This window comes from Magnolia sinica, chromosome 1 (genome assembly GCF_029962835.1).
Source record: "Magnolia sinica isolate HGM2019 chromosome 1, MsV1, whole genome shotgun sequence".
In the NCBI taxonomy this organism is placed as follows: Eukaryota; Viridiplantae; Streptophyta; class Magnoliopsida; order Magnoliales; family Magnoliaceae; genus Magnolia; species Magnolia sinica.
The window spans coordinates 44,973,028-45,045,116 of record NC_080573.1 but is presented as its reverse complement, the minus strand read 5'-3'; the positions used below and the strand labels follow the sequence as shown (position 1 = coordinate 45,045,116).

At 39.0% G+C, this 72,089-nt stretch overlaps 1 long non-coding RNA gene and 1 pseudogene across 1 annotated transcript; both read right to left on the bottom strand.

Moving 5' to 3' along the window:
- Nucleotides 1-17,332: 17,332 nt before the first annotated feature.
- LOC131247610 (uncharacterized) lies at nt 17,333-20,093 on the bottom strand. The gene is made up of 3 exons (XR_009171892.1): nt 18,993-20,093; nt 17,799-17,910; nt 17,333-17,709 (listed from the first exon to the last, which is right to left on the bottom strand). It is a non-coding gene; the product is annotated as an uncharacterized LOC131247610 (long non-coding RNA).
- A 16,708-nt stretch (nt 20,094-36,801) lies between these two features.
- LOC131246009 (probable ubiquitin-like-specific protease 2B) lies at nt 36,802-66,123 on the bottom strand (annotated as a pseudogene).
- Between the last annotated feature and the right edge of the window lie 5,966 nt (nt 66,124-72,089).

Below are 72,089 nucleotides of genomic sequence, written 5' to 3'. Positions count from 1 at the left end.
TCTTATCCATCTCTACAATGAAAAGATTAGAGTCAGTTTACGGAAATAAGTTTAAGATTAGGTTAGGGTTATAGGTTTAGGATTATGTGTAGGTTTAAGTTTAGGTTCAAGGATTCAGGTTCGGTTTCGAGGTCAAGATCGGGTTTAGGATTAGATTTTTAATTTAGGTTTAGGTTTAGGTTAGGGTTATAGGTTTAGGATTAGGTGTAGGTTTAGGTTTAGAGATTTAAGTTTAGGTTTAGGTTTAGGAATTCGGGTTCGGGTTCAGGTTCGGGATCGGGTTTAAGTTTAGGTGTAGGTTTAGGTTTAGGGATTTGAGAATAGGTTTAGGTTTAGGTTTAGGTTTAGGCTTAGGGTTTAGGGATTCGGATTTGGGTTCTGGTTCGGGAACGGGTTTAGGTTTGGGTTTTCAAGTTTAGCTTTAGGTTTAGGTTAGGGAGTTGAGATTAGGATTAGGTGTAGGTTTAGGGATTTGAGTTTCGATTTAGGTATAGGTTTAGGAATTCGGGTTTGGGTTCGTGTTTAAGTTTAGGGATTTGGGAATAAGTTTAGGTTTAGGTTACAGTTTTTGAGTTTAGGTTACGGTTTAGGTTATAGGTTTAGGTTTAGGTGTAGGTTTAGGTTTAGGGATTTGAGAATAGGTTTAGGTTTAGGTTTAGGAATTCTGGTTCGGATTCGGGTTCGGGATAGGGTTTAGGTTTAGGTTTTCGAGTTTAGGTTTAGGTTTAGGTTAGGGTTATAGGTTTGGGTTTAGGTGTAGGTTTAGGTTTAGAGATTTGAGAATAAGTTTAAGTTTAGGTTTAGGCTTATGGTTTAGGGATTCGAATTCGGGTTCGGGTTTGGGATTGGGTTTAGGTTTGGGTTTTCAAGTTTAAATTTAGGTTTAGGTTAGGGAGTTGAGATTAGGATTAGGTGTAGGTTTAGGTTTAGGGATTTGAGTTTCAGTTTAGGTTTAGGAATTTGGGTTTGGGTTTGGGTTTAGGTTTAGGGATTTGAGAATAGGTTTAGATTTTGGTTTAGGTTTTCGAGTTTAGGTTACGGTTTAAGTTATAAGTTTAGGTTTAGGTGTAGGTTTAGTGTAAGGCCTGTATCCTAGTCCGTACCATTCTGTAGGCTTCTGCAGTCCTCCCGGTCGAATTTCGGTAACCCTCGACCTGTATCTGACGTTTGCACGTGATCCTAAGCTGAGTCCTGCATACCGAAGTCAGCTTGACCCGAAACTTGTACCCTAGCGACCGTGCCATCGCCGTGGTTCCAACGCCATGACTCATACACCGATCCGATACCTGGGCCAGGAGATGTGGGCCCGCGTTCATTCCAAAGAAACGTTGCGCGTTGCGAATTCTGAGAGAATCTCTACAACATGTCTCATTAATCAATCAATCAATCAAGTCAAGTACACACCATACCTCAAGTACAAGCAACTCATCCCTTTCCCTTTTCCAAAGTCAACTCTCTCTATCCACCCATCTCTCTTTCACCCAAATTTCAACCAAGCCCATACCCTAACCATCTTTTCCTTACAATACCCATCCCATATCATCCCATCACTTCTCTCTCTCTCTCTCTCTCTCTCTCTCTCTCTCTCTCTCTCTCATTTCTCAAACCTCCCAAGCAACACCCAACGTCCAAGCTCACTCTCCCAAATCCAAGTGTGGCCACTTTCCCACTCTCTCATCTCCCATCTCAACCATTCATTCATCATCTACCTCCATCAAAATTGAAGGCAAGGAGCATAGGAGTCCAAGGGACCAAGGAGGGGTGCAATAGGTGGGTGATCTACTGTTGATTTTTAATTTAATGGCCCACTTGTGATGGGATCCAATTTGATGTATGTGTTGTAATCATATGAGGGGCCCATAGTGGTGGGGTCCCTCCACTACACCGTGTCTCTCTCTCTCTCTATTTTTTTCTTATTGTGGCCCACCTTGAAGAATGGATTAGATCCACACCATGGACGGTCGAAATCCCACCATGATGTGTTATCCACACCGTCCTTCCCGTACGGACCTGGATAAAGGAAAAAAACACAAGTATCAGTTTAATCCAAGCGGTGGGCCACGCTGATGAAGACCCACCATGAATTATTTATTATATCCATACTATCCAACCATCTGTAGAGGCAAGACACATATCAGCTTCATCCAAAGTTGTGGTGGGCCACACGTGTGGACCCACCTTAATTTTGATTATCCACCCACACGTCCAGACGTCCAAGGTTGGACGCTGGAAACCTCCCTCTAAATCAAGATTATTTATTAATATTATATTATATTATATTATGTAATATACATATGCATATGTACATATTTGTATATGGTGGGCCCTACATGGGACCCACCTATGAGGAAAGACGGTTGGCTGGCGTCACACAGCTATGGCTGTGGTGCTGACATCAGCAGTGGTGTGGTTTGATCCACACCATCCATCTGTTTGGACCCACCGTAAATATATGGGTCTTTTCCCCACCTTGATGTTTATGTTGCATATCAACCATCCATCCATTTATAGCTGGGATGGATAGGAGCTTTGAGTAGCCGCTGTGATGTTTGTATTTCATCCAAACCGTCCATTCTTTTGGTGAGTTCATCCTTAGGCTGGAGACTGCAATTAAGCAGATTCAAATCTTTGGTGGGCCACGAGTGTGGGACCCACCTTTATCATGATTCTGCACCGTCCAGATGGCTTCAGACGGTGAGCATGGGCATTTTAATTGGTATATATTATAATATATTATATTATATTATATTTTATAATATATATATATATATACAGAGGAGAGTGGGATGTGGGGTGGCCGCCTATGTGGGACCCACCAATGATGTTTTTTTCTAGCCGTCCATTTCTAAACAGTGCTGAATGGGCCGCACCAGATGTGTGGGTCCCATCCACACTGTCCAGCAACCTGGACAGGTGGAGCCCACCGTGATATATGTTTGTACTATGCCGTCCATTCACCATTTGGACGGGTGGAGTCCACCGTGATGTATATTTGTATCCACGTCATCCATTCATCTGGTGAGCTTGTCGTTGGCTCGAGACACAAAAATGACGCAGATTCAATCCTCTGGTGGGCCACGTATGTGGACCCCACCCCTGATGTAAGTGCAATGTCCAAACCATCCATCCGTCTGACGTACTCGTAGGCCCCACTCTGATGGATGTGATCCATCCAAACCGTCCATCTATTTGGCAATCTCGTCTCAAGGCTTGAGATTGAAAATAAGATAGATCCAATATCAAGTGGACCACACTGCAGAAAATAGTGGAGTTGAACGTCTACTATTGAAACCACTTTGGGTTACAACAGTTTTGAATCAATATAATATTTGTTTTTCCTCTATATCCAAATCTTTGTGACCTTATGCACTGACTGGATGGAAAATAAATACCATGGTGGGCCCATTGGAATTTAATTGTGGAAATCATTATCACCATTGTCATTTGTGGTATGGTCCAAATGATCCTTTGAATATGATTCATTCTTTAGATCCCCAGTAATGGATGCATGGTGCATTTGACTCGGCCCATTTGAATCGGCCCATTTGATTCGGCCCATTTGATCAATCCATTTGATTCGGCCCATTTGAATCCGTCCATTTGAATCAGCCCATTTGATTCGGCCCATTTGATTGGGTCATTTGATTCGGTCCATTTGATCAGCCCATTTGATCGGCCCATTTGATTTATATGAGGCCCAATGAGACGTATGTGATGCCTTTATGTGGGCTGACTGTGACATATATGAGGCCCATTGCGATGTGAGGTTCCACCACGATGTATGTAATGATGTTTTGGCGGTCATGCCTTGGGAGCAATGATGGTTAAATGTCCGCATTGTAACTCTCCCTAGGGCCCATTGATAGGCTCATACTTGTAGTGTATAGGCCATCTAGGCCCATCTTTTTTATGAACAGTATCCATCACCATATAACATGTTTAGTACAGTTCCATGATTCATGCTCATACGCATCATATGTATGCTTGATATGAGGAGTGACTAATCATAGCATATGCCTTCAGGCAGATAGTTTATGGCTCCCTGATAGGTGAAGTTGCCCTTCATGAACGCATAGAATTGTTGCATGATTGGTAGTGTGATTCATGCACTTCGCATTTGTATGACATGATTTTAAATGCCCTAGCGACATCAGGGCTATGACCTCCACAGGCACATCATGGATGGCAGGATTGGACACCAAAAATATTGCTACTAAGCATCGGGGTGCCATAGATGTCCCGGCGTAAAAATTTCTGAACCTAATGGTACCAGGGGATGACTCCAACGTCGAGACCGAGTGAATATATGAGCGCACGAGGGTCGAATACCAGGAGACCGCGTCTCTCACTGTGTCGTGGTCGGTTGGAAAGGGGCGTGGCCTTACTCGCTCGAGAGTAGGGGACATTTTAAGGCTGAGTTTGACCAGCTCATAAATGGGTCCGCTATTGACATGCCGGATAGATATTGGTAGACTATTGGCCAGGCAGATAGTGAGGTTTCTTACGCTCACTTGGACTGCGCGCCTGGGAAAGGGGTAGTGCCATTTAGAGTGTACTAAACCCCGGTGATTATCTAGAGTGAGAACTGTACTGATATTTGATGTTCTAGTGAGGAGTTGCATTGACATGTGGATGAGGATTGGCATGCATGAGTTGTATTTCTCATCGCATGGCCTTGATATGGCCGATAGCATTCGTGTTTTGTACCGCATAACCTTGGTACGGCTAATTACATTCATGTGCTCATCAGCATGATTCCACATTACTCTCACATTGCATTCTGAGCACACTCATATTCCGCACACACTTACGCCACCCTCTAAGCTTTCTATAAGCTTATACACGATTGATACGTACAAGTGACGTCAGGTCGCAGCCGTAGCTTAGTCGTAGCAGGAGCGTGCAGTCGAGCTTCAGGAGCTTTCGTTATCATTATCTTATATTTCCCTTCATATGCATTGTACTTTAAAGTTTTTGATCATAATGGATTTTGTGATGGTGTTCTTATGGTTATTGCTCGTGGGTTATGCTTATGGTTATGCTTATACTAAATTAAAATCATGTTTGAAATTCTCCTTGTAGAATCCTAGGATCGGAACCTGGTGTATGGGTGCCGGGAGCCGAGAATAGGGTACTATGGAGGCTGTTAGCGGCGAATTCGGCAATCGGGAATTTTTGGAGCCCAGTTTCTGAGTTTTGGGGAATGACATTTAGGTTTAGGGATTTGAAAATAGGTTTAGGTTTAGGGATTTGAGTTTCGGGTTAGGTTTAGGTTTAGGAATTCTGGTTTAGGAGCGGGATCGGGTTTAGGTTTAGGTTTTTGAGTTTAGGTTTAGGTTTAGGTTTGGGTTTAGGTGTAGGTTTAGGTTTAGGCTTAAGGTTTAGGGATTCGGATTTGGGTTCGGGTTCGGGATTGGGCTTAGGTTTGGGTTTTCAAGTTTAGCTTTAGGTTTAGGTTAGGAAGTTGAGATTAGGATTAGGTGTAGGTTTAGGTTTAGGGATTTATGTTTCAGTTTAGGTTTAAGTTTAGGAATTTAGGTTCGGGTTCGGGTTTAGGTTTACGGATTTGAGAATAGGTTTAGGTTCAGGTTACGATTTTCAAGTTTAGGTTACGGTTTAGGTTATAGGTTTAGGTTTAGGGATTTGAGAATAGGTTTAGGTTTAGGAATTCTGGTTCGGGTTCGGGATCAGGTTTAGGTTTAGGTTTTCGATTTTAGGTTTAGGTTTAGGTTAAGGTTATAGGTTTGGGTTTAGGTGTAGGTTTAAGTTTAGGGATTTCAAAATAGGTTTAGGTTTGGGTTTAGGCTTAGGGTTTAGGGAACAGATTCGGGTTTGGGTTCGGGTTCGGGTTCGGGATTGGGTTTAAGTTTGGGTTTTCAAGTTTAGGTTTAGGTTTAGGGTAGGGAGTTGAGATTAGGATTAGGTGTAGGTTTAGGTTTAGGGATTTGTGTTTCGGTTTAAGTTTAGGTTTAGGAATTCGGATTCGGGTTCGGGTTTAGGTTTAGGGATTTGAGAATAGGTTTAGGTTTAGGTTTAGGTTTTCGAGTTTAGGTTACGGTTTAGGTTATAGGTTTAGGTTTAGGTGTGGGTTTAGGTTTAGGGATTTGAGAATAGGTTTAGGTTTAGGGATTTGAGTTTCGGTTTAGGTTTAGGTTTAGGAATTCTGGTTCGGGATTGGGTTTAGGTTTAGGTTTTCAATTTTAGGTTTAGGTTTAGGTTAGGGTTATATGTTTGGGTTTAGGTGTAGGTTTAGGTTTAGGGATTTCAAATTAGGTTTAGGTTTAGGCTTAGGGTTTAGGGATTTGGATTCAGGTTTGGGTTCGGGATCAAGTTTAGGTTTGCGCTTTCAAGTTTATGTTTAGGTTTAGGTTAGGGAGTTGAGATTAGGATTAGGTGTAGGTTTAGGTTTAGGGATTTGAGTTTCGGTTTAGGTTTAGGTTTAGGAATTCGGGTTCGAGTTAGGGTTTAGGTTTAGGGATTTGAGAACAGGTTTAGGTTTTCGAGTTTAGGTTATGGTTTAGGTTATAGGTTTAGGTTTAGGTGTAGGTTTAGGTTTAGAGATTTGAAAATAAGTTTAGGTTTAGGTTTAGGAATTTAGGTTCGGGTTCGGGTTCGGGATCTAATAGATGTGTGGATCTCATTATCATAAAAATTCGGATTGAGACCTAAAGATGAGGATGATTTAGTGGTTAAGTAAGCTACATCATGGAAAACAATTAAGATTGTAAATCCTACCATTAAAATCTTCTAAATTGTGAATAGGTAAGTATGTTATGAATATGCTATCCGACCCTTCATTTAAAAATGTATAAATTTTCTGAAATTCGGTATATTCAAAGACTAATGTGTGCCACAGTATGTGAATCTAAAAGTTTTATTTAAAATTCTATTCTGTTCCATACGGTATAGTCCACCTAAGATTTATATTTGAATGAAATTTAGTATCTAGGGTGGAAATATGGAGTTTCATCTGATGGACGGTAATGATCTTATATATGTTTATCCCATGTATTCACTAAATAAGTGCATGTCCGCGTCTGTCCGTGAGAGTATTCTGTTCTTGCTTTGCTGGGTCTAAACTATATAGCTGTAGAAAGAGATTGATGTCCATATATTATAAATACTGCACTTGCGTGACTTGCACTCACTTGGTGCATGCTATGTTACCATACATCATTTCCAAGACTAGGGTGTGACATGCACTTATTTAGTGAATACATGGGATAAACATATATAAGATCATTACTGTCCATCAGATGAAACTCCATATTTCCACCCTGGATACTAAAATCCATTTAAATATAAATCTTAGGTGGACTATACCATATGGAACGGAATAGAATTTTAAATAAAACTTTTAGATTCACATACTGTGGCACACATTAGTCTTTGAATATACTGAATTTTGAAAAATTTATACATTCTTAAATGAAGGGTCGGATGGCATATTCATAACATACTTACCTATTCACAATTTAGAAGATTTTAATGGTAAGATTTACAATCTTAATTGTTTTCCACTTGAAACCTTTCTAGGGCCTATAGTGATGTTTATTTATCATCCAACCTGTTCACAAGATCACACAAACATTGATGAAGGGAAAAAATAAATATCCGCGGTTCCCACCTTCCAGCAACCCTCGCTCAACATCCGGATAGCTCTAACACACATCCGGGTCTGCTCCATCAATTTCGAGCTAATACATAAACAGGGGCCTGTCCAAATGGCCAAGCCACCTATATTGCTGTCCATAGGAAATGGACAGCTTCATCATGGTCATAACAGTGGTTCCCACCTTCCAGAAACCCCCACTCAATATCCGGATAGTTTCGACGCACATCCGGGTTCACTCCATCAATTTCAAGCTAATACAATTAAATCCTAAATTAGTTACCCATCCAAGGTTGGATAGATTGTAATACTTTCATATTCCCATTTAAACGTCCATGCTGAAAATCTGGCAGCATCTCCCCATGCCTCTCCAGATAAGTTAATCTTACGTTACATTCCGATGTCAAATATCTAAAGTAATATAAGGATATTTGGCATTGGATATGGAACGAACGAAACATATCCAAAGAGAAACGAGGAGATGGACCGCAGATCAGGCATGAACATTTAAATAGATTATATGAAAGCATACTATCCATCTAACCTTGAACTGTCTAAAATGGGACAATTTGAGCGATTTCTATGCTACCAAAAACACACCATATCTATATATGGCCACATAGAAATCTTCAAATGAGTAACTAATTATCTAACTTACAAATGACAATCACAACTCACAATTATAAACTAACAAGTCATAATAATAATTTAAGGAAAAAAATGTAATACATATTAAGCATACTGCCCATATTAAGCATATTAAGCCTCATTTCGACCAAGACCTATACATGTGGTGCCCACATGATGAACAACCCCGATCTCATCTACAAGTTCAAATCTCCAACCTTTACATTTCTGTACTGTATTTATGGTTCCAGTAATAAATATAGTAATTAAAAATGACAATATGCTTAGTGCAAGTTGCTTGTTTTGTTCAAATTAAGTGAATCAAACTCCAATCAAATATAAATAAATAAGAGAGAAGAATTTATGTTTGTGCACTAATCATATGTAATGCATGATAATCCCATAACAGTATTTCATGTTATAAACAAAAGCCACTCTCGATATAAATTGCTATTATTTTAATGTATTTCCCATGGGAAGATTCAAACGACATCAAGGGCTTATTTTAAGTTTAAGTCTTGTTTTAAGTCTAAGACCTTGATTGGTAGATGCCTAAAAATGAGTTCGACTTATTTTAGTTAGCAATGATTTTGGAATAGAAATCTTAGTCTTTAATATGTTGTTAGTTTTTGCATGAGCACATTATATACTAGGGATCAAGAGCTCCATATCATAAATTAACTAAATGAGATGAACTCATTTATAAGTGTTTACCAAACAGGCCCTAACACTTGTTTATTATGGTAATTTGGTAAATCTAAGGGGGCGTTTGGATTGTAAGTTATTTAAGATAAGCTATTTATGCCTTAAGTAATTCATCTTAATTTCTATTTATTAAATTGAAGTGATTAAGCAACTTTAAATAAAAAAATTATTTACAATTGATTATAAACCAAACCTACTTATCTCAAATAAGTTACTTCTCTGCTGTTGTAAGTGGAAAAAGTAACTTATTTTAATGGGAAGAAGAGAGATATAGATAAGAAGAAGAGAGATAAGACTTTCTTTATTGCATCTTAATGTTTTTTTCATATCTCATCGGGAAGGTTAGTTGTTACAAATGTTTCTCACTTAGAGGGTGTTTGGATTATAATTTGTATAAGATAAGGTACTTATGCCACAAGTAATTTATCTTAGTTTCTACTTATTAAGAAGATTAATATGTTTGGTAAATAACATACACCCACATATACAAATATTTTTATGATTATTCTTAAACTCTTAACTAGTCACATTTGACACGTAGACTGTCCAATCAATGATCCTAACTGCTCATTCATTTCTAGCAGGCGCTTTTAGGCAATGGTACAAAAAAAATACAATAATTAGAAAATCCAAACCATCCAAATGTTGTACATAAATTAATCCATACCCATGTATCAGATGATGCATCAGATGGTTAACATCATTGACACAAGCAATCCAACTTAAAGATACAAAGGATGGGCCCCACAGGCAGTGGACAGTGACGGTGGGCCCCACAATTAAGTATTTTAGCCCTTTAAATTGAAAATTCCAAATGAGGGATTTCAAAATTAAAATCCCTAATTAAGAATTTTAATTTCAAAATCCCTAATTAGCGATTTATTAAATCAGTGAGCCCCACCAAATAGTGGACAGCTACAGCGGGCCCCACTAGCACTATATATCGACAGTGAGCCCCACAAGCACTGGACATCGACGGTGGGCCCCACAAGCAATGGACAGCGACGGTGGGACACACAGGTAATGGATTTCGGTGGTGGGCCCCATAAGCAATGGACAACGAGAGAGAGAGAGAGAGAGAGAGAGAGAGAGAGAGAGAGAGAGAATAGAGGGAGAAGGAAGAGTGAGAAGGGGGGGGGGTGTTACCGGAGGTGATGACTGCTGGACGTGCAATGTGAGTAGTGACGACCGGACTTGACTTGGGTGGCGGTCGGATGGCGTAAGGCAGTGACAGTCGGATGGTAGTAACGACAGGAGAGAGAGAGAGAGAGAGAGAGAGACAGAGAGAGACAGAGAGAGAGAGAGATGGATGGGCATTGGAGTCGTTTCAACTTAAAATAAAACATTATTACCGACGAAAATTTTCGTCGGGGAAAGTCATGTTTACCACCGAAATCAATTTCATCAGAAATAAGTTCGTTGGATATAAGTTGCAGGGCTCTGTGAGGCCCATCGTGATGTAACCATTTTATCAACTCCGTTCATCACTTTTCTCAGATCATTTTAAGGTATGCTCCTAAAAATGAAGCAGGTTCACAGCTCCTGTGGACCACACCAATGGAAGCTGTAGTGATAATGACACCCACCATTGAAACCTTTCCAAGGGCCACCGTGATGTTGTTTTTACCATCCAACCTATTCATAATGTCATGTAGACGTGGATGAAGTGAAAACACAAATATCAGCTTCATCTGAAACTTCTCCAACTCCCAAGAAGTTTTTAATGGTGGACGTTCAATCCCCACTTTGTGCTCCACTTAAGCCTTGGACCGGTCTCATTCATAATCATATATTGGGCCCAACATGATGTGATTCACATATCCAGCCCATTCATTATGTGTGTCCCACTTGGATGAGGGGTCGGACCAAGTTTCAGCCACATCCAAAACTTATGTGGGCCCCACCAAGTGCTTTTATATATTTTAGTATGTCTTCATATAGTTTTAGATAGTATGGCCCACCTAAGTTTCGTATACTGATGATTTTTGAGATATCTCATAACCTAAAGGGGACACATCAAATGCACGGTGTTGATGTTCGACACACATCATGATGGGTCCCACAAAACTTACATTAATTCTTAGGTTCTCACGGGGTCAATAAGTTGGGTCACAATTTTGACCAAAATATTTGGTCCATTCACTCTATTTTACTGATCAATACCCTCAATTTGACTAGTTACTCGCCCGATCATGCTACATATGAGAAAGATATTGGGCATATAAGATTGATCAACAATTTGAGTGAATTTTGATTTAAACATCTGAAATTATTATATCTTCGATCTAGACTGATTAGATTGTCCAAAAACGGTTAAAGGTTGTTTATAATATCAAAAGGATATGAATGAAGAGAAACACAAACATTACCTTGATCCAAAACTTCTATGGCCTCCAAGAAACTTTCAATGGTAGAGGTTCAATCACACTATTTCCTGTGGTGTGGTCCACTTGAGCTTTGGATATGCTTCCTTTTTTTTCTTTAAACCTCAAATTATCTATTAACATGGATGAATGAAGTGGATAAAATAAATAAACAAATTTGCATTTTCCTTTTTAAAATGTATATTTTTTTACTCTTAATTTTTATTTCAAAACTTTTAACGAAATATCATATTTATTATCAAATATTTCAAAAAAAAATACAAATTCTAAATTTTTATTGTCAAAATCTTAAAATTTTTATCAAATTTTATTTTATTTTTATCAAAAATTTCAAAATGCCGATTTTTGCCAATGATGTATATATTTCGTCGGTACAAATACTTTACTGACGAATGTTTTCGTCGGTAAAAAGTTCCTTCACTGACGATATTGTATAACGTCGATAAAAATAGCCTCTTCGTCATCGGAAAGGATACTAAGGGATCTTTTGCCCACGAAATATTTGGTTCATCGGGAAAAATTACATTTATCGACAAAATAATCGTCGGGAAATTAATTTTCACCGATGATACATAATGTCATCGGGAATAGTTTCCAGGCCGTCGTTGTAAATGGTGGCGGGAATCTTTTGCTGACGAAATCATATTTCGTTAGGGAAAGTCATGTTTACCGACGAATGTTTTCATCGGTCAAAAGTTCCTTTGCCAACGATATTGTATAACGTTGGTAAAAATAGCCTCATCAATCTTTTGCCGATGAACTATTTGGTTCGTCGGGAAAATTACATTTACTAACGAAATAATCGTCGGGGAAATAATTTTCACCGGCGATACATAATGTCGTTAGGAATAGTTTCCATGCCGTCCTTGTAAATGGTGGTGGGAACATATTTGGTCGTGGCTGGAATCTTTTGCCGACGAAATAGTATTTTGTCGGGCAAAGTCATGTTTACTAATGAAATTGATTTCGTCGGAACTAAGTTCGTTGGTAAAAGGCCAATTTCTTATAGTATTTCTATCCACACCGTCCATCAATTTGGAGAGATGTATGAATTCTATCTACACTGTCCATCCATTTTTTTCATATCATTTTAGATTATAGTAGAATTTTTATTTTTATTATTATTATTATTTTTTAAAGAAGGCATATCTATGTATCAAGTGGACCACACCAAAGGAAATGGTGCTAAGGATGACCACCATTGAAACCTTTTTAGGGTCCACCATATTGTTTATTTGCCATCCAACCTATTAATATGGTCATATACACTTGGATGAAGTGAAAGTAAATATCATCTTAATCAAAAACTTTCATGGCCCCTAAGAAATTTTCAATGGTAGGAATTTAATCCCCACTTTGTGGTCCATTTGAGCCTTGAATCTTTGTTATTTTTGTGGTCATACTCTAAAATGATATGTATAAATGGATGGAAGATGTGGATAGAATTCATACATCTTGTTGGCCCCTTAGTGGCCCATCGGACCCTCATTCATCTCATCCCCCATCCAACCATTGCATCCCCCATCCAACCATCCATTCATCTCATACAATCATCCAAACATCCATCAAACCATTTATCCAGCCATTCCATCCATCTATATATCCAGTCATCCAAACATCCATCCATCCATCCAACCATACTATTCATCCATCCAACATCCAACCATCTCATTCGTACATTTGATCATCCCATCAATCATCAAACCATCCATCCATCCATGTCATTTATCTATACAACCATCCCATCCATCCATTCATACATCCATCCAACCATCCATTCATCCATCTATCCCAGCTATCCATTTAACAATCCATCAAACCAACCAATCCATCTGTTCATTCTATCTAATCATCAAAACATCCATCCATCCTTATCATCTATCCATCCAAACAACCACCCATCCATTCCTATCCCAACCATCTATCCATCTCATCCAAACATTCATCCATTCCATCCAACCATCCATCCCATTGATCAATCTATCATCCGCCCATCTAACCATCCAAACATCCCATCCAACCATCCCATCGATCAATCTATCCATCCGTCCATCCAACCATCCCATCCAAACATCCATCCATCCCATTAATCCATCCCAACTATCTCATTCATCGGTCCAACCACCCAATCTATTCACATACTGATCCATCCAACTATCTCATTCAACCATCCATCCAACCAACCATCCAACCTTCCTATCTATCCATCCATATAACTATTCCATCCAACCGTCCAAACATCCATCCATCTAACCATCCATCCACCATTCAATCGATTATTGGAGGTTGATCTAATGGTCAAAAGTACTTTTTGTTGTACGATCATTGATTTGGAGGTCGATCTTGTGATTGTAGGTGATGTGCAACATTCGATTGTTGATTGGAGACTTAATGAAGTGATGTACGATGATTTCTACCATCTGATAAAGGATTGGAGGTTGATCGGATCGTCAACAACACTTTCTATCGTTCGATTGTTGATTGGAGGTTGATCAAGTGATTGTCGATGTACACCATTCCATCGTCAATAGGGGAAATGATAACAAGATTTATGTTGGTTTGTACCGTTCAATCATTAATTGGATGTTCATTAAATTTTCAACAATACTTCGTGTCGTTCGATTATTGATTAGGAAGTCGATCGAGCGATCATCAGTAATGCACATTGTTCGATCGTCGATCAAGAAATTTATGAGGCAATATACATTGGTTTCCACTGTTTAATTGATGAGCACACAGACAAATGAAGGAAAACTATTCATAAGAGTGCACGAGCAGTTGAAGGAAATCTCAAACATCACCTTTATCTAAAACTTTTGTGGCCCCCAAGAATTTTTCAATAGTACAAGTTCAATTCCCACTAATTCTTTAGGATGATCACTAAATTCTAGCCTTATTTCATAAAATGCGCTACTAAGATGTATGGACGGTGCGGATTAGACACATACATCACATGTGAGTTTACTTAGTGTTCTTAGCTTAGTAAATGTTACCCATGCAACTACTTAAAGTGAGAGAGATAGGTGATGGGAGTGGATAAGCTGCTACATACCCTAGTAACACCTTAGTGGGTGTTACCCCTACCGTAGGGCCCACCTTGATGATCTGTTGGATATTTATACCGTCCATCCATTCATACAACTCATTTTATGAAATGAAACTACATTCGTCGTAAAAAGTTTCAGTTGGTGTTTGTTACAACGAGTTAACATAGTCGTCGCTAAAATAAACTATCTGCAGCGACTTTTGTGTCGTTGCAAAAAATAATATTTTACAACGACACTCAATTCGTTGCATAAAGTGAACATTAGCGATGACAATTGAAATGCGTGGCGAAACGTCTTTCCTGCCATGTAATTTTTCTGGAAAAAATTGGTGGGAAAAGTTTTTATGACGATAATTACAGCTCGTAGTAAAAACATTGACTATTTGCGATGATTTACAATGTTATTGCAAATACTCTAATATTTCGCAATGAAACTACATTCATCGCAAAAAGTTTCAATTAGTATTTGTCGCAACGAGTTAACCTTATCGTCGCTAAAACAAACTATTTGCAACGACTTTTATGTTGTTGCAAAAAATAATATTTTGCGACGACACTCAATTCGTCGCATAAAGTGAATATTAGTAATGACAATTGAAACATGTGACAAAACGTCACTCCCGCCATTTAATTTTCAAAAAAAAAATTGGCGAAAAAAGTTTTTGTGACGATAATTACAGCTTGTCGCAAAAACATTAACTATTTGTGATGATTTACAATGTTGTTCCATATATTCTAACATTTCACAATGAAACTATATTCATTTAAAAAAGTTTCAATTGATATTTGTCGTAACGAGTTAACCTAGTCATCGCTAAAACAAACTATTTGCAGCGACTTTTGTGTTGTTGCAAAAATTAATGTTTTGCGATGACACTCAATTCGTCGTATAAAGTGGACATTAGTGATAACAATCGAAACGCTTGATGAAACATCTTTCCCTCCATTTAATTTTTCTAAGAAAAATTGGTGGGAAAAGTTTTTGCGATGATAATTATAGCTCGTTGCAAAAACGTTGACTATTTGCGATGATTTACAATGTTGTTACAAATACTCTAACATTTCGCAATGAAACTGCATTCGTCACAAAAAGTTTCAGTTGGTATTTGTCGTAACGAGTTAACTTAGTTGTCACTAAAATAAACTACTTACAACGACTTTTATGTCGTTGTAAAAAATAATGTTTTGCGACGACACTCAATTCATCGCATAAAGTGGACATTAACGATGACAATTGAAACACGTGGTGAAATGTCTCGGGAAAAATTGGTGGGAAACGTTTTTGCGATAATAATTATAGCTCATCGTAAAAACGTTGACTATTTGTGATGATTTATAATGTTGTTGAAAATACTCTAACATTTCACAATGAAACTACATTCGTCACAAAAAGTTTCAGTTGGTATTTGTCACAAAAAGTTAACCTAGTCGTCGCTAAAATAACCTATTTGCAATTACTTTTGTGTCATTGTAAACAATAATGTTTTGCAATGACACTCGATTCGTTACATAAACTGGACATTAGCGATGATAATTGAAATACATCGTGAAAAATCTTTCCTACCATGTAAATTGCTAAGAAAATTTGGTGGAAAAAGATTTTGGAACGATAATTGTAGCTCATCGCAAAAACGTTGTCTATTTGTGATGATTTACAATGTTGTTACAAATAGTCTACTATTTCACAATGAAACTACATTCGTCGCAAAAACGTTGTCTATTTGTGTTGATTTACAATGTTGTTACAAATAGTCTACCATTTCACAATGAAACTACATTCGTCGCAAAAAGTCTAATTTAGTATTTTTTTTGCAATGAGTTTAACTAGTCGTTGCAAAAAGAACTGTGGAAAAAAGTCTAATGTTATATTTTCGCAACGAGCTTAACCAGTCACGCAAAAGCTGCTGTTTACGACAACTTTTGTGTCGTCGTAAATTTTTTTTTTTTATGACACGTAATTTGTCACAAAAAGTGGCTATTAGCGACGATTGGTTAAGCTCGTTGTGAAAAATTCATGCGACAAGTTTTCGCGATAAATTTCGCGACGACAATTGAAGCTCGTTGCAAAAGAGTTAACTATTAGTGACGATTTAAACTACCATCGTAAATAATCTTTTTTTTTTGACGACTTGAAATGTCATTGTAAAAAATTGACTTTTTGTGATGAAATTAGACTCGTCGCTAAAAAAATCGTTGCAAAAAGTCTAATTTATTGTAGTGTCATTTCCATGAATAACCCATTCCACAAAAATAACAAATAAAAACAACTGGGATGAATCGTTTCAATTGTGAAGAATAAAGATATACCTCTGCCACCTTCTCTATCACTCATTGATAGCAATCCAGAAATTGAAGTCCAGATGGTTAGCCCTTACAGAGCTCCATAGTTGATCTTCTTCCCTTACATGGCTCCATGGTCATCTTCTTCAGTAGAAATTCTTTGACCACAAGCAGCATGTTCAATACAAGAAAAATGTAGGGACTCCAACTTTCTAATCATATCACAATCAAAAGCATGGATAGATCTCAATGTTGAACTACAGTCAAATGATAAGATCTTAGGTTGGTATCGTAGGTCAAATTCCCAACAAAGAGGCTTAAACCTCTCTCTCGGCCTCCCATGCAAAAGGCTGCCCTACCGACTCTCTCTCTCCCCCCTGGTTGGTCTGTACTACACCCCAAAAAAAAAAAGAAAAAAAAAGAAAAAAAACCCATGTAGTTTTGTAACAACTATTTTTGTAATTTAGTTTGAAGAACCCCATCAAGAAGATTACTTTCCAACAACCAGATGGTTGGTGTAGTTCTTAGACTTGAGAGATTTGTACCCAAGGGTCCAATAAAGTAAAATTCAGAAGATGGAAAGTAAAGCTTGATACACAAACTAGTAATGCTGTCGTGCTATCATGTACCAGTTTCTGAAGAAGTAAGAAACCATGCCATGTCTTGGGAGTTATTTAACATAAACATTCTAGATAAGAGAAACACCATGATCAAATATAGTTTGTATACTAATGCAGTCAGCAAAACAGTACAGTTAGTAAAAAGGACACTTTCATGAGGAGCATTGCTCATGGAAATCATAAAAGCATTCCAGCCACAAAAGTAGATCAGTTGGAAAGCAATCATTCTGCAAGCAATGAGGATGGAAGGAAAATCAATCGCGATCAATAATATATGTTAGAATCCACAAGTCATGCATCATTAGTAATTGAGAAACATATGGTGATTTTGAACTAAAAAGGTAGCAGAGCGCCAAAGGACAGACTTACTTCCCACACAATCTCCATCGTCTCTTCAATTTCTTTTCTATGAGCTGAAATGAGAGCCTCTTCCTCCTACACAAGTGAAGCAAGAACACAGTTCCAAACTCAAAAATACCAACCAGACACCGAGATTAAGTTATTATTAGGAATACTATACCAACTTCAAAGATATGCCTGAGTAGGTATTTTCCTCCAAGGGAAAGTAGGCCAAGTCCACCTAGAGCCTTCACTTTCTGTAGCTAGCATTGGCCAAATGCTTTCCTCCACTAGGTTCTGCAAGAAAGGACCAAATAAATTATAACCATATTTGGTTTGAACTAATTGATAGATGCACTTGACAAGCTGAAGCATGCACTGTATATAAAGTTATAGTGCCAAACAATATGATCCATTTGAAGCAATAATACATCTTAAACAAATATTTCTTTTATAAAACCATGAATGAATAGACATTCGAAGAATCTTCCTGCATCCCAGTTCCTGCATATCCAAATTTAATATGAATTAAGCTAACTGCCATAATTGAGGAATTATAGGATATTTGGCCTGCATCTTTGCATGGTATACACAGGCTTTCAACTCAGACAAGTGGGTTGTGTGGATCAAAATCCATACCATTGATCAATTTTACCCATCAGCAATTGGACTATGCCTTAAAAATACCACTGATAGGGCAATCTTAATCTGCCAATTTGTAGCCTATAGAAGCACTCAAGAAGAGAAATTGAACAATGGTCCATATTCAACTGAAAAAGATCCAATGTGAGAGATTTTTTGGGCATTCTCCATCCACGGTGAGACTCAACAGCCCAATAAATAGATTACTGAAATGTGAGACCCACTTGTCTGGCATGGAATTGAAAATAGTTACTTAAAATAAAATGCATGACTAGCCAAATAGGAACAATGAGCCTCGTAAACCGGATCATGGAAGAAAAGACGATATGATTCAGCAACAATTGCAGCACATGCATCGCGAGGATCTTTAAACTCTGAAACCTAAAACTTTAATCATGAAATAAGGTGCAAAAGAAGAAATCATAAAATAACTGTAGTAGAAGAAATAAGAAGATCAATGCACAGAACAAAACCTTTGTTATCAAAAGTAGAGCATCCAAGCTTGAAATGAATATTTTTATGTAAATATGTCTTACAAATGAACCCATGTGAAGTAAATGTGCCATCCATGTTTATGAAAATGGACCCGAATATCCAACGAGATGAGAATCCCTCTAATGTAAAAGATATATGTTGTATTCAAAATTATATTCTGGAAATAATTTGAGAAGGAAAAATGTATTGAATCATTCGGCAAGCATTAATGTACCAGCCTGCAAGTGGTTGAAGATGTTTACCAAATTTCCGTCAACCAAGGCCTTTGCATCTTTCAGCACTTCTGCATCTTTCTAATGAACAACATAGATAAATCAACCACCAGCATCACACCATTAAAGACAACCAAAAGGTAATGACAATCACAATCCAGCAAGCTTTTGGCACAATCAGTTCTACCACATAAATAGAAAATCACACTTAAATGCTCTAATGACATCATTGGGCTAATGCTGCCAAAATCAAAGACACATCTGACACTTGCAGAAACAAGTTGCAGCAGGCAGCAATGGCAGTCCAGGACTGGACAAAAGGATTGGAACAGAGCACATTGCAAAAAAGAGTCTTCACCTTAAATTTGCATTTCAAAAACCCTGCAAATTGGGGATTTGGAATACACTCAAATCCCAAAACACCATTGGTAGGAAGATATTGTGAATTCTATCACATTATTCATGGAAATAAATGAAAAGAACAAGAAATATGGAGCACATCATAAACTTATGGGATCTTCGGTGGTTTGATCCTCACCGTAAAAGTAGGTAGACAGAATAGTGATCCTCTCAGTTGGCTGAAATGAAAGAACCATCAGTTCCAATGTTTTGAATGGACAAAAAAATCTAATCAGTTATTTAACTGTTGAAATTATTAACTTGTTAAACATACATGAAGCAATGAAATAATCAAGTACAGAAACAAAATTCCAAACGCAAGTTAAACTACAGATAATAATTTCGAATATATAAACAGGCGCTGCTGGGATCTGCAACAAAGTCCGACAGATCGGGATTCATCTTCATTGTCGCGGATCCCCCCATACCGAAACTTCGGAATATGTAATCCTCTTCTCATCGAGAACTCAAAAACATGGATTTGCATCCTGGTGCTTCTGGCATCAATCACAATCCCATACCCTTTCTTTCTGGAGCCTCTTGTGACAGTCGAAAGATAGAAGAATACGTCAAGGATGATGACGACAGCCACAACGAAGAACCAGAGGTTTCCATGGCCGGGCTTGGGATTTGAGAAGATGAGCTAATGGGAGGAGATGGCACTTCTAGGGTTTTGGTGAATACATGGAGCAGCAGAAGGTTGAACTACAGTAGAGGGCAGAGGAGATGGAGAGAGAGAAGGGGAGAGCGAGTGGAGAGGGAGAGGCAGAGAGAGAGAGAGGAGAGGGGGAGGCAAGGAGAGATCGAGAGAGAGAGACTCGGGGGAGGCGAGGGCTGGAGTGAAAATTGTAGATAGGTTTTTTTTTTTGGTCCTTATAGGGCCCTTTGCAAGCGGCCGTTAAAATTGGCTGCTAGCAAAGGGTAGCCCCATGCGTCGGCTAAGCTCCAGTTTCTTGTAGTGAGATTCATACCAGCTACTATGGATCCAAATTGAGAATTTACAAACAAGCTCCAACCACAGGGAATGTACAAGGGGCAGTTGTTCACGAATGCATGTATGAGAGGGTACAATGATATGTCGTTGCCAGTAGAAGTGATTATGGTAGTGGGTGGATATAAACTAAATACAACTCTTAGATTTGGTAAGACTAGAACTCTAGTTTTCAGACATCCTTGACAACATCTCGGATCATAATCATGCCTAGAAACTAAATTCATGCAAATCTAATTGTTGCTTACCTAAATAGTTTTCTTTTTTAATGGCATGCTTATCTAAATATATTACAATTGATTTCCATGTAATTGACTTGATTCAACTATATATAAATTTACCATCAATCCACGAAGTCGAATGAATGCAAATCTACTCTTTTGAGTCATCTATGGTGGTTTTATTTGATTGAATATCATTACCTTTTTTACTGTCACTTCACTCTTGTGTGCACCATGACTGACTTCCATATCTTTTGCCAATAGATTCTCTAAACCAATATGTCTATGACAAATAGATACCGAAAAATAAAAACCAACATTAAATTTGAAAGAATCTGAGAATCTGCATGCAGAGCAACAATTATCACAATCCATAACAAAAGGGGGAAAAGAAAATGGAGAAGGAGAACAATTTTCAGGGCAAAGAAAAAAACAATAAATGGCTAAGAGAACTCCACAGCCACTGAAGGGACAACAATAGCATCCACCGGAGCCACTTGCTAGCAAATCCATTGATCTCAGCCTAGCTACACCTACATAGCAGGAAAAAAAAGAAAGAAAAGACAACTAATCTCCACCTGCAGCAAGGCATCAATGTGAGACATTTGACTCAAAATCTGAAAGATCCAGAAGAATTGGCAAAGACAACAGATGTATGAATAGCTAAAGATTAAAAAAATGAAAAGTGATTCCACCACAATTTGTTAAAGAATAGACAAGGCATCGATCCATGACTTTCAATATTCGATACCAATGCATGATTCTACATATATTGATTGGTGAATCTCAAGACCAACTCATAAATGATATCAACTTGTAAATCCGTTGAGAAACAAGTACGAATTTTTCAGTTCAAAAGTTCAGACTATCAACGCAAGAGCACTGATCCATTGATGTAGAAGTGCGCGTTCACTTGGATGAGAGCATAAATCCACAGATAAAGGGGGAACGAACCAGCTACACTCTACCTTCGAGTACATAGTGAAAGTAAGAGGAGAAGAAAGGCATAGGTGGAAGAAACTGACGTATAAATATTCAGCAGAAAGTAACATATGCAAGTTTTATCAAGTTTTAAATATTTAAGCCAAGTAGAGTTTTTGAACTATGGTTGAAACTAGATGACATCATATGGGATCTGCAATCCTCCTCTTGTTGGGTATCCTTAGAAGGCCTCTTGTAAGTGGGCCCGTCTTAGCCTGGTATAGACCTCGATTCCAGTCCCTACCTAATGCATTGCCGTGGACTTGCATTATTCGACTGGAATTATGCTAGTTGGCTTGCCCTGTGTCAAACTCGGCTCCTTAGCTCATGGGCTAGGCTGCACTTAACCTGGGCCTCTTAGCACACTAGTTAGGCCTGGATTTGCTGGCTAACAAATGGACAATCTTAAACCTATTATTGAAGAAGTCGAATTATTGATCTACACCGTCTATACCACTAACATAATCCCAATTTGATTGCCAAAATTCCTGTTAATCACCTTGTTATCCAACTATAACCATCCGATCAATGGCCAACATGTCATTAGATCCATATAAATTATAATAGATAATCAAGAGTTGAACAATCCAACTATGGGCTCTTATCTTTTATTCCTCATGCCCCTCAAGATCAGTCTGATTATACAATCCTAACAATCTGAATCCGTGGCCCACAAAATAGATGGTCCTCGTCAATTATAAGAGAAAATTATCAGCATTGATTTGGACCATCAATAGATCGGTTCCCTAGATGAACAGACCATATTCAAAAAATGTGTGCTAGTTGGCATGTTTGCAGCAGAGTCGCTTCTCCATCTCACTCTCAATTAGCTTTCCATTATAATAGCAACATATGGGCCGGAGAACCATTGTATAATTGAAAGGAAAAGTCTGGGGCTAGTAGACTTAAAATAACACTGACAATCTAAAAATTTGCCAATATTTGAAAAAAAATTACACAGAGAAGGAATATTGACTGTGGACTGCCGATATTTGGCTTAAACCTGTTGGACATATGCCTGTGGGGCCCATTGGTGAGCAATCACTAGTGGGTGGGTCCCATATGTTTAGGCCTCTTCTGTTAGAGATAGTTTTCAAATTCAAATTTGAATGAGGATAGGAGACAGTAATAAGACCGGATTATTTGGTCTCATCCAAACTCTCATCCTTTCCTATAAAAAGGATAAGGTTCTCTCGTGAAGAAAATAATTAAAAATACCGAGAGTACACAAAGGAATAGTGGTTGGTACATAGTAATTTGTCCATATAGCTTGTCCTTTGGACGATCTAAACTATAGATCTTGATCCGGGGCCATCTATACTGTAGAATCAGAGGGGTGAATAGACCCATCTGCTCCAGTAGTGAATAGGCAGGCCGCTGGATTTGGACCGTTCATCTTCAGCTTTGTGGAGGTTTCATATCGTGTAGACCGTCAAATCTTGAGGGCTCACACTTCTGCACATTCTTTTAGTGGTATTAGAGCGACTCAACGGCGGATTTCCGATTTATTATTTTCATATTTTTTAAAAAAAAAGGTAAGTGGCCCTTTTTTTTTTAAGTGAGAATTATCTGCTTTGGATTAAATTCCTGCTCATGGCTTTTGAATGGTATCAAATCAGTGTGCGCACTAAGACTCTCGATGTGTACATATGCACCGACTTTTGGGCCCACGTGGATGCATGTACATGTGTAAAACTAGACTCTTAAATGTGCATGTTGTGGACAGTACCCACCGAATTTATCTTGCACAGGTAAAGCTCCCTCATGCTTCCTGTCCTTCTGTTGCAACTCAGGAAGTAGAGCTTGGGAACCACAACCGAAGGCCCACACATCAGTTGTAAATTTGTTGAGAAGTTCATATGATTGAATCTCTTCCCTCAATCCAACTCGATGGTCGGCAGATAATGGCCAGACAGAATTGCTTGTCCTTTGTGCATTTTTTGTACATAGTTCCCAGATTTTCTTCTGTAAGTTCATGTGAGATATTCTAAAGCTGTTCTTTGAGGTTGAGTGGTGATCTTGCTTCACGTCAGATTTGGGCCATCCATCAGATGGGAGGCACCACTAACATACTATAGATTGGGCTGGGCCCCACTGATCAGGTTAGCTGCATATGCTCATTTAATATAGACCTTTGCCAGAGAGACATGCTCCTGGTATGTGTTCAGCCCACTGGATAAGTGGCCCAGATCTCACACATTTCAACATATTGGGGTGTGTGCTACAAACCATATTTATGACTGAGGAGAGTCCAGAGGGTTGGTTTGCAATGGGAACACATGATTGCTTTCAAGGGAGTCATTTGATATTCTGGCAGTATGTTGAGGTTGATTTGCAAGTACTCAGAAAACAAAAATACACCTGACACATTAACAAAATTGAACTGTCCAAATGGTGGGACCCACTGGAATGTGGATAGGTTGTCATTTGAAGGGAAGATTGATTGAAATTAATCTAATTTGTGATTAATGACCATTTGCTTGTTGGGTGGTGACTAATTGACTCTGTTCATTTTAACCATTCTTCACTAAAACAGGTTTAGTTTTAGGCTACTTAGCAAGATGCTGAGATGTAATTCAAAATAATGTCACTTTTGTCTTTGTTGTTTCTTGATGCCACATCAGACAACTTTCATCTTTTGCTTGCAACCTCTCATGTGCGTGTGTGCCCCACCTCAACTAAGATCTTAAATGGTTCGGGCTAATGGGCTCTTAGATACAGCCCGAGCCCGACCCAATTTATTAACAGGCACTACACCAAAATCATCAATTTGAAACGGTTATGATTTTGGTTTGGAAACGGTTGTACTCCGTTGCCTATTTAAAACGGTTTTAAACCGTGTCCGTGCATTAGCTAAAAGCCTACCATCATAGGAAAATACGCCGTTCCCAAGGACGGGCTCTCTCCTCTCTTCCCTCTCTCTCTCTCTTCATTTTGAAAACCCTTTCCCAACCCTTTTCTCTATCCCTCTCTCACTCCGTCTCTCTCCTCATTTTAAAAACCCAATCCCTCTATTCCAGCCCCTTTTCTATTAGTCTCTCTTTCTTCATTTCAAAAACCCTATCCCTCTTTCTCCGTCTCCTTTCATCTCCATTTCGAAAACCCTACCTCTTTTACAATCTCTCTTCTTTATACTATTTTAATTTCCTATCAAAACACAGCAATATCCCATGGAAGAACCGTTCAATCCTCCGAATAGGGCAGTACCAGCACCTCAATTGGCTCCTCGGTCACCGCTACGGCCATGGTCCTTGCCCTTGTCCTCTCCTTTGGCGCTGCTAACGTACGAGAGCCACATCGTCGTGGCTTGATCTGATGGCCGCATAGATCTGGAGAGAGAAAAGGGAAGAGAGATGGGTTCCGCCATCAATGGCAGACGGCGAGCAATGCTCTAGAAGGGAAGAAGGAAGAGACTGACGGTGTTCTCTCTTGGCGATTGGGTCGTCATTGCAAAAGGAAACCCATCTCCCATGGCTGTAACCTCAACCATTCATCGTCGCTGCCCAAAAGGCAAGACTCATCATAGTTGCCTCTCTCTCTCTGCCCCTTGGCTCTGTTCGATCAGATCACCGGTGCCAATCATGGCATTAAGATCGACAAGCGACGATAGTCCTGATCCGAATTGCTGCTCCTGCTGCCAAACCAAATGAGAATACGGCAACAGGCCCTTCCAATGGACATCTGCTGACAGTGGTGGATCTCCATTGATTCCGGCATAGCAGGAGTTGATGGAGAGCACAATGAAGGAGATCCGAGATGGGCCTTCCGTCTTGGGTATGGATGTGAAATTTTGAATGTAGGTGTAGCAGGTATATATTTTAAATGTTTTAAATTCTTGCTATGAAAATCTACTACTAGCTTCTCCATGTGCCATAAATGAATGGTGAAACCCGAATCTCTCACGTGCCATAAATTGTTTTTAGGATTTTTGCATGTAAGGTGTATGTTGTTATGCTTGTGAGAAGGGCCTATGCATTGGATAATGTTACGTGGGTGGAGGAAAAGGTGGCATCGGCAGAGATCAAATGGGAAATATCTATGGCAGGATCTGTAACACAGTGGCTGAAGTGCAGATGGTTTAGGATGGTCTTAAGTTTTGCATTTATTTGGGCCTAAGAAATATTGGGCTATTTCAAATCCCGGCCTAAGAAATATTGGGCTATTTCAAATCCCATGGTGGAATCAGATGGTGCACTGCACTCAAATGAACAGCGGTGGGTGCATGTCTCCAATGTTGTAGTCGTGAATGGGAAAATGTTAGTATCATACTCAATACTCACGCTGTTGGCCCGTCCAAACTTTATGCTTGAAATGCAAACAAGAAAGATAAGGCAGCTAGATAGAAAGATTTCACAGTTTATTCAGCTCCGTATGCCAAAATGCTAGAATTATGAAAATAGCAAATATTCATTCTGATCTTATTAATCTTCAGAGAAGTTATATTATGCCTGAGTAAATAACTTGTACAGCGTCCTAGAGTCTGGAGGTGGGGCACGTGGCCCTGTAGCTAGATTGATTCACAGTTTTTTTTTAAAGAAAAAAAGAAAAAAAGCAGAGTTATGGATGAAAAAGTTGTGCAGTGCTTGGTTTCTGGCAAAGCCAAGTGATTCAGCTTAGAACTGAGTCAATGAACTGACTTTTCACTCGATGCACTTAATGTTCAGATATACCTGTTGCTAAAGAACTTTTCATTTTATCATAACTTATCCTGTATTATAGCATTCTGGAGTTCATTAGACCATTTTATGTTCCTAGAGTTGTTTAGAAGGTGAATTTAGTGGTATTTGAGCAAGACTAAAATATTTTTCCCATTTTTTAAAAATGGAAACAATAATCTACTAACACATGTTCCTCTATGGGAAGTTCTTATTAAAAGCTTGCTGTTTGATTACTGAGCTAATCATATTCACATTTAGCATATAGAACAATTTCTTTTCAAAAGTAGAATTATGTTGACTTCAAGAAATGGCACGTTTGATGTGCTGTTTTTTCATGCTGACTGCTGAAAGCAGACCAAGCATACATGTAAAGCAGCGGAAATTGCTACCACTGGAAGTGTTAAAGCAGTAGTGTCAATAGCAGGACTCGCCTGGAAATATTCGAAGAGTCCACATGGTATTATACTAACTATACTTTTTATAGCCAATACTATAGTTTTTAGAAGCAAGCAATGATTTTTGAGAGAGATGCATTCAACAAGTAACATTTTTAAAGCAATAGTTAGTGTTCAATTGACTTCAAACATGGGTTTTCTGAAATGACAGATACTCTGGAATTTATGACCTTGATAATTTAATGTGAATCACATTTTTTTTCTGTAAACACTAAATTAGAAGTCTGGTTTTGAGAAAATACAAGCATTTGTTTAGATGTGAGTGATTTTCTATTGTTTATATCTTTTGGGTGTTGTAATATCTGTTGATTCTGCCCTCTTTCACTTTTGGGCATGTTTATTTTTCATTCAGTGGATACAATGTTGTTCTGTTCTCCACACTAAAAGCTCGCTGGAAGTGTTACAACTGGTCCCACCTCTAAAATGAGTAGTAAAGCTTGGATAGAATGGATATAATGTTGTTATCTACCTTTGTTATTACTTGTACATTGGGTTTTTTTTGGAGTCTTGGAATGTATGTTATACAATGCAAGCTTGTAATTTCTAAATTTCTATATCCATGTATTTTTTGTATTTTTCTTGTAATGCGATAGCCAGGCCTATTTTTCTTTTGATGCTTAATTTTAGACCAAATGACAGGTCTTTAGAGATACAGTTGGGAAAAGGTTATAGCTCGGTATCAGGTAACACCATTTTAAGCTTTTTTTTTTTTTTTTTTGCCAAATGCACTATGCGTAGGTTTTTTGCCAAATCCTGAAAAGAGGACTGATCACCTATAGGAAGGCTGCCCACATGGTAAGAGCAATACAAAGTGTTTTCAGTCACTAAAAAACTAGAAAATAATTGTCTCATTACCCCAAAGTGACTTTTTGTAGATAAAAAATGCATGAATTAGCCTTGCAATGCTGGCAATCTGTAAGTGAAAAGCTCTCCCTTGAAAATTGTGGAAAAGCTCTCCCTTGACTTTTTGTAGCTAAAAATGCATGAATTAGCTAAAATCTATGCTGTCTAATTGCCTATGTATACAATGTGTATATGTAAGCGTCTTTGATGTGCATGTGGATGCATGATGGCATTCTTTTTCTTAGTCAATGCACTATAAAATTTAAAAGGATGAAGATGATGTAAACATCCTTTGGTTGTCTGTTATTGTGATGATTCACTTTCATATTTGAGGAAATGAAATCATTATATAATTGTCTCGAGCTATTTTCATGCTTGATGTCTCAACCAAACCAGGATCATTTGTTTTCTTGATGTGTGTGATGTTTTCAGGCAACAATTGAGGAGGGTATTGTTGTTGGGGGTGGTCGTACGCTGTTGACACTCGCATCAAAGGTGGATTCCATCAAGGATACTCTTGAAAATGATGAGCGGAAGGTAGGTAAATGAATGTTTGATGAAAAAAAAAAAAAGAGTTTGGTGTTTGGTTTGCACGTCTATTTTGTTTTTGTAATATCGGTCTTGATTCTGTTTTTGTGACTCATTTGCAGGTTGGAGCAGAGATTGTTAGGAGGGCTCTGAGCTATCCTCTTAACTTGATTGCCAAAAATGCAGGTGTCAATGGAAGTGTGGTCACTAAGAAGGTGCTTACACCATCAAACTGAATTAAGGTTGGCAAAACTTCTTGAAGCTTTTTAAATTCTGTTGCATTGAATGTGCCATTTTGAATGTTGTTCCCTTAATTTAATCCGTTGAATTTTCACCACTGACCATGTTTTTCTTAACCTTCCATTCATGGCTGTTGATTGGACCATCCAATCGGTAAGAAGTTTGGTCTATGCTTCATCAACAATGGGGCCAACACACTACAGGAAATTGCTCTTTTACCGCTGACATAATTCGTCGTTTTTTTTTAATCTTTTTTCGTCGGTAATGATTATTACCGACGAAATATGTTGTCGCTAAGATCGTCACAATAAGACCATGGCTAAAGGCTTTTCCCGATGAAATATGACTTCATCGGCAATGATAAAACAAATACCGACGACTAAAATCGTCGGCCAAACATGTTACTTTTGGTAGGAAAAAACAATATATTTCATCGGTAAACACAGCTTATACCGATGAATATCTTCGTCGGTAAAACTGTGGATAGACGACATTACCGACGAGTATGTTCGTCGGAAAAACAATAATACCGACGAGTATGTTCGTTGGCATAAGCCCGCTATTACCGACAAAATAATTCGTCGGTATATCTCATATATGGATCGTTGGTATAAATTTTTGTATTAATTTGTACCTACGAAATATTTCATTGATATAAGTTTTCAACCTACTATTACCAATGAAATATTTCGTCGGTAATAGTCTGTTTCTTCCTGGTTTCATTTATTTTCAAAATTCAGGAAAAAATTCCTGATATGCACCTGTAAATACACCTGTTACAATACATTTTCATCATATTCACATCCACATCCATTCAAACACAAACTACATCCATCCAAACACAAACCACATCCATCCATTGAAATTGCGGTAATGACCGCTCTAGTAGAAGTATGAATAGGTCAAAGTTAGAAGGGGGTGAATAGGACTTTATAAAATTTTATGATAGTTTAAAATCCTATCATCAATTTCTTGATCTAATGTAACAATTTATCAAAATATCTTTAACTTAACTCTAATGGCTTCCAAGCTAAATAGAGAATCCAATCAAAAGACTGTTCAATATCTAAATAATATATAAATTTAGTCTATGATGGATTGAATAAGTGACTGTGTGTGGAATGTGATACTTATCAGTTCTAAATAGTCATGTCATCATACATCATGTGAACATTCAAAGTAAACATAGAAAAGTAAAGTGCAAATAACAATCCCAAACACAGTCATGTATAGTGGTTCGGCTACTTGCCTACTCCACTCCCAGCGGACACACTCAACCCTTAAGTGTACCGGATTTCACTAGCGGAGGTTTCAAATCAGGTTTACCTCAAACCAGTACAACCTACACAAGGCTAACTCTAGGACCTTGTAACGCCGTGAATTTCGAGGGTCGAGCAAAGATCTACTCCCGAAATTCTGAGCATCACTTATGTCTTGTGGATGATATTCAGATTTCTTTCATGTTCATGAGTTAAGCATGCATGAGATTATACTAGACAACACATCATACTCCGGATTTAATTAAGTTAAGCAAGTGCGGAATTCTAAAACATGTCTGTACAAGTATGCAAATGTTTCATAAGGTTTCTTCCAGAGTATGAGTACGTAACCGAGTTCAATATATACATGTATCATTTCAAGATGAACAAAATGTGGAAATGTAAATGTGTCCAACTAAGCCCAGATGCCCCATTAATCCCTGCGTAACGGTGCATAGCCTAGATCGGCCCGTCCGAGAGTTGAAAGTTGGAGAATTCCTCCTCATCCAAAAAGTCTTACTCCGACACATAGACGTCGTCTATACCTGCATCTATATCAGAGTCTGGTTGGTGTTTTAAAATACCGTCCCAGAGTGGGAGTGAGTGATCAACTCAGTGGTTCTATAAGGCAAAAGTTACACATTTTATCAAGTCAATCAAAGTAGTAATGATAAAACAATCATAACAATTACTTCCTAACTACTATTTTTTAATGCAAGAATGGGGTGCAAGTAATGATGCATGCCCTCGCCTAACAATGCTCCCTCAACACGCAACTTCGACCGCTTATTTCGCATATGACAACACTTCCTCAACTGTGCAACTCCAACACCTTTTTACCACATCCTAACTAATGCAGTATGATGCATGGTCATGTTAGCCAAGTGATTAATTATGCTCATTCATACAGCAACTTTAAGAAGCTAGGGTACCTCCCTTTTTAATATTAACCCAAATCGAACATTTAGCATCGGACAACCACAGTGATCCTACTCCTATGTTCTGGATCCATATAGGTTCGTCACTCTTAGTTAAACACATACGATAGATAAGTTGCAAGATGTTGTGCTCGCAGTCACTACGGGGAGGCTCGTCACCCTAGCGTAGGCCGACAACACGAACACGGTGTCCCATACCACCATGCCCGACTCACGAGTCTTGAGGATCGTGGTACCATGGTTAAAGGTGGATATTTACATTGGTGAGGGGTACCTTAGATTCAAGCAGTCGCGCCCATACATGGTAAACACACAATAGGTCAATCGGTTCGTTAGGCAAGCTCGATTAGTACGGGCGCATGTTAACTTAATCGACATGGAGCACGTATGCATCCCTCGTGGCCTAGCCACTGTCGACAATTGTCATGCGACTCGGATTCATCGAGTTTACCTAAGGCGGCAAGACTAGTTCAGCCACCCAAACATGGACTTTTACCGATTGCCTGGGCTACGTTTGTAGCCTCAATTCTACTCAAATGCGGCTAACAACCACGTGTAATATTTATCTCAGCATTCAACAAACAATCCATGTGGATTTCTCATGTGGGCATTTCATCAAACATATAGACCATGCTAATACAACATGCATTTATCAATGGATTTCATAGAGGAAAATATACATACGCATAAAACAATGAAGAATCTTACCTTAATACTCGTAGTAAACACAATTCATCAACAATTTCTCATATAGGCAATTTATCAAACATATAGACTATGTTACTTACAACATATGTTTTATCAATTCTTTATACAGAGAGATCTACAGGCATATGACAATGATGAATCCTATATTAGTAATCATGGCAAGCACAAATTATTTTCAATTGCTCATTTAAACATTTCAACAAACACATAGATTACATCATTTACTTATTACAGTTCATAGGTGTATCTTATACAGAAATCGGCATATCTAAGACAATACGGTAGCAATCAAGGCAAGCATAAATCATTAGCTGACATGAAAGCACTGATAAACCGTAACCTAAGTGTTTATAGTCTGCACCTTTCGTTAGTACACTCGACTTGGACTCGGTCCAAATTCTACGTTTACAAAAATGGAACGTCGGGCATCTAAATGATGAAACTGGTTAGTTAGGTTGACGAAAAACTATATAGGAGTTCTACATCGATATTAGGGTTGGTATTTCTTACTCGAAATCGTAGCCGAAAGAGGTATGGTAGTGCAATGGGGCGGTGATTAGGCACGTGGACTCGTGGGAGAAGATTTCTGCAGCAATCTCCTAAAGTTCTCCTTCTCTCTTTCCTCTTTTCTCCTCTCTCTCCCTCTAGGGTTTGTGAAATTCGGATATGGGAGAGAGAGGGTGAAATGAGGGCTATTTATAGCCTCAGATGTGATGCAAATGGCCCCAGGACCACTTTATACATGGTTTATACTCTGTGGACGGTTGTTTCTGATGAACAGGGCTCATAAGGAGGCCCACTACTCATCTACGTCATAGGGTACACTCCCTGACAATGGATCCATGCTAGGACATGATTTCGGTGTGATCGGATAAGCCGATCGACCGTGGAGAACCTGTGTCAGATCAACGGTCATACGTGTCCAATCGAGGCCACGGTTATACGGATGTGTAGGGAAATTTTCTTTCCCCATGGGTGAAGTTTGGTCACAAACTAACGGTCCGAATTCTTCAACTTTGCATGAGAGTGAATGGGCCAATTCACTTAAGTTTCAGTTCGTTTTCTAAAGATATTCGCGTTTCTCACGCTCTTAACTCATGGCTCAAGTTGGACGTTTCTGGACAATATCTGGGCTTAATTCCCACAATGGTTGTCAAGTCTAGTAGGATGGACGTCGTGCTATAGTTTCCCGGTCATCGACCCCCGACGTATGGTCTAAGTTCGTTACAGAGTTTCAATGTACTCCCGAGAGCGACAAGCCCTTAGGATTTCTCTTAGGTCTTTAGGTGGCTTTGAGCCAGCGGTACTCTTAATTTTAGGCCTTTTCAAATGTGAAAATGGTGGCCCAAGCTTAATCCACCAAATACTTAACTAAATTCCATCTAAGTTATATAACTGGACGCAGTCCTTCGGTTGTTTTGCATGAGGTTGTACTCGGATCTTTGCGCGGATTTTTCTAGGACGGACCTACACAAGGTACCTAACATGTCTCCACGAGACACAAGTTTATGCCTCATACAGGAGCAAGGGTCAACACACAGCACTCCGGTTTTAGGTCACACAAGCCAAGGATTCACACAAGGAACCTAGAGTTTATGCCCTACACAAGAGCAAAGGTCAACACACAACACCTAGGTTTTAGGCCACACAGGCCAAAGACCTACACTAAGGACTTAAGTTTATGCTCACCAAGAGCAAGGGTCAACACACAGCACACACACGTTATAGAGAATGCTAGTGTATTATATTTATAGTGTGTCCTTTTAGTGTAAGTGTATGTGCACACTTCCCTATTCTAATGACTTATAGATAAATAGATGAGCCCCATTAAGCACGTTGATGAAGATCTCCTTATATGTTGATGAAGAATCTTCAGCTCCCTTGATCCGCAACACTTATGATGCTCCAATGTAAGGCGACGGGTTGGGTCAAGGTTACATTGGTAATTACTTTATTAAATGATTAATCATTAGAGTGACAGAGTAATATCATGATTTATGCATTCAACAGCTCAATGATTCGTCATTAAGGTGCTAATTGAAGAATCCTTAAATGTGAGAGTTCATTCACCAATCCACTCTATTGAATATCAATGATGAGGGTGGATTGAGGAATGAACTCCCTTGAGAGAAAAGGGCTTAGGGTAGGTGATCTGATTTAAAACACTCAAAAGCTCTATCTATTTTCTCTACACACAACCTAAGGCAAGCTCTCATTAAATAGGCAAAAAGTTCCAAAGGAAATAAAACGGTCTTATTTTTTACAAAGTTCAATATCATCGAGCAGACTTCGATATCATCGAGCGTATACTCTCGATAACATCAAATGGCCGCTCGATGACATAAACTTAATTTGTCAAACGCTTTTGAACCTTTTTGTCAATTAATCGATGATATCAAACATGCTTCGATGTCATCAGATTTCGAACTCCGATTTCATCGACCCATGGTTCGATTCCTCGACATTTAAAAACATAAGAGCAGGCTTGCCTTAGGAACTGATCAAGCATCGATATAATCAAGCATTCCTTGATATCATCTGGTTTTGAATATCGATGATATCGATACCAGTTTCAATTCATCGATCTTTTCGAGGAATTTTCCTACAAACTTGCTGGACAGTTTTGCGTCCCAATCAGATGACATCGACTTGGTCTTGATATGATCAATCTTTGAATATCGATATCATCGAGTGATTCTCGATACCTCGAACATTTAAAAGAATTTACCTGAAAGCTTGCTGGACGGATTTGTGTCCCAATCTGATATCATTGAAGGTCCATAGATATCATCGACTTCTGAAATTCGAAGATATCGAGGCTCTCTTCGAAATATCGAAAATCACATGATTTTCCTTAATCTGCTTATTGGACACAAACTGACCAGATGTCAATTTTATTGAGCCGTTTCAATGAACTCGAGATTTGAAAGTCGATGATATCGATCCTGTCATCGATTCATCGATAATTCAGCCCAAGCTTCATTTTGGTTGCTGGACATCTGAAGTCTTCATTTCAATAACATCAAGTGAGTATCGAGGACCTTGATAACAGAGTCCGATTTCATCAAAGCACTTATAGATAAATCGACAATGGCTGAAAACATAAAGATTTTCCTGATTTTGCAAAACAGTTTTCACACCTTAAACCTTATGTTGTTCTAACCATTGTTAAGGATTTTATATACCTGGTGTTTTGGGACATGGGATGTGAGGCTAAGTTTACCTTTAACAAGTTCGGGGCACACATCTAGTTGAGGCAATCGCTTGAATGATCTTCCTATGGGGCTCACTTGTCTTGCTGACTCAACTCTCACGCTAATTGACAAACCAGGGCACTTTCATCCATACACAATCCTATCCACATCCACATACAACTCACATTCATCCACGCACAAATATATATAAGTTTAACATTCGTATATAAAATAAATCATAAATAAAATAAAATAAAAACCTATCCACATCCACATACAACCCACATTCATCCATACATAAATACATATAAGTTTAACATTCGTATATAAAATTAAAAAAAAATAATCACGAAGATGAAGGCGGAGGTGGTGGGGCATCGGTGGCAAAGCGTGCAGCAAGAGCCTGAAACATCTCCTGCATTCATTGCTCATGCTCCACCCGCATCTCCTCGATCCTCCTCTCCTGCTCCTCCCGTCGCCTCTCCTCCTCCTCCCTACGCCTCTGCTCCTCCCTCTACCTCTCCAGCTGCTCTTCGATCTTATCGATGGCGACCCGTAGCTATTGAACCTCTCTCTCTCTGCGATATTAGCTCGGCGTAGGGCGCTATACCCAACGACGGATCGGCTGGAGGCAGCTCTAGCGGGTGTCATGAGCTTGGCACCATGGCCAAGCCCACGCACATATCCAGAACGGGTGCCAAGCACCTCGCTCAGGATATCTGGCTCACTCCACTGACTACCATCTGGAGTGGGCAGACTGCATATGGTGTCCATCGTCGCCTGTAATGAAAACATATGAATTTTCATAACGAATGACATTATTATAATTTAATGCAATTAAATTTTACAATGTAAGGATTTTTACCCAATTCTCGCTGGCTCTAGGATGAACCCAAGATCCCGTCGCCTACCAACAGTGAGTCCCTTTGTAGAGGTCTACTGGCCCAGGCTCCTGGCCCGCGACGGAATCTCGCTGCGCAATTGAAAAGACAATAGAGTTAATATAAATGCATGGAAAGAATATATCAACTTAATAATCACCAGTAATTTCTTACTATGTCGTAACGATGTCGTACAAATGACTTTGAACCAGCTACGTGGTTCACTTGTGACTTTTCCCTATTCACAGAATTTATTCTGCTCCTCTTCTGAACACATTATTCATAATACATTATTATTAATTGCAAATTTAATTGTTACCTTAAGGAGCACAACATAACTATTCTTAATATTAAGAGGTTCTTATGCTATAAAACTAAGCATGGCTGCAATTCAAAATTTCAAAGATAGCAAAGGTATGTTGTTATAATTAAGAGGCATGCTCAAGTGATACTGGTACCTCAGTAACTTAACCTGCTACCAGGCAAATACCTAATCTGGTAATAGGAAAATGTGGGGCCCATGTGATATATGCAGGTTATTCAACCAGTCCATGAGACTCATTGCCTCATAATACCCCCAGGTACCAAAAATCAGCCCCATCTAACGCTCGGGTGGGCCACGACACAGGGAACAATGTGAGAGAGGACACCCACCCTCAATTTTCACAGGGACCATAGGAATTGCAAAAAAGCGTGAGTTTTGGCCTGCCCCTTCATCTAGGCTAAACATATGGCTGTAACAGCCTAGATTCCATATAAACAACATGGTGGGCCTTTGTGTGAGTCAAGGGGGGCGTGGATTGGATACTGACAAGGTCAGTAGCCAAATGGCTACTGAAGTGACGTCACCAAGCTCTGTGGACCCCACCATGATGCATGTGTTGTATCCATACCGTCCAACCATTTTTAGAGATCGTTTTATGACATTACAAAGAGAATGAGATAGATCTAAAGCTCAAGAGGAACCCACCATAGAAAATAGTGGGGACAGTGACATCCACCGTTCAAAACTTCTTAGGAGCTACGGTAGTTTCCAATCAAGCTGATATTTTTGTTTTCGCTTCATCTATCTCTATGTTAACTTATGAATAGGTTGGATCTTAAAAATACATCACGGTGGGCCCTATAAATGTTTCAATGGTGGGTGTGACTGCTCCCACGGTTTTCTGTGGTGGGTCCACTTGAAATTTAGATCTATCTCATTCTCTTTGTAATGCCATAAAACAATCTCTACAAATAGTTGGACGGTACGGATACAACACATGCATCATGGTGGGGTCCACAGAGCTTGGTGACGTCACATCAGCAGCAATTTGGCTACTGACCTCGTCAATATCCAATCCGCGCCCAGTCAAGGGTGGACGTTCCTTATAACTTGCAGCCTGCGGCGATCAGCCTGATATTTGGGATCAATGAACATGCTTGATGCATCTAATGGATGGGTGGGATTTCATTCATGCATCACATGGGCCCCAGATCTGACCGGTACGACTATAGCTTATGGTGGTACTAGTAACACTGGAACATGTCCCTGTCGTTAGCCTCAATGTCGTCTCATGGTAAACCAGAGGTAATAATCTATTGCCTTATTATTAAATGGAAAGTGACTTTTATTGGTAATACAAAAGAAATAAGATACCTCGATTGGCAACTTTGGAATACTGAGCTCTTGAAAGGAGTTGACCTGGTAAAAAGGTTCACATTGCACATCCAGGGAAGACCTTGCAATATTGCCTTGATCGAGAAACTTCCTGAAAATAATGCCTGATTCTTTATCACACTGGACAGCAGAGAAAAATGAATTACAAAGACCCCTCTTCTTGGTTAGACTGCATTGCTCAGAAAGGAACTCTACAGCTTGTTCTTTCTGGACACTGGTTTCTTGAAATTTAGGAGAACCACGCTGACTTTTGCATGTAGCTGGAGGAATTTTTAGAGAATGGTCATTCAGAAGTTCAAAGATTATCTTCTGAATCACAGAACGCTTGTGAGAAGCCTGGCAAGGTGGAAACCAGTCCACGTTGAGCTGTCAAGAAGAACCCATTGCATATACATAAGCCGAATTGGCATTATCTTTTAGCTTGGAAAAAAAGTATGCTTGAATATTGAATCTTTGCTATGCTGCCACTGGACACCTCAAACAAGCAAAACTCAAGATGCAGAATTTCATTTTATTTTATTGAGAAGATAACTGATTCATTAAGGCCAACAAAATGAAAGCAAACATAACTCGAGACCAGTGTTTTAAATATCGATGATATCAGCCGATATATCCCACGATATATCTTGTATCCCACCTGTGCGATATGAAATGCATAGGTAGTGCCGATATATCCCACTTATTCAATCCGGTGAGTATTTTTTAATTTTGACCCTTTTTAAAAAAAAAAAAAAAAAAATGTAAATCACGTTAAATCAATGTTAAATGGTTACAAATCTATGATTCCTCATGTTTTCCATGAAAAATCATGGATTTGGAGTTTTGATTTCGAGATTTGGGAGAGACGGGGCAAGTTGCGGAAAATTGGAAAAAATCAAAATTTCTCACAAATCAGTTGCGATCTTTGTATCCAAACAAAAAATCAAACATGTAACCTGATCTAGTGATTCTACTTTTGCTTTTGAATGTATTGCTTGAGTTTCCATACATGTCTTCTTACGTTTATAAATTATATGAATAGATTTTAAATATACTTGCATCAGTTCAGTTGGACAGTGCATGTATTAAGATCCCATACAAAGAAAACCCCTATTATATGCATTTTTGTTGTAATGTTTTGATTTCTAAGTGTGAATTGATGTCTTTTTCAACAATTCTTGAAGTTTCCTTGAAAAATTCGACCAATTTCCCAATGTTCCTTATGTTTCCCAACAATGGCAATGCATTACGTGATACAACTGATATATCCCATGTGATAACCTATATGTATCCGTATCCCAAGGGTGCAATACATTACGCAATAACGATATTTAAAACATTGCTCAAGACCAACAGCAGAGGTGACCATCTTGTCACCCTGCACTAAACAGGCGCATGAAAAAAAAAAAAAATGTTGTAAAAGCCTCAAAAAAGAACAAAAAATAATAAAAATAAATAAATAAATAAAGAAAGAAAGAATGAAAAAAATGCAAGAATGAAAAAGCCTAAGGGCTCGTTTGGCAGCATGGAATTGAACCCCTATGGAATCAAGTGGATTTGGAATTAAAGCTTTGAGGTGAGAGTTCAAAAAGAGCTCTTTTGGAGGATTTGGATTCCTCTCAAATACAAATCCCTCCAATTCCTAGCTACCAAACGCCCAAACAAAAAGCAAAACCCCACAAATCCCTCCAATTCCACGCTGCCAAATGAACCCTATGGGAAAGGCATGCTTGCTCAAAGACAGAGCTAGCTAAATACAATAGAATCTCAATCCCCAAGTATCACTTCAAAGGACCACCATAGGGATTCCAGAAACACCATGGCCCAATTGAGAACCATGGAAGTAATACGCCATTTGATGGGGTATTACGCCAACACCATGAAGTAATATGCCATTTGAATATCTTGGAATTCCTCTTTCCATATGCCCCACAAAATAGCACAAGGGACCATCTTTCAAGTCATTTTTTTGCACCTCGGGGAGTGGAGGACCTAGTCCCCCAGTCTTTAGTAACATTTGACTTTGAGGTGCTTGTCACCTAGCCGACTCTAAAAATTTGAAAAAGTGAGCCCAAACCTGCCAATGAAGGAAGAGATGGTTCACAAACTCCTCTCTCTTTTATGCATGAGGCACATGTTCAACATTGATCATATTCATTTTCTTTAGATTGCCAACCCTAGGAATTCTCTTCTTTACCATCATCTCAACAAACACTTGGATCCTAGGATGAATAGGGAGCTTTCACACATAAGGACCCTTGTATGATAATTGCCAACATCACCCAATTTCGAGAGGATGGATTTGGATGAGAAGTTACCATTTGCCAACCACTTCTAAACCTTCATATCATCATCATCCCCTTCTATGCTCACCTTCTTGAGAGCAGTGTTCGATGTATCAATATCATTACAAGTTTCGTTGGCCAGAGATATGGAAACAATATTGATATCGCCGATAATATCGCTGATAACCGGAAATGCAGGGAAACATGGGGGAAACGGTGTAATTTTCAGCAAAACTTTAGGCGATGTTAAAATGTACATATTTGCATATTTAGAAATTAAAAAAATTGCAAAAAGAATGCATACATAACAAGTTTCTATTTAATTAGGCCTTAAAAGCATGTGTTGTTGTAAGAAATCAGTCCGACCATCCCATCAGGACTCTTTAACCATCTAAACATCCATAGATATTGCAAAATATTAACAACACATGATATTTACCAAGAAATCATCAACACTTGGAAAGGAAATGAAAGATTGTGGTCTCAATATCGCGCATGTTACGATATTGATAATATCAAGATATTATCGATATCATCAATGAAAAATTGAACACTACATACAACCATGTGCCCATGAAAAAATTTTGAAATAATTTTTTTTTCTAATAAACAAAATTTTGATGATATTGTTGTCGATGTTATTGAAATATCGTTAATACACTTATGATATAGGCATTACCTAGAATTTACAGTAAAAAATATTGGGGATACATTGGCGATATTGATGCATTGGTAATATAAGTGACATCTAAAATTTACATAGTTGAAAATATTGGCGATTACATTAGCAATATTGATAACTTGGCAATACTTAGCATCACATTGCTAATACCTGGAAATTTTTATACTACCAGCGTCATCGGTATCGCTACCAGTGTAATTGGTATCGCTGAGCTGGAGATAAAGATAATATCGGAGATATTCGATAATATCGGAGATAATTCGAACACTACTTGAGAGCATACAATATTGATGCACACTCGCTTGATTCTTCATCTTTAAGGTTCCTTTCGAGTGTTATATTCCACACTATAGAACCTCTCAAAGAGCGGTAGCACTCCGCCACCTTTGCCTCCTTGTTCATGGCGAGAGCAAACAAAGAGGGAAAAGATCTTGCTAAAGGGGTGTCCCCAATCCATATCCCTCCAAACAGTATTTTAAATACATTATACTATGCAATATAACTTAGCCTTAATGCTATGTAGCACATGAAAATAGCTTAAGTTTGCATGTAGCCTACGCTACATAGCTTACATTACAAGATATTTTTCAATAAAACAAAAATCAATAAACATTTTCAATGATTTGACATATTTTTCGATTTTCAATAAAAATTACTTAATCTTTTCAGCAACTTTAGTAGGACAATATAACTAACAATATTAAAATAGTTCTTTTCACATTCTTTGTGGTTAATTTTGGCACTATTTTTCCCAATATTTTAGATTGTGTTTGGTTGCACTAGATATCACGAAATTCATTATTATTTAGTTTAATTTGGTGCAATTGTTCATGAAATTTCATGATATTTGGTGCAACTAAGGGCAACTTAATTAAAAATCTAGAAGTACCATGTAGCTTACACCTCATGCTTTAGAGTACCAAACGCTATGTTACATGCATTTCACCATTTAAAACACTACGTCCAAATGCATATCGTATTGCGCCTTCCGACCACAAAACACATTCCTTTTTTAAACAAGCCACCAACTTCCCCCAGGTTTAAAAACTCCTCCATTCAGGATTTCCTCCTGACTCCATTGTTGGCCCTCCAAACTTATGACACTCAATTAGAAGATGATACCCACAACCACAAGAACTACCCCCCCTCCTCCCTCTCCCCATTCTTCCAAGCAATGACATCACTCCATAAAGCTTCTAGATCCTCTAATGGGGACATCAGAGGACCTACTTGGGTGTACTAGAGAAGGAAGCGACCACCCCACATCAGTGCAACTTTCTTTGTGGATGGGAGACGAGTTCCAATTAGGGCTCGCTGGGCCATTTTGAAGACCCCACATGCATTGGACTTGCATCAGGAAGACTCCACTTTGGGATGATGCATGTGGGCTACTTAGGAAACCATTTTAGTCATAAGATTTTTATTTTACGTTGATTCAACCATTGGATCTTGTCGATTAGGCCATCGGGCCATCAAATCTTCCAGATCTGAGCCCCTTGGACTCTGATCTTGCTTGTTTTACGTTTTTTGTTATTTTTAGGATTTATTTGATGGATGACATTGATAATAAGTGTTTTAATTTTTAATTTTTATTTTTGGATAATGGGTCATTTCACTTAAGTGAGTGGCATAGTTGTAATTATTCTGAATTTTTAATTATAAGAGCACAGCGGGGGTGGACCTCCGACCCTAGTGGAGTTATTGAGCAGGAAAAAAAGGAGAGAAGCTCTATTGTGTGAAGGAATTTTCCTCCTTGTATTTTAGGGTTTGTGAGAAATCCCCCCTTCCAATTGAATTGTGGAAGGTTTAAGGCTTGTTTGGTGGTGGATTCCCCAAGGTGCATCATTCCGCTTTCTCTTCTTCCAAAGGTATTATTCTTCTTCTCGTCTTCCTCCTTCCCCCTTCCATTACAACCTTATAAACCCATCAAAACCCTACTCAATCCTCCCTATCTTTCTTCCCTTTACCTAGCCACATGTGGACTCACACGTGCACATGCACACACGCACATGCGTCCGTACGGGCAGTCACGTGTGGGCCCCTTGTTTGGTGTTTTTCCTCTTTTGATTTCACTTCAAACCTCCCTAATCCCTAGATAAACACCATTCCTAAATCTCCATACATGAATACAAAAGTCTAATGAAATTTTGATTTGAATTTTTTTTTTTTTTTTTTGTTTTTGTGAAACTTTCCCCAAACCAGAATTTTGCTTGCATCATTATCTATCCACATGGATGTTGCACTACCCACGCTAGATTGGACGTCCCTACTTCTAAGTGGATCACTCTTGAATTATTTTATATTTCCATGCACCGCGTATGTGATAACCTAGGATCTTCGTGTTATAAATCTAAATTTCCAATTTTTTTATGTGGATATGCTTGATTTTACATGTTGATTGCTGAAATTAATGTGTAACTGATCTCTCATCTTGCACCCTAGGATAGTTTCCAACATCCTACATCATCCTCCCCATACCTCCACCAACAACTTCCAAGCAACACCCAATTTTTTTTCCCTTAGCCTTCCCAAATAAAGGCCACCTCCTGGTTTTGGCTTTTGGACATCTTTCCAATGCAAAGGTGGAATTTGTGACCCTCCACCCTACCTTTTGACAAGAAGTCCCTTTGGATTTTTTTAATCGTCTTGGTACTCCCACCGACATGTTAAACATGGATAGGAAGTAGACTAGGAGGTTAGAAATGGCTAAGATTATGAGCGTTATTCTAGCTCGAAGAATAAATATAAGGCTTTCCATTTTGCTAATCTCTTTTCAATCTTCTCCACAACCAGGTCCTAGAAAGTTGCAATGTTAGCATTCCCCCTATAGGAGCACAAGATACATCACTGGAAGGTTCTCCACCTTACAACCCAAGACCTCTACAAAAGAGGCCATTAACCCACCTTCCATGGCTACCCCTATCACCACACTTTTTCTAATATTAACTCTTAGGCCCAAAACCACTTTAATAAAAAAATTTATTGATTTATCGAAGTCTCACATAATATGAGCATATCATTAACCAATTGCAGGTGAGAAACAATCATCTCCGGTCTTCCAACCTCATTAGCATACTCAGTCCTTCCATCATGATTGTGAAGGAGGGGGGTTTCAACAAATCCCCTTACCTCAGTCCTCTCAAACTAGAAATGAAGCTTGAGAGGGAACCATTCACCAAGATAGAGAATGAAGCACTAATGCATTCTTTGATACATTTCATCCATAGTAAACCAAACCCCATCCATTTGAGAGCATAGGCCTTTTCCATGCCCACTTTGTATAGTAAACCAACCTCCCCACTCCTCTTTCCAGAATCAATAACTTCATTTGCTACTAAAATACCGTCCAATATCTGTCTCTTCTTCACAAAGGCTCCTTGGATGGGGATGCAATTGACTCTTGCACCTCTCTTATTCTTAAGGACAATGTCTTAGCCAAGATCTTGTAGACTCCCCTCAACAAACTTATAAGATTAAAGTCTTCATGGTCAACACATCCTCAATCTTTGGAATAAGGGTAATAAAAGATGAATTTAAACCATCGCTCAGGATAGCCCTATCATCACGGTCCTTCATTAAACACATAACTTTCTCTTTTATAGTTTCCTAGCTTTCTTGGATGAAATCAAGGAGAAGCCATACAGACCTAGGGCATTGTTTGCATCCATCTCCCAAACCACTTTCCTAACATTGCCTTTGAAATCTCTCTCAAGCCGACTTGTGGTTCATTAAAACTCTTGAAAACTAGGCCATCCAATCTTAGCCTTATGCGATCTTCTTTTGCATAGAGGCATTTACAAAGTCAATAATTACTTCAATACATGTGGGATCCACCCACAAAATTTATTTGGTTCCTCCCTCGCCACCCATTTGTGATCTTATGTAAGAAAGAGGTATTTTTATCTCTTTAAACCAAATTGCTCTGGACTTTTGTCTCGAAATAGCTTCTTCTTTAGCTTCGATTGCCAGATAAGATGATACAAGGGCTTCTTCCTCCAATTGTCTTTGATCATATAAGACACCACTCTCTTCTTCTCTATCAACAACACTAATCTTGCCTAACAACTCCTCTTTCCTTAGCCTATCAGCTCCAATTTAGATTTGCTCCACTCCTTCAACTTAATCTTAACGAATTGAAGTTTCTTAAATAATTTATATATCCAGCCCACCCCTCTATTGCACATCCATTCCACCACTATGCCACCATCTTCCTAAACCTTTTCATCTCCCTAAACCTTTTTGCTTTACCCACAGTTTTAGAATTGAAAAGTTATTGGCTCACATAGAATACCCCTCGACTCGGTATGTAGATGGGAACAAGTAGGGTTGTGCACAAACCGAGTTAGCTCGGTTAGCTCACTCGACTTGACTCGAAAAAGCTCGATTCGACTCAATTCGAAACTGAGTTCGAGCTGATTTTTTTTTAGCTCGAAAAAATTTCGAACCGAGTTCGAGCTTGGCGGAGCTCGACTCAGATCGAACCCCAACTCAAATCAAACTCAGATCGAACTAGTTTGGTGACTCAGTTACTTTGATAACGATGTTGCTCACCAAGTGTTTAATGAAATGACTCAACGAAGTGTTGGCTGGTGGTAAGGAAGGTATGTATATGAAAAAAAAAACCCTTTTTCTTGATTTTGATGTTGCCTACAAGGTGTTTGATGAAATACCTGTAAAACCGCCACTGCTATTTTACATACAGTGAGAATCTGAAGGTGCAGTCCATGTGTTTGTGAAAATGCTGCATAGGCGAACTCGACTCGAATTGGCCCGAGCTGCTAACCAAACCGAGCCGAGCTGGCCAGTCAGGCTCGAGGACCGAGCCGAGCCGAGTTCGATCTGGGGTCAGCTAGTGGCCAAGCCGAGTCGAGCTGTGCCAAGCTCGACTCGGATCGACTTGTGTACACCTCTAGGAGCAAGATTTGATGCCGGTCTAGGCAACACTAATTGACACACATCCCACTTCACAATCCGCTAAGATAACGAACTTGTCTGACTTGCACATGACTAGGTGATCATGATTATTTGTCCATGTGACAAACCACCCAATGAGAGGTCATTCAGCACATTTGGATTAATAATTAGATTTCCTCATAGGCGTTGCGATTCTACTCCCCACACAATCCCAAGTTTTCATACCAAAATCGAATGGTGATGAATTCTCCACCCACACGCCACGATAGATTCCAACTGCTATTTACACTTGGTAACTCCTCCCAGGGATGTAGAAGCTATTAGTTCATATTTTGACTTCTCATCAATTCCAAGATCTTCAAGATTTTTTAAACAATTTCATGATTTAGGAGGCCTCAATGAAGCAGTTCTATTTCAAAAAACAATGTGCATACTATAACAATACAAAATTAAGCTGAGTAAGGTGTCCAAAACAATTGAAAGCGCATATAAGATTCAGAAGTAGCACAAGAACCCTGGATCACTCATACACACTACACTGCCTCTACCAACTCATATAACGAGTGGGAGACTAGCACAAGAAATTAGGAAAGTATATAGCTTAAATTTTTTTTTGAGAGATGATGAATTTATTGGAAGCATGCATAAAGGCAAAACGAATTTATTGAAGCGCACACAAAGGCAAAATATAAGAGAGAATAGAAAACAAAACAAAAAATATAATACAAACCCATCCACACAAAAATTAAGGATCCCAGTCATTGATAAAAGAAAAAACCTTTCTTAAAACAATAGGAATAGATTCACTATTATTCCTAAAACACCTGTTATTCCTCTCCAACCAGATTGACCATAAGACCGCGAGCAATGCAAGCTGCCACTTGGATGTTTCTTTGACACGAGAAACTCCTTTATGCCACGAAAGAAACAACTCTTCCAAAAACTTAGGCATAACCCAAGGAACATTGAAGGCAGGGAGAACACAGTCCCAGACCCCCTGCAAGTGGACAGTGAATAAAAAGATGCTCCACTGATTCTTCATTCTTCAAACAAAGAAGGCAGGCATTTGGTAACACCATCCCCCTTTTAGGCAATTTGTCGATGGCTTAAAAGCTACAACAGGTTGATGACATTCCACCAATTTCATGGCAAAAGCCTAAAAGCTACAACAGGTCAATGAAAACTCCCGGATCCCATGAATCTTGAAAAGAGGATCAGCATTTGCAACTAAGTGAGTGACATGGACAAGAGGTTGTCTCAAGAATTGAAAGTAATTGGTACAAGGCTTAGATGACATGGACACTTGAGGAATGGTTATTGGGGTAATGCTTAGATGATGATGATGATGATGTTTATCAAACACTGAGGAATAGTAACTGCACTGACACCAGGCCTCTTACAAGTGTGAAAGATCCAATCTGCTGATCATGTTGGCCCACTGTCTAGATGCCTTATCTAGTAAGTATTCCAATTTGATCATCAGGTGGACCATCAGTGTACACTGAATGTGGACCAATGATCAATTTCTCTTAATCACCCATTTGCATGGTGACCGGTTTGGATCTTTTTTGAGAGTTGACTGCCAAACAATTGCGCTAGTTTGAGCACACCAGCATTATTCAAACTAAATAAACAATGAGAAAATTAATTTAACCTAAAAGAAATCAAATCTTTGAATACCATGGTCATCAGGTACTACACATGGGAGATAATAAAACTAAAACATCATAAATTTTGTAGAATCAGAAATTTTCACTTACAAAACTTGACTTTGTTATCTTGAAGGGGTTGAAGTTAACTGGAGCTTCCTCCAAAAACCGTTCCACAGTGTAGCAAAAAGAGGCCACAATCAAATGAATTTTCTTGTTGTGGCAGCTGAAATACATGGGGAAATGATACCGTGTGAACATTCCATGCATTTTCAATGAACATAAGAAAAGAACTGATTTAGCTAGAATAAAGTAAAAATAGTAATAAAGAAGTTTGAAAAAAAAAACCGGATAAGAACACCGTGCTCTATTCCCCACATTATACACAAAGGGTGTGCTTTAAATATCTATGATCTTGGCTGATATATCGTTTGTACAATAGATGTGATCAATCTATGATTGGAATACATATTCTTCGATGTAACAATGATAGTACTGTTCCGACCGGGTAAAAGTCAATAAGCATAAATTAGAAAAAATCTAAAAATACCTTTTTGCCCTTTTTTTGGGATTCCAGTTGTAGTTTGTGTTTTAACAACTCCACTTGAGATGAGTTGCATCAAAACACAGATTTGGTGGAGAAAGAGATTGGAGAGGCATTTCGGGCCAGAGCCCTAAAGGTGAGAAAATCATGTTTAAATTTGTTCTTTCTTCCAACAAATTAGCAACAAAATGTCTTGAAATTCATGCATATGCTAACTTTGATACGTTGAAATGGATTTCAAGCAAGCAATTTGGATTTTCAAGCTGAAAATAGAAGAATTGGGGAAATCCGAGTTTCTTCAGTTTTTACCCTTGAAAATTGTTATATAAAGACTAGGAACAAGTACAGATTGGCCAGGGTCTTCCTTCCTCCCTTCCTTTCTTTCTTTCTTTCTTTTCTTTGGAATGCCTTGAGTTTAAGTGTGTAATCATGTCTATTTTAACATCTACTAAAATTTCACCGAAAAACTCCATCATTTTCCCAAAGTTTCCCTCAAACTATGAAACTTTGCATGATATTTCTAGTTATATCCCATGATATTTCCAATTCTCGAAAATATCAATATTAAAAATGTTGACAAAAGGATATTGAGGATCAAAGAGTTCCGTGAATGCTTTCCAAAGAAAACACTTTTATTATTAAAAAAGCATAAGAAACTACAATAGGGAGAGGCTAGACCGACGCGGAGAGGATCCAAGGATTCCATAGTGAAGGTATCATCTTCTTGTTTTAAGCACACCCAATGTTTTAAATATCGACGATATCAGCTGATATATCCCACAATATCTTGTATCCCACCTATGTGATACGAAATGCATATGTAGTGCCGATATATCCCACTTATTCGATCCAGTGAGCATTTTCGATTTTCGATCAATTTTTTTAATTTAAACAAGGTATTCTGTAACGGTAATGTGGCTATAACGGCCACCACCATTACCTTTACAATGCAAGGTGTGACGGCCATTACGACCTCTTTTTTTTTTTTAAATTGAAAAAAATCTGAAAAACCTGTATCAGCCCAGTAATGGACTGTTACGAGCTGTTATAACCTTTATGGGTGGCATAATGGGTCGTTATGGGGGTTTGATGGGGACATTTCGCGCATACGCGCATACACGCCGCCTCACCTACGCACGTACGCACGGAGTAGGAGGGCCCCACCATCGATCTGTCTCGATGACGACGTCCAGGGAGGGCCTCCTACCTAGAAGGCGAAGTTTGGTTCAAAAGATTGGGCCCGATAGTCAAGAAAAGCCCATCATGGGATCTCATGATCGTGGCCCACTCGTCAGATTGATTTCATATTTTAGATTTTGTTTATTGTTATTATTTAGAACATTGTGAATGTTTTAGATTTCTTTGTTTGGTTTTTATTTTAGTTTACTTCATCGCCAAGTAATAGGTTGCGCACATGGTGCGAGTTTTAGGATATAAGATTTTCCCTATACATAGGCACCCCTTGTAGTTCTTTTAATTCATTGAAGTTAATAAAAAAATTCCTACTTTATTTTTCTGCTCTCTTCGTGAGTTGTGGAAGAATTCAAAAGTGGGTGCGAAGCCCTCCCTTTTCGAAGGGCTAACTACCATGGTGCGAAGCCACATCGATCCCGATTCACCCCTACCCTCCATCATCTTTTTCTTTTCCATCTTCCTCCACCATCCGTACTTCAAATTCGTCCTTTTGTTGCATCAGATTTCTTCATTACAGCAGGTTTCCAGATTTCAGCCCGTAGGCAAGCTGAAACTTCGGTAGAGCACCACGCACAAACCGTACATTGGATCGAGCTGAGATTTGGGGGTTTTGGAGACCATCCCTAGCCGACCAAGGCCAAGGTGGCTTTTTTCTGAATAGTGGGCCCCACACACGTGCGGCCGGGATCACACGCACATCCATCTGGGCCATTGTTGCTGTCCACACGCGGGATTATCTTTTAGCTCAGGTTTTTTTTTTAATCTTCTTTTATCCTCTCATAGACGTTTTTCATGAATCCTAGCCCTAGATTGCATTATCCCTAATTGATTTGCCCCTTTTCTCATCCTAGGGTTCCTTGAATTAAGATTGGGGAATCCCTTGGATTAAGGACTGATTCTTATGCATGTGTAGTGGATTCCTATTTCCCTTTGAGTATTGTTTGGTTTATAATTTTCATTGATCCAACCCTATCATGTGTAGGCCTAGACCCGCATACATTCCCCTTAATTGAATGTTTGGACTTTCATGTGGGATATGGAATTTGTGTAATTGTTTCTGAACTAACGTGATCTTAAGCCTGAAATCTTGCATATCATATCTAATTTTCATGTCCTACATCAAATTTGGTATCAGAGTGAGAGGTCTCGGGTTCGAGACTCCTCACCGGGGGTGATTAATGCAGGGGCATTTTCACACTGGGCTCGAGTGGGGTCGCTTGTGGGATGTAGGAGCACACTCGGGGTGGGTGCGGCCCACGGAGGAGGTCTCGTGTTCGAGACTCCTCACCAGGGGTGATTAATGCGCATTTCACACCGGGCTCGAGTGGGGTAGCCCGTGGGATGCGGGGACACACTTGGAGTGAGCAGCCCATGTGATTTGGGGCCCACGAAGGGGCTTCGGCCGAGGTCCTAAAAACCTATGAGATGTGGGGCCTGGGCTATGAGATAAAGGGATTAATTCGCCATACTCTAACAGTTCGAGCTTTTAGAGCAAGTGGTTAATTGTCCTGCATCAAATTTGGTATTAGAGCCTAGGGTTCTTGTAGGGGAATTCACCACATATTTAGGGTTTAGTTTGTTTGAGTCATTCATGCATCCAGTCCATCATATATAGCTGCTAGAAAACCGTAGTCCCTGATATATATATATATACATATATATATAGCTGAATTTTCGTAACGGTGTGTAGTCTCCTTCATATAGAGTCTCGTAGGGTCATTTAGTTTTTAGACGCATATAGTCGTTATGAAAAGTCCTTAGGTTGAGTTAGCCAGTGTATGCCCACACGTACGGGTCATGGTTTTGGCTTGCACCCTACACTAAACATGCAGCAACTGTTAAAGTCAATGAACAAGTTGTCCCAGCAAATCGAGTATTTGGGTAAGTGCTATGAACAATATATAGACCAACGCTTTGATCAATTTGATGCGCGCATTACCCAACTAAAGGCCTCCGCCAGGACAAATCTCAGCATTGGGGTAGATGTCCAATCTCAGGCAGGTGGCCAAGAGGATAGACCAATGAATGGAGGTGGCCAAGGAATCAGTCATGGGCATGCACCCGTGCACCCACCCCAACAGGGGCATCAAGACCACTATTTTGAGTGGCACAACACGTGCGGCCTTGTGGCTAGAGAGAGTAGCCTAGAGGCTAGTATAGAATTACCCACTGAGGCTATTCCGGTAGTAGATGAGTTTCGTGATGTCTTTCCTGATGATCTACCGAATGAGTCTCCCCCTAAGAGGGATATAGAGCACACCAGAACATGGGACACCGTAATACCTACAGCTGAGTTTGCGTTTAATAGTTCCGTCGATAGGTCCACAGGTCTCGGTCCTTATGAAGTCGTTACCGGTTATAAACCTGAGAAACCTATTGATCTTGTCCTTATGTCACTGTCCCATAGGCCGTCAGAGCCTGCAGAGTCTTTTGTGCATCACATTCATTCATGGCATCAAGAAATCAGGCAGAAGATCACTACTAGTAATGAACATTACAAATTTTCTGCAGACCAGCATAAATGTTTCAAAGAATTCAATGTAATGGACTCCGTGATGGTCCGCATCAGCCCCAAGCGGTACCCTCCGAGGGCCGTTCGTAAGTTACACGCGCATAGCGCTGGATCCTTCAAAACTATAAAACAAAACGATCTCAATGTGTATGAGGTAGATCTTCCACCTTCCATAGGAATTAGTTCCACATTCAATGTGGAGGATCTAGTTGCATTTCAAGGGGTCATTGATGCATTGTCTAGCCTTTCGTCTAACTATCCTGATTCATCAGACCTTTCCATTGATCCATGGCCCCCTCCCGACCCATTTTCCCAGCCTCTACCTCCCATACCTATCCGTCACGACCCATCTTCCCAGTTACTACGTCCCATATCTACCCCTCCCGACCCATTTTTCCAACCTCTACCTCCTATACCTATCCGTCCCAACCCATTTTCTCAACCTCTACCTCCCATACCTACCTTTCCTGACCCATCTTCTCAGCATCTACGTCCTATACCTACCCTTTTCGACCCATTTTTCCAGCCTCTACGTCCCATACCTACCCGTCCCGACTCATTTTCCCAGCCTCTACCTCCCATACCTACCCGTCCCAACACATTTTCTCAACCTCTACCTCCCATACCTATTCTTCCTGACATTTCTTCTCAGTCACTCCCTCCTATACCTAACCTTCACACACCCAGAGAGGAAATAGAGGATATCCTGAACCATCAGATAGTTTTAACGTCGGACGACAAGTTTCAAAAGTACCTGGTCAAGTGGAAGTCACGCCCAGCTTCAGACAGCACGTGGCTCACTGCGGAGGAGCTTCAGAGACTTGATCTTGACGTCCTGGAGTGGTTCAGGAGTTTTATTTCGCCAGTAGCGAAATCTTCGCAGCCGAGGAGAATTGATGGGGACATTTCGCGCATACGCGCATGCACGCCGCCTCACCTACGCACATACGCACGGAGTAGGAGGGCCCCACCATCGATCTGTCTCGATGACAACGTCCAGAGAGGGCCTCCTACCTAGAAGACGAAGTTTGGTTCAAAAGATTGGGCCCGATAGTCAAGAAAAGCTCATCATGGAATCTCATGATCATGGCCCACTCGTCGGATTGATTTCATATTTTAGGTTTTATTTATTGTTATTATTTAGAACATTGTGAACGCTTTAGATTTCTCTGTTTGGTTTTTATTTTAGTTTACTTCATCGCTAAGCAATAGATTGCGCACATGGTGTGAGTTTTGGGGTACAAGATTTTTCCTATAAATAGGCACCCCTTGTAGTTCTTTTGATTCATTGAATTAAAAAAAAAAATCCTGCTTTATTTTTCTGCTCTCTTCGTGAGTTGTGGAAGAATTCAAAAGTGGGTGCGAAGCCCTCCCTTTTCGAAGGACTAACTACCGTGGTGCGAAGCCATATCGATCCCGATTCACCCCCACCCTCCATCTTTTTTTTCAGTGCATCAAACCAGTGCGAAAAGGTACAAGCTCAATGCCAACCTTGGTGCAAGCTTGCAATAGGCCCGCAGGTGAGCTGAAACTTCGGCGGAGCACCACGCACAAACCATACATTGGATCGAGCTGAGATTTGGGGGTTTTAGAGACCATCCCTGGCCGACCAGGGCCAAGGCGGCTTTTTTCTGAATAGTGGGCCCCACACACGTGCAGCCGGGATCACACGCACGTCCGTCTGGGCCATTGTTGCTGTCCACACGCGGGATCATCCTTTGGCTCAGGTTTTTTTATCCTCTTTTATCCTCTCATAGTTGTTTTTCATGAATCCTAACCCTAGATTGCATTATCCCTAATTGATTTGCCCCTTTTCTCATCCTAAGGTTCCTTGAATTGAGATTGGGGAATCCCTTGGATTAGGGACTGATTCTTATGCATGTGTAGTGGATTCCTATTTCCCTTTGAGTATTGTTTGGTTCATAATTTTCATTGATCCAGCCCTATCATGTGTAAGCCTGGACCCGCATAGATTCCCCTTAATTGAATGTTTGGACTTTCATGTGGGATATAGAATTTGTGTAATTGTTTCTGAACTAACGTGATCTTAAGCCTGAAATCTCGCATATCATATTTAATTTTCATGTCCTGCATCAGGTTTGTAATGGCCTTTATGGGTCATTTTTTCCGTAATGGTCGTTACAACCTTTACGACCCCGCAATGTATAACAGTTGCCACCGTTATCTTTACATAACGACCTTTAAGACATACCGTGGTTGTAAATCACATTAAACCAGTGTCAAATGGTTACACATCTATGATTCTTTATGTTTTCTATGAAAAATCATGGATTTTGAAGCTTTGATTTCGAGATTCGGCAGAGATGGGCTAAGTTGCGGAAAATTTGCAAAACTTGAAATTTCTAAATTTCTCTCAAATCAGTTGCAATCTTTGTATCCAAACACAAAATTAAACATGTCTTCTTGTGTTTTGAATGTATTTCTTGTGTTTCTATACATATCTTCTTACATATATAAATTATATGAAAGACTTTGAAATATATTTGCATTAGGTTAGTAGGACGACGCAAATATTAGAACCCCATACAAAGGAAACCCCTATTTATGTGCACTTTTTTTTAATGTTTTGATTTCTAAGTGTGTATTAATGTCTTTTTCAACAATCCCTTAAGTTTCATTGAAAAATTCGATCAATTTCCCAATTTTCCCATGTTCCCAACAACAGCGATACATTATGTGATACAACCGATATATCCCATGCGATAACCGATATGTATCTGTATCCTAAGGATGCAATACATTACGCGATAATGATATTTAAAACATTAAGCACACCTAGGAGTCTGCTTTTGAATTCCCTTCTCCATGAATATGAGAAAACTGTAAAGAACAAACAGAAACAATCTCCCAAATTTCATCGAACCAGTCAGGCAGTCTCCAAGATATGTCAACAAGAGAGCCCGCCCATTGGCTAACATCAGACCAATCAACCTTAGCAATTAATAATGCGGGACTCAAATGGAAATTGCTGGGCTCACCCATATCATTACAAACGAGGCACCTATAGCAGCAAGTTCCAGGTTCCTTTGAGCACCATCAAAATTGAGTTTGAGCATATCCCTAGGGGGTAGGATTCCACTAGATTTGAGTGCAAGTATTGTGATTCATATCCATAGCAAATTCTAACCAACATCTCATTAGATCTCCACTGTTGATACTTACAAATTCATCATGCCCCAACCCATGAAGGTTCCCTACTTCAAATTCGCTCCGCTATAGGTCACTTAGTTTTGCTTTGTGCTTGAATGCACAATTGCATTCTTTCTAAAGGACTAAACAGCGAGTACTAGAAAAAGATCCTAATGAATATGACCCCTAGGGGATAGAAACCCGAATCTCCATGCTTCCAACATTTCAACAATCAAAGTTGGTAGGACCTAATCTACCCCAAACCAAGCCCATGATCCTTTTATTTTCTAGGGTAAAACAGCACATGATCTTCGACCAAAGCAAGACTAAAATTTCAGTAAATAAACAGATGAGTGATTGCTTCTGCATCACTCAGATAAAGACGGCAACCATAGATGATAAAGTTGTTTTGTGTGATGAAGATGATCAATGGTTAGGATCGTGTCAAGGCCTACCATAAAATGGAAAACCTGTCCCATAGAAGGCTCCATAGTCTTCCAGATTCTTGTTGTATGAGTCATTGCAGAGGATGTACCCTTGAGGAAAGCATAGAAAGATCCCCATAATAATTCTTCAGGCATCTCTAAGGCCAATCTACATTTGTCGATGCCATCCTTGGGTATGAAAATGCTTTCAACCAAGGCAAGGAGGGACGCAAAATCCCCAATCTCTACCTACCTAAGGTTTCTTCTCAAGAAATCATTCCAAACTGTTCGACCTCCCACTTTGGTGATATGTTGTTGATGTCCCCTTATGTACTGCCAGCCTATAAAGAACTCGGTATTCAATGAATTTGGATATCACTAATGTACCAATACAAGAATTTGGATTTCCTGACTCTTTCCAAACTTACTAATAAATCTCAAGATTTAAGACATCGGTGCCCAATCTTCTAAGAGGCAAGCCAAGGAACTAGTTTCCATTAGACACTCCATATTTTCTCAATATAACATTTTGTCATAGATCTTTTGGATTTTCCCTGAACCTCCACCACCACCATTTGCCAAGCAAGGCCCAGTTCTTTTCAATAATATCGCAATGCCTATGCCACCTTTTTCTCTATTGCTGAGCATCAGGCCAATTGAGAAGCTAAAATTTATGGCAGTTACCCCTTCCTTCCAGAAGGAAGTTTCTTTGCAATCACTCAATTTTTCTAGCCATTGCCATAAGCATTTGGAAGAGAGATGGAAGACCAAAAGATTCAACAGAGCTGCCTTGATTAAAGCTATTCTAACCCCCCAAGAATAGGCAATTTCTTTTCCAAGTAGCCAGTTATCCAGATTCATTATGAAAGATATGGCATAAGTATGATGCTGGCTTCCAACCTAACACAACCCTCATTTACCTAGGTTTGGACCAGCAGTGAGAGCAAAACTCCCACAGGTGCTATGTAATAAACTATTACATAGGTTGATTACAATCAAGCACTATCTAATAGTCTATTACGTAGGTTTATTACAATCAACAAGTGTAAGGAACAGGATTCATGTAGCCAACCCCAATTAGTTAGGATAAGGCTTAGATGATGACGATGATGATGTTGATGATGATGATGTAACCAGATTTCCTCAATCCATGCAAAATGGAAATCTAAAATTTTCTAAAAGTTGACTTTCAAAACCAAGAAGTTGTCCCAATTATTAATCTGATTATCTGGCAAATTAGCACCATGTTCACAGAATGGGCTGCCACTAGATTGGAATTCAAAGGAATGTTGTGTTTGAGTATTATAGCTGAGTCGAAGTCTCAAACTCTGGATCTAAGTTTAGTAGGGAAGGGCTGAAAAAATAAGAGTTGTATGAAACCTATCGTAGGCTATCGATATGAATATCAGTGTCGTATCGGCCGATACAGCTGTATAGTATCTATATCGGCACGAGACAATACACCATACGAGGTCGTATTTTCCTGATACGAAAAAATTTAGTCCTATTGGCCGATACAGGACATATCAGCACTGATACGGGGTTGATACAGGCTGATACGCTCATAAAAGCCCAATTTTGATTTTTTTTTTTTTCTTTTTTCAAAATTTCACTTGTCTCCTCTTCTTTTGTTTTTTTATTTAAACTATGGAAGAAGCTTAAAAACTCATTTTAAGCTAGATCTAGACCTATTTTGGGATTAAAACAAATTATTTGAATGAGATTCAACAAATTGAAGCGAAGTGGACCATTATGGGAAAAATTGGAAAGAAGGGTAGACCTTCATTTTGTTTTTTTATATTTTCATCTTCTTTTCATTGTATTTCAATGTAATGAACCTTAGTTCACCAAATCATGTTTAACTTGTGTTCAATTAAGATCCATTTACTTGATCTTCAATAAGTCAAACTAATAAACAACATTCTCATCAAAGAATGGTCCGATACACCATCATATGCATGTCAAAAAAATAATAATAAATAAATAAAATAAATACAAAAATACAAAAAAAAATAAAAATAAAAATAAAAATAATAATAATAAATAATAAATAATAAATGATTCGTGAATATCATATTATTCTCTTCTTCTTTTTTCTTGATATTTTTCTTAATTCTTTGGCTTAAAAAATTATGATCGATACAAGCTGATATGGTTCTGATACCAATATACAATGGCGTATTGTATCATTTTTTCGCTAGGCCAATACACCGACCAATACCGACATTTAAAACCACGCCGTAGGCACAACTAAAGTTGAAATGGTGGTTGTCTTTGATAGTCAAGGTCTAACTTGGATTGGAGTGGTGAGAAATGATAAGGGTTTATTAGCACTAGCCTTCTTAGGCCCTTGTAGTGCAAGGGATTCAATATCTGCGAACAGACATGCTCTTAGACGTCCATATTTTTTCTCCAGAATCTTATTGTGGAGGGAGATTATCAAGCAATTTTTCAATGGGTAGCGGAGTCTTGGCAAGGCCCTTGGTGCCTAGCTCCTTGCATGGCTAAATTGAAGCTCTTGTTGGGCAAATTTGGAAATCAGTGCTCCATTGTCTCGAAAGAAGCAAATGGTATGCCTAGGCCAAAATTGGAGAAACAAGAGGTTCTCTCAATATTGGCCAATTCCTGCATTTGTAATATGTTTTCTATTGTCTTTCATTCCCTAAAAAAATAGAGCACAAAAAAAGGAAAAGAAAGTACTTACAATCAACTCATACAGCGATTCTCCTTGATCAACAAATATAATTATAAGGAGTTAAGATACAAACAAAAAAGAGAGACAAACCTCTAAAGGGACAAATTGCAGGTTTGAGAATTTTAAAGAAACATCTTTAGATGACTCCCCTTGTCGTTCTTTCCACTCCTCCCATAGATAACTATCCTCCCAAGATAAAGAAGTGAAAGTCAATTGTAATTCTTAGAAACTTTAAACACGACAAAAGATACAACTAATAAACAAGATTTATTTATCAAACAAAAATGGTGATCATCAATCATGTAAAAGAGGACCTATACGTAACTATCCTCTTGAGATAAACAAGTGAAAGTCAACCATAGTTCTTAACAACTTTAAACACGAAAAAATATATAATTTATAAACAAGATTTATCTTTAGAACAAAAATGGTGATCATCAATCATGAAAAAGAGGATCCATGTCATATAACCTACCACAAAAATGCTTCAAAATGGTTACCGTATTCATATAATATTGTGTCCAACACTTCATGTGTAAAATCCATACTCATGACCTTCCAATTATGTGCTTGCGTCATATTTGGGTGCTGTAGCATAGAACAAAATCAGAAAGGTTGACTCCTGAAAATCACTAGAGAAGTGAAAGTTGATTTGAAAATGGGACCAAATCTAGCTTTGAAACCCAAATTGGATGGAAATGTGGGTTACCATTAAGTCTACAATGTGATACTAGAAACTTTGCGACAACTTCACTTTGTACAACTACAAAATGACAAACAACACGAAGATCTATTTCCAATCCAGAATAAATATGCCTGAGCAGATGGAATTGAATTTTCAGGCATTGGCTATAATGATATCAACCAAATGAATCAAGTGGAATAGAAAAAGAATCACTGTTGCATGAAACATGAACTGCCTAAGAGGGAAAATTCACGAATGAGAGAAGCTTTAGCCAAGGAGAAACCTCCATCGCATAAAGAAATCATAATATAACAAACTGTTTTGGAAATGGCCTTCTAAGCATTAAGCTGGAATCAAGACATGGATAAGAAACCATGGGAGAAAAAGCAGATTCTGGAAATTTTTATATGCATTTACTTTCTTACATGTTGTTTATACAAGGAAAACATATAATGCATTTTTTATATGGAAATTGGTGTGTTTCTACAGGAAGGAAAAAAAAAAAAAAACAAATTAGGAACCTATTGTTCAGATCAGATGGATTTTTTATTTTATATATTTTTAACTGCCAATGGTAACTTAGTTAGGATAAGGCTGTGATTGTGATGGTGATGGCAATCAAGGCAAGTAATTTATTAGAACAAGCTTAAAGATTAAAAGTCTCCATCAAGGCAATGGATTAAAAAACCCACCCTTAAATTAAATGATAAGAAACCCTACATAAACTAGGATGGAAATTGAAGGAGACCATTTACCTTTGAGTAAGATTCTTTAAACCTATGTGTCTTCCTTTGATAGAATCCATGTGCAATATGCATGGTACTTTAGGTGCCTTTTCAATTTCTTCATCTGAAAGACACAAGTATAGCATGAGAGAGAGACATCTGTACTTGAGAAAGAAATAGAGATTCTGCAAATACCAGATGCTTGCCTTCAAAAGAAGCTACTTCTCCAGGATGACAAATAACCATCAAACTCCAATGAGACCTGTAGTCCAATATACACCAATGCGCAGATTTGGAATATCAGAATTAACTTATTCATAAGCATAAAATACGCATCAAGGAAAATTTTTCTTACTTGAAAATTACAGGTATGAAGATGAAATCCTTTTCAAATATATTTACTTTCTGTGTCCATTTACAAACACGTAGGAAAGCTGCCCTCCCTTCTTTTGCACTTCCTGAATCCATGTCTGGATCAGCTAGCTTGCGGAAGAAAAAACTGTTGAAAAAATGGAACCTACGCTTGTCCTCAAGCTGGATTTTATTGTTTAAGTATCTGTCATTCAAGTAAACTATCATAAGAAGCATCTCCGGAAAGTTGAATGAAGCCCTCATGTAATAATTTTTTTTCAAAAAATGTAAATAAAAGCAATAGTATGGATACACAGCAAAATGGGTATGATTAGAAAACTTCAAGGAACAAAAGAGAGACCAGATCAAACGAGGAATGCAGTCAAAATTTCTTTAATTTATGGTCCTCTTTCTCCTTCAATCAAAATAAGCCCAAATTCCTCACATATAGTCATCCTATAGTTGCACAAAGCATGAAGCAATGTGGCAACATGGGTAAAATATCAGGCTTTAAAAAGAATCACACACATACAGTAAGTTCATGCGTCTGATAATGGTAGAACTGAAGAATACGCTGTCCAAATAGTGATTAAATGGAATGAGCAAGCATGATGTATACAAATAATGAAATTTCATAGGATAACCTTTGTCACCTAGCAAGGATCAATTTTTGCACCATAGGAATGAGAAATAACTTTAAAAGGGAACAGTGTATGTGGAAAACAAGTGTTTTTGTCCTCAACTAGAAGAGATGGAAGTTTCTGCATTTCAACTTACTTAATATAAAAGTCAATGATAGTGTCATTGATAAATGTCTCTGGTTGCAATAGTTCAAGGTCTCTCTTACTAATTGAAACAGCATCAGGATCTCCTTTTGGATAGATAACAGCTTCAAAAGGCTCATCAATACTGAAATTTTAAAATTAATCAGTGTATCAGAAAATAAATTGAATACAAAAAGAATAGAGGGCAAACCAGAAGTTCCTACCACCCAACCTGGTTCGCTTGTACAGAAAATTCGAACATATGGCGTGCTCCCCTAAAGCCTTGTCAGAAGGATTTGCATATTCAAATTCTTGTCCTTCTTCTAAAATCAACATCATTTTCGGCATGTCATTGACACGATTATCCATCAACAAGCGTTTTGTTTCATGTAAATCATTTGATGCACTCGGAACATCATTTTTATTGGCATTAGTATTATGTGAGGAAGGTGCACGTGTTTCATTAATTCCATGTAAATCCCGCAAAGATGCTTGAACATTTCCAGCATTGGCATTCTGCATCAAATTACTAAAGAAATAAAGACAGTTAGAAATAAGAGATAAAGAATCACTGAACTAACGTGAACAAATTTGTAGTGAAGTACCTGGTAATCGCAATGGGGATTGAAAGGTTTTGGGCACCAAAAAGAAAGAGCTGAATAGGCTTGCTGCTTTGAGAAAATGCTTCCATCATATTGGAGACATCATCATCATTCTCAATCGACACAAGTGAATCCAAATCTAGAGTAGGATATTTGTACTTGATGCTGCTAACGTCGATAAACTTGCAAATTCCGCACACTTTGGATAAAAGAGTGAAGTAATTGATCGCTCGATCGACATGAGCAATGCGGTTCGTGCCTCCCTTGTAATAAACCTTATTTGAATCCCAAATGAAGTTGCCCCCAAATCTACAGAGTACCGGCAACTTGTTCGCAGACATCATTTGTGTGCGTTGTAATTAACTGAAAATTCATAACAAGAGAACTGTTGTTATGCTTAAAAAGCTTAAGAAACAATAATTTTTATGTATGTTTAGAAGAAGAAAAGGCCCAAATTCGCCTACTTATTTGTGTGATTTTAATCTAACCTCAGTTCCATTGTAATTGTATCAGAGTTTCCTTGTGTACTAATTTGAACAAGCGAGGAGCATGATTTGGTTTTCGAGGACAAGGAACTCATGGGCCTCATGGTAGATGAAACATGCCTTAAAATTTGCCCATATAGAAAATCCTATCAATCCAACATTTAGCTGTTTTCCTATTGAGTAGGGCCTTGCTGCATTCCTTTTTCACTATTGTCTAGTGTATATTCACAAGTCACATATTGAAGAGTTAGAATGGTCCCATCTTGAAGATATTTGAAGCATGATCCAATCATAGCTGGCCAAAATCACCGGTCTTAATCACAAACCTTGGTCCCTACTTGTATGATCAGAGAGCTCTAGGTTACAGCACATTCTCTCGCCACAAAACCCTCCAAATGCAGGTATCATTTGATTCTCAATCAAGCAAAACATGCAGGTCTGATCCACTTTTCATTAATATGGTGGGCCATCATGAGTAGGCTCTACTATGACAATCACTTCTATTTAATGATTTAAATTGTTCAAACCAGTAGACTCTAGATGCATAACTTTGCCAATGGTCCACATTATGAAAAGGGTCACCTATCTTATGAAGAAGATAATTCAATGGGACTAGGAATGTCAAGGGGGGCAGGTTGGGGCCTACTGGGACCCATTTTGGGTTCAAGTACCATCTTTTGATGAACCAGACCTCAATTTGATCAAGTTTTTGAGTACCTATCATGTCTAAGGACCCTGGCTTGACCATCGGGATCACCAATCAAGGGGTCATGATCATCCAATTGAGACTTCATAGCAAGATCCATCCATGAGGGCACTCGTACAAATTGAAGAACCAAGGATACAATGTACATGCCCTTACAGCAAGGATATTCTATGCAACAAACCACACGATTCGGATCTAGACTGTGAAAAGTTAGATCTCAGATATTGATTAGAATAGCTTGCATCTAGTTCCGATTTTCCAGAGAACCATCAATAATAGATGTAAAAAACAGAAAAAGATTTTTTTTTAAATGCGGGAGTCTCCTCAAACTGAAAGTTCCATGAAATTAAATGGTGGACAAAAGGTCGTTGTTGGTATGGCTTAAGATCACCCATTATTGTTATTTTTTAACCATAGGTCATCAAAGGATTCACCTGCATGTAAAAAGTTATTCACCTGCTTATTTAACTTCTCAGTTGAGCCCACCATGTTGTGTGTATGCCATCCAACCAGCACATTAAGTGAGCCCACCATGATGAAAGTAGAGGTGTACACGAGTTGAGCCGAGTCGAGCTTTGCCCAGCTCGTGCTCGACTCGGACTACTCGAGTCCCAGCTCGTGCTCGGTAGCTCATGCTCGGCTCGGCCGAGTTCAAGGCGTGCGTCGGACTGACTGCAATGGCATCCTTCTTCATTATGTGCGGGCGCAATCGGTAGTGACAGGGCTGGACTCGGGTAATGTCGGTGACATCGCGGAATGGCGGACTGAGTGTGGAAGAATTGACGATAAGGGCAGAGATTGGGGGTTTCTGCAGTCCCGTTTCCATTTGTAGAGGGTCGAGGAATGACGTAGATGGGTTTCTACCGGCTTCGGAGATGGTGATGGATGTCGGGGCTAACACCATGAAAACAAGCTTCACGTAATGAAGAGAGGGAGGAAGAGAGGGTTTGAAAAGGGGGTAGGGTTTTTTAAAAAGGGATCGTGCGGGCGCCGGGCGGAATGTATTTTGAAAAGGGGGTAGGGTTTTTTTTTTTTTTGAAGGGTATATATACCCTGTACCGAGTCGAGCCGAGTTCGAGCAGTATTCGAGTCAAGCTAAGGCAAGATTAAACTCGCGTCGAACTCATTTCGAGCTCCAAAAATCAGCTCGACTTGGTTCGAACTCAGCTTCGATCCGAGACGAGTTGAGCGAGCTACCGAGCTTACTCTGCTCATGTATAGCTCTAATGATAAGATGCCCTAAAAATCTGGCTTATCGAATCATTAGGTGGATTAGACCATAGAAAACAATGGACAACCACCTAAAAACCTCCAAATTCACGTGGTGGCTCACATAATGGTTGGATACTTAGATCAACCATATTTTTGTGGTGTTGAACTTTGATGTTGGGGTGACCTTAATGGACAGGTTGTGCACTGGACACACACCATGGTAGGCCCCATGAGCATCCCCTGTAGAATAAGCTTATTCCACAAGTAATCAAAGAGGAACCCACCTTTCTAGGTAAGTCCTAAATGTGTAAAGAGTTGGGCATATGTGAATTAGAGGTGGAAAGTGACTCAATGCTTAGTGTGGATGGTCTCCAAACTAGATCAGACGGGCCTTGGATCACTTGACATTGATGGAGATTCATACAAGGCTTTATTGAGGAGTTGGATACAAACGTACATCAAACCTTCAGGGAGAGCAATGAGGTAGGAGACAACCTCACTAGAGAAGGGAGCTTTGGATTTCTTGAGTTTGGTTTGGGTATGTCATATTTAGGGAGGGCATTTAGCAGCAGCCCTCCCTGTGTCTTGCATAGCCTTTTGTTTGAGGTGTGTTGTATAGCAAATCAATCATGTTCCCATGTATATGGCTTCACAGGCAGGTCAATCGTCTAAACTACTCCTTTAGCTGTATCATCGTTTGCTACTATCTATGCATTATAGGTGGTGTGCCCCACCTTTTTTTTTATGGGAGAGAGAGAGGTACTAATTCAAATATACACTCAAAATGAAAAACTCAACTGTAATATAGTAGTAGGGATTGTGAGTATGAAGAAAGAATGGAAGAGGAGAAAGAAACGTCCGTGGAAATGGAATCCTTGGGACACACTAATTGAGAGGAAGAATCTTGAATGATATGATTCAAAATCTTTCCAACCTTAGGGCCTGTTTGGATGCCTGTAACCTTTTTAAGCTGTAAGAAAGTTACATGTAACTTACTTATAGGTGTTACAGGTAATCCTGTTTGGATATAAGTTGTTAACTTACTTTTTGTATTTGGATAACTTGTAACTTTATTACAGGTAATAAGTTCCATATTCACGCTAAGTAGAGCTTGAAATAGGGAATCGTTGAAAAATCAGATTTACACGTAAAAAAGATTGGATAAAATTATTCCATTTTATCAAGCCCATGTAAATGAATAGTTTGGTTGATTCTTAAGCTAAACAAATCAACAAGTGGGTCATAAAAGTGGGCTCACGTTTTCAAAATGCGTGTAATGTAGGAAAAAAAAAAAAAACTTGAGGTAAGATATCTAAGCAAAAATTTCCCGCAGGAGTGACTCTTGTTGACAAGGATCAGTTAAAGAGAAATCACAAGCATAGGAAGCTGCTTCCACCAAATTCTGCATTAGCAGTTAAAATCTCAAAGTGGGACATTATTAAAATGGACCAATATCAAGGGACTGTTAAAAACCAGATATCTTAACACTTCGATGTACCCTCGATTTCTCACCATTTGACAACAGGCAAGAATCCAGATGCCAATGGAACTTGGGACTGTTTGAAAATGGATATGTTAACAATGCAGTGGGCACTCAATTTCTAAACACCTGAGGACATGTAGGAATCTCAATGCAAATAGAAATTGGGAGTGTTTAAAAAACCATATGTTAAAACAGATTTGGGACCTACACGGGGACAAGTTGCACTGACACAACAAGCCCCACTTATACAAAATGAACAATGGAATGTGGGCCCCACTATGATGTATTTGTTTTATCCCCACCATCTATCCATTATTCTAGATCATTTTAAGAAATCAACCCAAAAATAAGGTACATCAAAATCTCAGGTGGACCAAATCACTAGAAACAATGTTGATTGAAGGCCCACCATTAAATACTTTTGGTAGGCCACTGATGTTTTGGATCAAACTGATATTTGTTTTGTTCCCTTCATCCAGGTCTTTCTGACCTAATCAACAGGTTGGATGTGAAACAAACATTACAGTGGCCCAAGGAGTTTTTTAATGGTGGACTTTCAATCATTACTATTTTGTGTGGTGTGGTCCACCTGAGATTTAGATATGCCTCATTTTTGGCATCAAGCCCTAAAACAATCCAAAATAATGAATGGACGGCATGGATAAAACAAATACAGGATGATGGACCCCACAGACCATCGGACATTACCCACGCCTCCAGCCAAACGGCCTCCGTCAAACCCTGATGAAATTTTAAATAAAAAAATTAAAAATTTAAAAAAAAAAAAAAAAAAAGGAAAGAAAGAAAGGGGTTTTCTAACCCTGCTGAAGCTGGATCGGAGAGGGAGAAGGAGACTGGGAGAGGGAGAATGAGACTGAGAGAGGGAAACGGAGGCCTTCACTCCGTCTGAGAAGGTAGGTACGCTCCTTCAATGCAGGTGCGATTCTTCCCAACGATTTTCATTTCAAAATTTCCAACCGTTACCTGTATCAAAGATACAGGTAACTTGAAAAACGACTCAAGTGCCTGTAAGATTTTCGCCTCTTTCTCCTGTAAGAAAGTCACAGGCTGAGAGAAAGTTACCTGTGACTTTCCTCCCCCAAACACAACTGTAACAAAGTCACCTGTAACTTGTAACTTTGTTACATTTTAGAAAAGTTACAGGCATCCAAACAGGCCCTTAGCTAGCAAGATGGGTTATTGATTATGAGTTATCAGCCCCACTTGGAATTGTGCATGCACCAAAGTCCCCACATTGAAAAAATAAAAATAAAAATTGTGGAGCAGGTTCTCATCATATAAATGGTCACAAAAGAAAGTAGAGGGAGGTGACTGAGTGACTGGTGAGAAAGAGGACAAACGCATTTCTTCTTTTCCATGTTTTGTACCTACAAAACCAAACCTCGAACGCCAACGATTCATAGTTTTTCTTGGCCATTGAGCGCACAGCGGGGATCATCGGATCAAATTATTCAAGACCTGCCCAACCAAAGGTGGGGATGCAAGAGGGATGGAATATGTTGCTTGCAATCCCGAGCCCAGGACGTTCCTGCAGTATTGAAGCTAGGTGGGGCCCACCGTTATGTTTGTGAGAAATCCACCCTTCGATGATGCTTCACCTCACCACATGTAAAGTTGATATGCGGCTGTTCCAAATTCCATTTTATTTGTGTCTACCATATCCCGGTTAAAAAGGTGAAAAAAAGAAAAAAGAAAAAAAACAGAGAGAGAGAGAGGGGGGGGAATGCCCATTGAATCAATGAATAATGGCAAACCAATGCGTGTGATTGTAGGATTACATAAAATAGGCAAAAAAAATAACAATAATAAATAATGGCTAAGAGAAGGAAAAACTTACTTAATTGAAGTCTCTCGCTCTGTTTTAAGACACCATAGAAAGAGTTAGATGGATAGCCTTGTGATTTACGGTTTAAAAGGAGAGCAGAGCAGGCCCTTTTATAGTTGAAAAAGAAAAAGAAAGCGATACGAAAATCTGGTTTGGTGGTCCGAGACAAACGACAATTCCCCAGTTTTGCAATTCGCTTAGCAAAAGTGCTCAAGACAACTTTTCATTTGCTCTTTTGGGCTTTCGATTTTGAATGTTTGAAATGTGGTCCCAGTTCCAAGTGGTTGGACCACAATTTACGGCTCACCCAAGTAAATAACATCCATTCTGTCATGTCTAGCCGACGACCAGCCCCATTTACTCATTAGATTAGTTATATCAAATAAAACAATTTCCAACCATTGATAAATAACAAAATAAAATTGTGGTTGACTGGATAAATGTATGTAGCTTACTTTACAAGGTAATATTCATGTTGGGAACACCCTATCGGACAGGTTGAATGTTGCACAAGCATGAAAGGCTTGGATTGGAGAGGCTATTTTGGTTTTGTTTAGTGGCCAGCGAACCTTTTGAAAAGCTAGCTCCCTTTGTTTTTTTTTTCCAGCTTGTTAGTACACCCATTGTCAGTTCACACTTCACTGTTAGCCACCTCCGCTGGTAGGGGTGCGCATCGAACCATTGGAACCGTGTAACTAGATTGGAACCGTTGGATCGGTCCAGTTTGGTCCGGTTCTAGGGTGCTAATGGTCCGGTTCTGGTTCCAAATTTGCTGAACCGTTGATTACGGATCGGTTCTGGTTTAGGCCCTGTAAAACCGAACTGAACCATTGATCCAAACCGTTACACGAACTGTAGATCCGAACCATGGATCCGAGCTTTAGTTTAAAACAAAAAATAAAAAAAAACCCTAAAGGCTTTAGTGCCCCCTGCCCTCTCGCTCCTCTCGTTGAGCGCCCTACCCCTACGGCCCTGCCCTCCCGCCGATGCCAACTGAGGACTGCCGCCCTCCCTCAGCCCTCTCTCTCTCTCTCTCTCTCTCTCTCTCTCTCTCTCTCTCTCTCTCTCTCTCTCTTCCTTTCCATTTTCATTTTACATGTTATACAATTGTTGTGTATAATACTAAATTTCAGTCAATTCCAAATCTGGTCTTTCCCGGAGGAGCGATTATCGGATGCTCTGCTGGCTTCTTGAATGTACCGAAAATAAAAGGAACACACACTGCCACGAAATCAGGTAGTAATCTTCATTTCTATATTTTATTGAATTCTTTGATTCCTCTGTTGTTTTACTGTAGCTTGGCAATTGTATTGTTCATTTATCTTTAGGGTCTGTTTGACTTTCCAATGCAGTGGTGAAATAGACGTAATTACCCCTGTCAGTGGCTTTATCGTTGTTTGAATTTTAAGATGAATTTACTACATGATATCTTCCAATACATAGTATGAAGTGATATATTTCCATCCTGCAATCGGAAGGAAATCACAGGTGCAAGCGACTGCCGCACGCTTTTTGAACCACCGCGTGTGGTATTCTAAAGCACTGCGTGGGGTCCACCATGATTGTAAGTGCTATAGTTTATATCCCTGTCTGTTGTCAAATTTGTGGTGCAAAAATCACTGTTATGTTATATATAACTTGCATAAGTGAAGCTCTCTCAAGGATCAACATTCATGAACAAGCTAAGCTCACAACAAGCAAAGCTCACAAGACAAGACTCAAGCTGAAAAGTACAAGGCAGTTGGTAAAGAACTCAAGACCTTTTTAAGATTAAGCTACATCAAGATTTCAAGATTGATCTTCATCAAGACTTCAAGGCTCATACTTTAAGGTCACTAGTTCCGAATGTTTCAATGTCCTTTACTTCATGGTTGAGGTTTGACTGACCATAGGTTGACCTTAGAAGTAGGTCATTTCGGATACATAAACCGAATGTTTATTTTACATGAGTTTGGCCTGTTCTTCGACTAGTCCTAGGCCTTCTTCGACTAGTCCTAGAGTTGCTTCGACCAGTCTAAGAAATTCCTCGATCAGTCGTGAGTTTGTTACAAATTCCGGATGAAATCTGTTAGGCTTCGACTAGTCCAGGAATCTGTTCGACCAGTCGTAGGAACAGTGTCGACTGCATCTACGACCAGTCGAAAATCTTCGACTCGAATTCCAGCGAAGCTTTTCAGGACCTACGACCAGTCGTAGGAGACCTTCGACCAGTCGTAGAACGGTCAAAGCATATCCCGCCGGATTTTTCAAATATCTGTTATTGCTTCGACTAGTCGAAGAGCTCCCTAGACCAGTCGAAGACCCGATCTTCTCACTTATAAATAGTGCACAAATCTCAGAAGAAATTATCGAATTACTTAATCCATTCAAGCCAATCTTCGTCGAACTTCTGAGAGATAATTCTGTGCTCCATCTAAGCTAAGTGTGCTTATTTAATATTCTCTTTCCTTAGCTTTATTTAATTGATTTTGTTTATGCTATTTCAATCTTATTTGATAAGAGGAATTATTATTCCCTTTCTTTGGAATCAAAATCAATTAAGGCAAGCCCTATTCGGTTTAATTTAAAATCTATTAGAATTAGAACCATTGTAATTGAGTACTGGACATTGAACTTGGACATTCAATCATCTACTCTGATTTGGTTCTACCGGGTTGCTACAACGAAGGAGATATTCAGGTATTTTACATTCAATTGCAAATTCCTTTTTGTTTTGGTTTTTTTCAAGATTTGCCAGAAAAATCTTGTTGTATTGGTTTTCTGAGGAGAGCCAGGAAAACTCAGAAGTGGGGTTTTTTTAATTGTGTAAGCCCACAGACAAAGACACAATTGTAAAGGTTTTGGGTGAACCTGGAAAAACCTATTTTATTAGTGAACGCTAATATCCCCTGTGTGAGGATATTAGGAGTGGAGTAGCATTTTGTGTGGCTGTTGTTTAACAGTTGGTGAACACACAGGCGAACCACTATAATCCCTTGTGTTGTAGTTGAATAATTTATACTTCTGATTTTTAACTATTCTTTTGTGGGATGTATGTATGGTGGTGAATGTTGTAATCATTTAATTCAAGCATTGTGAGAATGTTGTAATAGTTTAGAATTTATTTTTTGCTATTCCTTTATCGCTTGATATTTAATTTCTTTTGAAAGTTGTTCCAGCAAGGTTGCCCTGCCATTTTTATGGTGTATAGCTGTCCCTAGAACAATACATTTGTAATTTCAAGTTATTTCAATTCAGTTTGTATTTAATTCTGTATTCCTCTTCGATTTGAGATTTGATACAAAGATCTTTCTAGAAATAAGGTTATCCTACCATAAACTCTGGTTTTTGGTGTAAGGTTGTCCTTAGAACAACATTTGTATCAACCTCTCAAGATCTGAATTTTGAGGCTATTTTACTTTCCTGCATTGTGATTTACTTTGGCTATCATATTCTTTTTAATTTCGCTGTTTTAAGTTTTATTTGGCATTGTCCTATTCACCCCCCCTCTAGGACATATAGCTAGGCCTTTTCAATTAACATAGGACATCCGCACCATCCATCCATTTTACTGGCTAATTTAATGGGTTGACCCCGGACGGTTTGGCTGTCCACGGTCGGGTCAATCATAATATCAATGGTGGCAGTAGCGTATAATGGTCTTCTCTGTGATGTGATCCACTTGGTATAGTAGGAAGCTTCATTTTTGAGTTGAACGCCTTAATCTTTATTACAGAATAATTGGTCGACGTGGATTGTGCTAAAAACATGTATGGTGGGCCAAACTGAGATCACATGGTCCGTTTTCTATGTTACATTACCTATCCATCCGCGCCTAGCAATATCGCTGTCTATAGCTGCTGTAAGCCATCATAGCACCTATGACTGGAGATGGATGGCTTGAAAATACTGAGTGCTCCACAGGACTACCAATTCAGTATACATGCAACGGTGAGTTGTTTATAAAAACTCCTGTGGCCCGGTTTGAACAATCCGCTTTCCTTCATTGAGTTTCTGGTAGGTGACAATTCTTTTTCTTTTTTAAGCTACTGGATAACTAAAGCTTGTGATATCGTCTTCTTCTTTTTGAATTTCGAATGCATCGTATTTATCCTTTTTTCGTTTGAATAGGTGGAACGAGCTACAATTTGCTACAGTTCTTCATCTTCTTAAACGGTCAGATATTTTTTTGCTTTGCTGTAATCTCAAAACCTAGCCATAGATGGACGATCCTGGCAATCCCACTGTGATGTCTGTGTATTATCCACCCCATCCATTCACTCGAAAATATAAAATTTGTTATCTATCCCAAAAAGTAATCTGGGCGAAGGTTGAAGTTCACCACACCAAAGGAAACAATGGTGACGTGTATGCCCACCATTGAAACTTTCCTAGGGCCCACTGTTAAGTTTGTTTACCATCCAACTTTTTCGCCTTGTCCTGGCTGAATGGAAATCATAGATATTAGATTGATTCAAAATGTATGGACGGCGTGGATAAAACACATACATCATGGTGGACCCACAGAGATTCTGGTGGGGGTAATACCATTTCCAGTACATGATGAAACACATACATCTGGGTGGAGAAAAAAAATTATTCAGATGCCTTGCATATCCTATATTTTTTTAATGTAAAATGTGTGGACATTAATCTGAATGTTCCATCAAGATGATCTTTGTGTTTGCAGTTCATCTGCGCTTCTATGACCTGATGAAGGGAAAGGATGTCACATAAACAGTAAAGTGGGCCTTAGTAGGATTTTAATGGTAGAAATTCAATCACTATTGATTTCCTGTGGTGTGGTGCACATGAGATTTATATCCCTCTAAATTTTGTGATCAAGCCCTAAAACGTTGATGTACAAATGGATTAAAGGAATGGATGAATCAGACACATCATGGTGGCCTAAGGAGCACCGATTACCAGCCACCGTGGTATTGGCAACAGAAATTGGATTGCCTACTGAGATACTTAGCACGCTCTTATGTACTGGTAAATTCTGATTGGTCCACTGTGAACTCATGTGGTTTATCCATGCCGTCCATCCGTTTTTTCAGATAATTTTAGGGGTTGATCCCAAACTTGTTGTACATCAAAAGCTATAGTAGACCATACCAAAGTAAGCAGTGGAAGTATTGATTTCCACCATTGAAACCTTTCTAAGGGCCCCAATGATGTTTATTTTCATCCAAATTGTCCCTAAGATCAGATCGATCAAGGGAAGGGAAAACACAAATATCATCTTGATTTAGAGGATCTGTGGGCCCCCAAGAACCTTTCAATGGATAAAATTCAATTCACACTGTTTCAGGTGGTGTGGTCCATTTAATCTTTGTATATGATTAATTTTTGTTTTAGAACCATTAAATTAGATGATAAAAGGGATGGACGGAGTTGATACAATGCATCCTGCCACCGTCCATGCAGGGAAATGTGGGGCACACCCTGATGTATGAGTTGTATCCACTCCGTCCACCCATTTTGCAATATTAATTTAGTCTATCAATCCAAAAAGGAGGCAGATCCAAGGTTCAAGTGGACCACCCACTAGGGATTTAATGCCCACCATTAAATACTTCTTGGGAGCTTTGGATCAAGCTGTTTTCCGTTCATCCATGTCTATAGCAACTTATAAATAGGTAATATGGCAAATAAAAATCACGGTGATGGTCCACTTGAGCCTTGGATCTGCTTCACTTTTTGGCTCATGCTGAAATGTATTCCACCCTTATTGTATGGATAAAACACACACACACACACACACACATATATATATATATATATATATATATATATATATATATATATCGGTGGGCTCCACGTAGCCCTTTCTGGACGGATTTTCTCCAGGCGGGGGTAAGACCCAATCTGCTTCGGATGCATTCCCCGGAATGGATCAGGTGAGACCCGGATCAACCGAGGTGGGTGGGACTCTAACTGTGTGGCCACTGTGATGTATCTGATTACATCTAGGCCGTCCATCCGTATTAAAAGCTTGTTGTACGGCATAATTAAAAAAATGAAGCAATTCCAAATCTCAGATGGATCATACTACAGAAACAGCGGTGCTTAAAAGCTTCTTGTGGGCCACAAAAGCTTTAGATCAAGATGATATTTGTGTGGACACTTCATTCGGGTGTTTTTGACCTTATCAACAGGTTGGATGGCAAATAAACATTTCGGTGGAAACCATTTTTTAATCTGCATCGTCCATCCATTTTTAAAGCCAGGTAGCTAGTGGTCGGTGCTATGTCGACCCACCATGTACATTTTTTAATCTACGTCATCCATCCATTTTTAA